This window comes from Narcine bancroftii, chromosome 1, assembly GCF_036971445.1.
Source record: "Narcine bancroftii isolate sNarBan1 chromosome 1, sNarBan1.hap1, whole genome shotgun sequence".
NCBI classification, from domain to species: Eukaryota; Metazoa; Chordata; class Chondrichthyes; order Torpediniformes; family Narcinidae; genus Narcine; species Narcine bancroftii.
In genome coordinates, this window is record NC_091469.1 from 46517747 (window position 1) to 46589835 (window position 72089).

At 40.5% G+C, this 72089-nt stretch overlaps 2 protein-coding genes across 6 annotated transcripts in view; both read right to left on the reverse strand.

Annotated features, from left to right (window-relative positions):
• Positions 1–27593: 27593 nt before the first annotated feature.
• On the reverse strand, positions 27594–36290 carry LOC138757806 (mitochondrial nicotinamide adenine dinucleotide transporter SLC25A51-like). 5 transcript variants are annotated; one of them, XM_069925749.1, is made up of 4 exons: positions 36183–36270; positions 30676–30707; positions 30124–30301; positions 27594–29485 (listed from the first exon to the last, which is right to left on the reverse strand). In XM_069925749.1, the coding sequence occupies exon 4, from the start codon at positions 29424–29426 to the stop codon at positions 28533–28535; it is 894 nt and encodes a 297-aa protein (XP_069781850.1). In that variant the 5' UTR covers positions 29427–29485; positions 30124–30301; positions 30676–30707; positions 36183–36270; the 3' UTR covers positions 27594–28532. The 5 variants fall into 5 exon arrangements, with proteins under 5 accessions (XP_069781850.1, XP_069781841.1, XP_069781859.1 ...); XM_069925740.1 differs by lacking the exon at positions 30676–30707 and having other exon boundaries at positions 36183–36290; XM_069925758.1 differs by lacking the exons at positions 30676–30707; positions 36183–36270 and adding an exon at positions 36020–36176.
• A 32069-nt stretch (positions 36291–68359) lies between these two features.
• Positions 68360–72089, reverse strand: part of LOC138761051 (FERM and PDZ domain-containing protein 1) — a 103840-nt gene continuing 100110 nt past the window's right edge. Inside the window, exon 16 of the mRNA XM_069932969.1 lies at positions 68360–70806. Coding sequence (XP_069789070.1) covers positions 68531–70806 — 2276 coding nt within the window. The 3' untranslated portion in view covers positions 68360–68530. The remainder of the gene's footprint in view (positions 70807–72089) is intronic.

Genomic DNA, 72089 nt, shown 5'->3' on the forward strand with positions numbered 1-72089 from the left:
AGGTGCCAATCAATATTAGAGAAGTTGAAATCACCCATAACTAAAACCCTGTATTTCCCGCCCCATTCCAAAATCTGCGTGCTTATCTGCTTCTTGGTATTCTGGGGGCTATTCGGGGGCCTACAAGCTACTCTCAGCACAGTGATGGCTCCCTTCCTATTTCTGACTTCCACCCTCTCAGCAGCGTCCTCCCTTTCTATAGCCACAATACTGTCCCTGACCAGTAATGCTACACCCCCCCTCTTTTCTACCTCCCATCCTATTCCTTTTAAAACAACTAATCCCCAGTACCTGCATCAGCCAATCCTGCCCTTCCTCCAGACAAGTTTCAGTAAAGGCCACAACATATCGAGGATGTAGGTTAACTTGGTGTAAATTGGGTGGGCGCTGACTCGTGGGCCAAAATGGCCTCCTACCATGCTGTATATGTAAATTTAAAATTTAAAACATTTAAATATAGTCATAGTTCTATGTACTGATCCATGCTCTAAGTTCATCCCCTTTATTCCTAATACTCCTAGTGATGAAATAGAAACATTTCAATCTCTCTAACTGGCTGCATTTATGTTTTGTCCCCTGCCTGTCCTTCCTCACCAACTCAGAGCATATTGCATCATACTTTTGTCCTTCTACCCTAATCTCTGCACTCACATTCTGATTCCCACCCCCATCAAACTAGTTAAAGCCCTCCCCCAACAGCTCTAGCAAACCTGCCCGCCAGGGTATTGGTCCCCCTCCAGTTCAGGTGTAGCCTGTCCTTATAACTGTATTTTGATGTTAGAGGAGTGTCATTGGTTCTCCTACAACTTCTTCCGAGCTAGAAATCTATATCCTAAAACGGAAAAAGATATCATCACCAAAATCACCCTTAGATAGCATGACATTGCTATTGTCAATCATTATTGGGTGAGATTTCTGGAGCTCCATACCTGATAACACTGTGGAAGTCTATACAAAGATTGCAGTAATTCAAAACAAAGGCTCTTTAAGTACCTTCTCAAAGGAACATCAGGGATCAACAACAGTTAGCATTAAGGAGGAGAAGGTGTTAGATGTCTCAAAACCTGACAAGATGTATCAGGCTGATTTAGTAGGCAAGGGGGGATATTTTTGGGGCCCTGACAAAGATTATTGCATCTTCATTAGCCACAGATGGAGTACCACATGACTGGAGGACAGCAAATGATGCTCCTTTATTCAAGGGTAGCACAACAAGCCAGCTAACTGCAGGCAAGTGAGTTTCACACCAATGATAGGAAAGTTATTCAAAAACAAATCTCTAAGAACTGATCGGCATGAGAATACTTACACTTGGAAAGGCAATGCCCTCCATAATATTTGGGACAGACAGATTTTTTCTTTTTTTTGCCCCTGTGCTCCACAGTTTTAAATTTATAATCAAACAATTTACATGTAATTAAAGTGCACATTCCAGATTTTATTTAAGGTTATTTGTATACATTTTGGTTTGACCATGTAGAAATTACAACACTTTTTATACATAGTCCCCTCATTGCAAGGCACCATAATGTTTGGGACATTTGACTTCACAGGTGTTTGTGAGTACTCAGGTATCTTTAATTGCTTCATTGGTGCAGGTATAAGAGAGCTTGACTTGCTCCTAAGATTTTGATCACCTTTGGAGTCTGTAGTTGCCATTTTTCAACGAGAACCAGAGTTGTGCCAATGAAAATCAAAGAAACTATTATGGGTGTCACGTGATGCAGTGGAGTGAGTAGTCTGGTTCATCAGAGCTCCAACACGAATTTGGGTAAAAACACTAAAAACAACCTGTAATATAACACAAAAAGTACTTTGCAGAAGAATTAAAGTCAGAAGAATGGGCAAGAAGGAGAAACAAAGTGATTTTGAAACAAAAAAATGGCCCAAAGGGCTGACACCTGCCAGGAGAGCCAACCTCGTGGTGAAGGAAATGGCGGGAGGCGTAAGATTGAACCCAGTGACCTCTCTGAGAGACCTGCAGGGCTGGAAAGCACCGGGACCCTCTTCACGGTGGCTCCAGGCATCAATTGGGATATCTAGAGGATGGTGCCAATGCAACAAAATTGAACCCCGGGGTTCGCAGCAGGCATGGTTGGAGATCGGTGGTGAGGAGGAGGCTCCGCTTGCATCTCTCGCGGCACATGGGAGCTGGTGAGGCAGCAACGACAGTGAAGAGGGGAGCTGCATCGGCAATGATAATTCCATTGGCAAAAGGGTGGCCAGTGACAACAGTAGCAACAATGGCAGTGGCGCCAAGGTTGGTCCTCTGCAATGGCCCCGTGGCGGTAGGGTTCTGTAGCCTGCCCGAGGTGTCCAGGGGAGGAGAGAAAGATGATGGAGTTACGACCCGTACCACAGGCAGACGGGCTGCTAAATTCACCCTGAGATCCCCGAGGAGACAGGTACGAGTGGATGGGCCAGCCAGGAAGACAACACGAGTGCTGCATGAAAAGCCAAGACACCTCTACTGCTGATTGGGACCGGCATGTCGAGAGGACAGAGAACCGACACAGAGATTGATGAGGAGGTGAAAGAAAGCTCAACCCCGAAATAACAATGTGTAAGAAGAGGTGCAGACTTACCTTCTACTACAATGAGAGGGGTGAATCCCAGGCACAGCAGCGATCCTCCAGCAATAGCGGGGGTAATTCTGATCGGGCAAGGACGGCATCAGGCAGCAGCAGCACAGAAACAATAATGGTGAAATGAGCAACCCAGCCATGCAGAAGGATAAGGAAAAAAGTGGAACAGAGAAGAAAGGAAGAACTGGAGCCTCTTATGAAAATCCAGAGAAAAAGAATTAAAAGAGTTTTAAGGGACTTGTCATTGGAGCTGGGAGAAGTTAAGAAAGCTATGGGAGAATTATCAGGAAGGATGACTATTGTAGATCTGGGAGAAATTAGAAAAGCTATGGGAGAATTATCAGGAAGGATGACTATTGTAGATCTGGGAGAAGTTAGGAAAGCTATGGGAGAATTATCAGGAAGGATGACTATTGTAGATCTGGGAGAAGTTAGGAAAGCTATGGGAGAATTATCAGGAAGGATGACTATTGTAGATCTGGGAGAAGTTTGGAAAGCTATGGGAGAATTATCAGGAAGGATGACTATTGTAGATCTGGGAGAAATTAGAAAAGCTATGGGAGAATTATCAGGAAGGATGACTATTGTAGATCTGGGAGAAGTTAGGAAAGCTATGGGAGAATTATCAGGAAGGATGACTATTGTAGATCTGGGAGAAGTTAGGAAAGCTATGGGAGAATTATCAGGAAGGATGACTATTGTAGATCTGGGAGAAGTTAGGAAAGCTATGGGAGAATTATCAGGAAGGATGACTATTGTAGAGCTGGGAGAAATTAGAAAAGCTATGGGAAAATTATCAGGAAGTATGACTATTGTAGATCTGGGAGAAGTTAGGAAAGCTATGGGAGAATTATCAGGAAGGATGACTATTGTAGATCTGGGAGAAGTTAGGAAAGCTATGGGAGAATTATCAGGAAGGATGACTATTGTAGATCTGGGAGAAGTTTGGAAAGCTATGGGAGAATTATCAGGAAGGATGACTATTGTAGATCTGGGAGAAATTAGAAAAGCTATGGGAGAATTATCAGGAAGGATGACTATTGTAGATCTGGGAGAAGTTAGGAAAGCTATGGGAGAATTATCAGGAAGGATGACTATTGTAGAGCTGGGAGAAGTTAGGAAAGCTATGGGAGAATTATCAGGAAGGATGACTATTGTAAATCTGGGAGAAGTTAGGAAAGCTATGGGAGAATTATCAGGAAGGATGACTATTGTAGATCTGGGAGAAGTTAGGAAAGCTATGGGAGAATTATCAGGAAGGATGACTATTGTAGATCTGGGAGAAGTTAGGAAAGCTATGGGAGAATTATCAGGAAGGATGACTATTGTAGATCTGGGAGAAGTTAGGAAAGCTATGGGAGAATTATCAGGAAGGATGACTATTGTAGATGAAAGAGTGGACAGGATGGAAGGTAACATTGAGAGATTGGAAAATGACAGGGAAGCCTGGCTTAGGGAGAAAGAAAAATTATGGGACAGACTAGTCATCCTTGAAAACCTTAGTAAAAGAAATAACATTAACATTGTGGGGGGGGGGGGAGGGGTGAAAGAAGAAATAGAAGGCAGGGATCCAATAAAATTCTTTAGGGAACGGATCTCAAAAATACTGGGAAGGAAGAGAGTGTGGGTGGCCCTTCAAATAGAAAGGGCTAGACGCTCTCCCCTTCCAAAGCTGGGCCTGGGACAGAAACCCTGATCTGTCCTAATCAGACTGGCCATTTTACAAGAGAGGGAAAGAATATTAAGGGCAGCAGCTCTGGAGGAAAAGGAGGAGCAGCTCTGAGGAATACGAGGGGAGTAAAGTCCTCTTTTATCCCGATGTCACCACAATGCTCCTTAAAAGACGCAAGTCATTTGATTCGGTCAGGAAAATACTGTGAAATAAAGATATTGGTTCAACATTATTGCCCCCAGCAACCCTGAAAATATTCCTGGCGAAGATGGGAGTTGGATTTGGGAACAATAATTCCTGAATTACGCTGGTCCGACTTCTGTCGGGACAGAATGAAGGCGGTTATTAACGCCAGATATAGACTGGTGCAATACAACTTTTTGCATTAGTTATACCTCATGTCAAACCGGAAATCCTGGACGTGTTTTAGATCTGGCGTCGAGAAAGGAACTTTTGTGCATTCAATGTGGCTATGCGCCAAGGTGAGACCTTTTGGGTAGAATTAGGGGGCATTTTGAAAAAAAATTACTGGGGTGGAATATCTGAAGGACCCTGCTTTGTTCCTGCCGGGTGAACTTACGGACCTGTGTCTAAAATTGTCCAAACACCAAATTCAATTTGTGATGGTCGCCTTGGCAGTGGCCAGAAAGTGTATAATGGTTACCTGGAAATCTAAGTTTCAGCCTAAGCATAGCAAGATGGAACATGGAAATGCAGAGGTGATCACCTTTGTTTTAGTTGGTAAGCAATGAAGTTGTTCTTGATAAATAGCTGTAGCCTCCACCATCCATTTAATTATCTCATCTTTCTATTCAATTTCAGGTAGAGTTTAGCAAGATAGAACATCAACATGGTTTTGTGGTGCTGGTTTATGTTTCAAATTGTAATCATATATGGCAAGTAGCATGGCCCACATTTAAATTTTTTTGCAACTAGCACTGGAATCCCCTTTTGTTTTAGGAACTAGAATCAATGGTTTCTTGTCTGGTACTAAGGTAAACTTCCTACCATACAAGTATTGGTGGAATCATTTGACACCAAATATTATGGCAAGCCCTTTTTCATGTTGTGCATAATTACATTCACAAGCCGTCAAAGACCAGGAGGCATAGGCCACCAGTTGTTCTTTTTCCATCACTTGTGACAACACCGTTTCTAATCCCACTGGAGAAGCATCCATTGCAAGGGTTAATTCCTTTCCTGGATCATAGAGGACAAGAACATTGTCGCTGGACGCCAGTAGTTATTTCAAGCCATCGACCATGTAACTAGTCTCTTCATTCCAGCATCATTTCTGATCTTTTTTTAACAAACGAAATGTGCTTCCGATAATGGTTAACCAAACCCAGGAGCAACTGCAATTCGGCTCGATTTGTTGAGTAGGGTGCTCTGCGGACAGCTTTGGTACAGTGGTATCCATTCAGACTCCTTCACTGTTAATTGTGAAGCTTAAATATGTTATAGAAGGTACTAATAAATACACATTTGTCCTGGCACAGGTGAACGTTTGCTTGTTGCAATCATGTTAAGACTCTTTCTAGGTTAGATAGGTGCTCGGAGTTGTCTCGACCTGTAATTATAATGTCATCGAGATAGCATCCTACATTTATTCCATGCAATAATTTGTCTATCACTGCTTGAAATATTTCCAAGGCTGCTGATATCCATATGGCAATCAGGTATAGGTGAATAACCCCAAATGAGTATCGATTGCCATGTATTTCTTTGAGGCCTCATTCAACTCTATTTGCTGATATGCCTGGGATAAGTCTAGTTTTGTGAATTTCTTTCCCCTTTCAGGGCCTGGAATAATTCTTCTGCTTTGGGCATAGGATGTTCAGTGTCTGGTTAATGGTAACTTCGTAATCACCACAAATTTGAATTTCTCTGTTGGCTTTTCAATGGACTGTACTGAATTCTTTTTCGTCTTCCTTCATTTCTCAATCTCTAAAGTTCTGATTCAATCTTTCCATTTATTGCAAGCGTTACCATTCTGGGCTCAAATAACTTGGGTTCGTTCAACAACTGATTTCAGGTGTAATTTCGCCTGGACTTCTTGGATTTTTCCCAGGCCTTTTTCAAAAACCACCTGATACTCCTTGACCACTTGCTCCAGTTTTGGCTTGGCCTTATCTTCCAGGCATACATTCATTACGGATCCAATTTCCATCCAATCTAGTTCTGTGTGTTTTTTTTTCAAATGTTTTATTTGATCAACATATAACTAACATATAACTCATAATAACTAACAATAATAAGTAACCATAATGCAATGTCAACAGATATATGAATATATAGAAAAAAACCTAAAAAGCTAAAAATTAAAACTAGCTAAAACCTAAAAAAAACACTCCACCCCCGCCCACCCCCCACCAAACCTAATCTAATCCCATAACTAAAATTGTTATTCATTCAGGGAAAACTTAAGTGGACAGAAGAATTTTTTTAAATTAAGTAAATTGTAATTTTAACTTCATAATTTTAGCTCCAAATTTGCAGCAATAAATAATATTTACCCTTCAAATTGTAAGGTTTTTTTTAAAGGAATACAACTTTGAATCTCAGCATGCCATCTATCTAATGTTAATGAAACATCAGATTTACATGTTATAGCAATACATTTTCTTGCTATTACTAAAACTAACTTAACACATTTTAATTGAGAATCTGACATCAATAATTTAGGAATAACACTTCCAAAATTTCCTAACAACAATAGTTCAGGATTTAACAGAAAACAATCACTTCTGCAAAAATGTACTAACAGAGACCCAAAAAGAATTAACCTTTGAACAAGACCATGTAGAATGAAAAAGTTCCAATTTCTGTTCTGGATCTAAAACATTGATTCAATAAATTCAATCTCCATCTATTCAGTTTCTGAAGTGTAATATACAATTGATGTAGAAAATTATAATTATAATGAATATAATAAATAATAAATTATAAATTATAATGAAGTTATCTATATCTTACTGAGAGGCGCCTGCAAGCTCACACCAAGGCACAACAGAAACTTGTCCGTGAACTACTCTTTGCAGACGATGCCGCTTTAGTTGCCCATTCAGAGCCAGCTCTTCAGCGCTTGACGTCCTGCTTTGCGGAAACTGCCAAAATGTTTGGCCTGGAAGTCAGCCTGAAGAAAACTGAGGTCCTCCATCAGCCAGCTCCCCACCATGACTACCAGCCCCCCCCCCACATCTCCATCGGGCACACAAAACTCAAAACGGTCAACCAGTTTACCTATCTCGGCTGCACCATTTCATCAGATGCAATGATCGACAATGAGATAGACAACAGACTCGCCAAGGCAAATAGCGCCTTTGGAAGACTACACAAAAGAGTCTGGAAAAACAACCAACTGAAAAACCTCACAAAGATAAGCGTATACAGAGCTGTTGTCATACCCACACTCCTGTTCGGCTCCGAATCATGGGTCCTCTACCGGCACCACTTACGGCTCCTAGAACGCTTCCACCAGCGTTGTCTCCGCTCCATCCTCAACATCCATTGGAGCGCTTTCATCCCTAACGTCGAAGTACTCGAGATGGCAGAGGTCGACAGCATCGAGTCCACGCTGCTGAAGATCCAGCTGCGCTGGATGGGTCACGTCTCCAGAATGGAGGACCATCGCCTTCCCAAGATCGTGTTATATGGCGAGCTCTCCACTGGCCACCGTGACAGAGGTGCACCAAAGAAAAGGTACAAGGACTGCCTAAAGAAATCTCTTGGTGCCTGCCACATTGACCACCGCCAGTGGGCTGATAACGCCTCAAACCGTGCATCTTGGCGCCTCACAGTTTGGCGGGCAGCAACCTCCTTTGAAGAAGACCGCAGAGCCCACCTCACTGACAAAAGGCAAAGGAGGAAAAACCCAACACCCAACCCCAACCAACCAATTTTCCCCTGCAACCGCTGCAACCGTGTCTGCCTGTCCCGCATCGGACTTGTCAGCCACAAACGAGCCTGCAGCTGACGTGGACTTTTTACCCCCTCCATAAATCTTCGTCCGCGAAGCCAAGCCAAAGAAGAACATTAATAGTATTAAACTTAACTTCTTTACATAGATTTTGCCAATCCTGTTGATCTATTATCATGTCTAGATCTTGTTCCCACCTTTCTTTTGAATTAAACAAACCTAATTTAGGTGTTTGTTCTTGTAGCAAAATATATGCAATTAAAATACATTTTAGTCATTCCATCAACTATAATTTGCTCCAAATTTGAACTCTTTCAAAACCATTTCTGATCCTAATTTCTCTCTTAAATATGCTCTCAAGTGAAAATAACAAAATAGCATATTACAAGGAATATCATATTTAATTATTAATTGATCAAAAGATGTCAACTGCCTTTTAATAATTTTTTTAATAGAAGTTGTAGACCCCCTTGTTCATATTTCCATGTTAACTTTTCTAATTACTTTCTTACTATCTTCCGTTTCCAAAGAAATTTCTTAACTTGTTTATTTAAATCTTGAAAAACATTTTGAGGTATAGAGGTTTGAAATAAATATTGAATTCTTGGAAAAATATTCATTTTAATACAATTAACTCTCTCAATTAATGTAATAGGTAAATTTACTCATCTCTTTAAATCTTAATCTATCTTTTTAAATATTGGAATAGTTTAATTTATATCAATTTTTCAAATTATTGTCATTACATATGCCTAAATATTTAATCTTATCTGTCCATTTAAATTGAACTTTTTGTTGACATTTGGAGTAATTCCATTACTTCATTTTTATCCCAATTTATTTTATACCCTGAGATTTTCCCAAATTCTAAACGTTTTGGTAATGATAATTGTGGTTGCATTAAATAAACTAATACATGATCAGCAAATAAACTAATTTTAAGTTCAATCTGATTGGTCACTTCAAACATTTTGTCCAAGAGGCTCTATAGCTAAACAAACAAAGCTGAGATAAAGGACATCCCTGTCTACTAGATCTAGTTAAATTAAAGGATTGAGATATCTGTTCATTTGTTATTACCTTAGCTTTAGGATTTCCATATAATGTCTTAATCCAATTAATGAAATTTACAGCAAAGCCAAATTTACTTAGAACCTTAAACAAAAAGACCTTTTCTGCATTCAAAGCTCCTCTTTCTTCTGAGCTAGATGAATAATACTTAATAACCTTACGATATTTTCTGAGGTTTATCTATTTTTGACAAAACCTGTCTGATCCATATTTATCAATACAGGAAGATAGTCATTAATTCTATTTGCTAATACTTTTTGCTATAATTTTGTAACCAACATTCAATAAAGATACAGGTCTATATGAAGCTGGTTTTAATGGACCTCTAACCTTTTTAGGTATAACTGTAATTATAACTGTAGAAAGGTTTTTGGAAGGCAATGTTGCTCAAAAGCTTGTTCTATTACTTTCATAAATAATGGAATCAATAAATCTTTAAATTCTTTATAAAATTCTACTGGGAACCCATCTTCTCCTAGAGATTTATTATTTTGTAAACTATTAAGTGCATCATAAACCTTTTGTTCAGTAAAAGGACTATCCAAATCATCTTTTCCTTCTTGAGTTAAATTTGGTAATAACAATTGTGCAAAATATTCATCTATAGCCTCCTCTTTATGCAATGATTCGGATGTATACAAGTTTTCATAAAATTCCTTAAATATATAATTTTTTTAATGGTTTATATGTCACCATTATTATTTTGTTGTATTGCAATAATTGTTGTGGAAGATTGTTCCACTTTTAATTGCCAAGCTAAAACCTTATGTGATTGTTCCCCTAATTCATAATATTTCTGCTAGACCATAATATCATTTTCTCTGTTCTATATGTTAACATTGTATTATATTGTCATTTTTTTATTAACTAAACTTCTACATTTATCTTCAGAGGATAATTTTTGAATTTCCTTTTCCCATTTATCTATATCCTTCATTTATTCTCTTTTCGCTTTGAAGAATAGCTTATAACATGTCCTCTTAAATAAGATTTTGATGCATCCCAAATTATAAACATGTCTTCTGTTGAATGCAACTTAGTATCACAAAATAGTTGTATATGCTGTCTTATTTTTTTTTAAAAAAAACAAAAATCTGGCCTTTTCAATAATAAAGAATTTAATCTCCATCTATAAACTGAGTGTCACATTTCAGCAAAATCCAATTCAATCAAGAGTGGAGAATGATCAGATAATATTTTTGTTTTATAATCAACATTCACAACTCTAGATTGATTTTGAGCAGAAAACAAAAAAAGTAAATTCTAGAATATGTATCAAATCTTCTAGAGTAAAAAGAATAATCCTTATCTTTGGGATGGATCCTTCTCCATATATCAATTAGATTAAAATCTTTCATTAAAGATAACAATGTTTTAGCTGTCTTTGATTTAACTATAGTTCTTGATGATGATCTATCCATTATTGGTTCCAAAGAAAAATTAAAATCACCACCTACTAAAATATTTTCATGTACATCTTCTAAATTGAGAAGTGTCTTGTATGATTTTTTGATCATCTGAATGAAGTGCATAAAGATTTAATAAAGTCCAATTCTCAGAAAATATCTGACAATTTACCACCACGTACTTCCTGCTGGGTCTGTAATTATACTTTGAATTTTAACTGGTAAAATTTTCTTAAATAAAATTGCCACTCTTCTAGCTTTAGAGACCTAACTAATCTCTTTTCAATTTCAAATGTTCATTCTCAGTTAAATTAGTCTCCTGTAGAAAGGCAAATATTTACACCTAATTTCTTAATATAAAATGAAATCTTCTTTCTTTTTATGAGCCTGTTAATAATAAAATTCAAAATCTTAACTGCTTTACTTATTATTCTTATCTATAGACATTTTAAAAACCCCTATCAATCACTTCTATCCAAAGAGAATTCTCACAAATTAATCTGGTCCCAGGTGTCATCGTCTGCAACCCAAAAATGTTAAATTCATTCAAAGTAAAAACATTATAAAAGATTAACATATGAAAATAAAAATTAATAATAACCCCCCCACAAAAAAAATGCCAGAAGTACTAGCATTAACACCCTCCATTTTTTGGGTTGTGGTCACCCCACGACAACACTTGTAATTGTCAGAAATCAACAAACACAACCCCCAACTCCCGGGGGGGGGGGGGGGGGGGACTTTCCATTAGAACAAGAATACTTACCCATGCAAGGTTTCTTCTTCAAAAAAGGAAAGAAAAAAGGGAGAATACACCCCCTTATACTCCAAAATTTAATTTCAGCAAGTCCTCTTGCATAAATGTTTGTACCTTGGGAAAGTCTTTAGCATATTCTTCAGCCTGAACATAGTTGATGAAAAAGACATTCTGTTGATCTGGCAGGAATATTTTCAACGTGGCTGGATATTGGAAAACAATCTGTAACCTTTAACATATAAAGCCTTCTTAACTGGATTGGACGCTTTTCTTGAAAAGAGCTTGACTCAAATCAGGTTATAAAAAATCTTATCTCCTTCATAATTCAAAGGTCCACGTTCTTTGGCTCTTTTCTTCACTAAACTAAGTATCTTTTCTCTATCTTGATAATTCAGAAATCTAATCAAAATGGAATGAGGTCTCTAATTTGAACCCAGTTTCAGTCTAAGAGCTCTGTGAGCTCTCTCAATCAAGATCTTATCTTCAAAATTACTCTGTCCATATATTTCCGGTATCCATTCTTGAAAAAAAATCTAATTACATATTAACCTTCTTTACCCTCAGACATCCCAACAATTTTAAAATTTTTCCTTCAACTGTAATTTTCCAAAATATCAACTTTCTCAAGCAACTTTTCATTCATGGAAACTAAAGCAGTAACTGAGTCTTCATTAAATTTATGTGGAGTCACAGGATGCTGTGAAGCTGGGAAGAGCTCCCATTAAAAGCTTCAAAACAATGAAAAATCAGCCGAAACATAAAGATTCAAATTACCCATGCCGAGGCAATATGGGCAAGATGAGCAGAAGGCAGGCGACTGAGGAGCGCGACCAGCAAGAAATGTTGGAAACATCAAGTGAAAATTCACTCAACGCTGATGACCTGCAGGCTCCCGTGCTAATGGTGGGGTCTACTGCAGAAGGCATGAAGGCAAAGCCTGCGATGTCAGGTTCACCCGACGAAGATATCCTGGCAGCGGCTGACCAGGCATTGGTGCTTGAACGGTAAATAGTTACCACTCAGGAAGGTTCTTGTCAGTTTTTAGAGAGATATTTGTTGTTTGCTGGACACAAACTGATCCCTTGTAATCAGCCACATCAGTGTCTTGCCAAAGAAACTTGTCCCATCAGAGTTTTCCAGATGATAACCTCTTTTTTTCAGGTCACCACAGAGTTCCTTTTTGTTTCTCTTACTTCAAGTGAACCAGTAGGCAGCCAGTCCTCTCTTCTTGTATGGATCACAAGGGCTTTGACCAGGTTGAACTAAGCACTCACAACCTGTCTTCAAAATAGGGTTTTTCCACAAGCTTGCCAGCTTGTCCTGTTCCAGTCCCAGCTGCTGCTGCTGACTATAAAACTGCAGAACTGATTTCCCTCTCTCTCTCTGAGAGAAAAGCCTGTTTTACTCTCTGCTTGCAAAACCACATGACCCTCTTAGAACAGCAAGATCCATCCAGATAGCCTGTGCCTCCAAACTCCTCCTCTGATCTCTTTCATCTGTTGCTTTTCAAAATAACAATCCATTGGTGAAGTCTCTTGGGCACTTTCCAAAGTTTTTGCAATAAAAAAAACTTGCCCCAATTTATCTCCCCAAAACATATCTACATACAATACAAACACAACATAATCTGTCACTCTTCGAACAACTAAGGGGCAAATACGATTTGTCTTACAGAACCTTCCACTGTTTCCTCCAATTAGTGAGGTCAAGAGGTTGCTTCGGACAGGGAAATGCTCCTAAATTTATATCAAGAATGTACTTGGTTTCTCAAATTTCATTTGACCAGGTAATACTAACTCTCTACCAAGACTTTCTAACAATAAATCTCGTACTTGATAATAAGCAAATAAAGTGTTTGGTAATATACCAAACTTCTCTCTAAATCTATTAAAAGAAAGAAATAGACCTGCTTCAAAACAATCCTCCACTAGCATCACACCTTTTGATTTTCAGTCTTTCAAATAAGGATTATTCAAAGAAAATTAAATTATCTGGTTCTGATATAATGGTGTCTTAGCTGAAGTTTTACCTTTCGATCCTATAATTTGATTCCATTTACACCATACACCCATCAAATGTTTAAATACTGGCAATTTATATTACTATAAAAGCAATGGGTTCCATTTATATATAAAATGATGTATAATTCTCTCCTGAATCTGGTCCAAATCCACCTTCGCCCACACTGGAGGTTGATCAATATCAAACAACCTATTAATAAACATTCATTGTGCTGCTTCATAATAATTTTGAAAATGTGGTAATTGGAGACCACATAAATCATAGCTCCATGTCAACTTCTGCATGGAAACTCTCGACAACGTACCTTTCCATAAGAACAAATGAACCGCTTTATTTAATTCCTTAAAGAATTTTCCCAGTGCAGCACTCAGAATGGATTGAAATAAATACTGAATACAAGGATATATATTCATTTTAATACAATTAACTCATCCAATCAAAGTTAATGGTAACTCCATCCACCTATTTAAATCAAATTTAATCTTATAATAGAGGCATATATTTTAAGCTGTATTCATTTTGATATTCTTTGTCCACTATTACTCCCAAGTACTTAATTTTATTTGACCATTTAAACTTCGTAAGCTGTTTACGATCTGAATAATCTTCATCTGATATTGGTAATAACTCGCTTTGTCCCAATTTACTTTATAACCCGAAATTACCCCATATCGTTTCAACAAATTTTGTAATGGTTCTAAAGAACTTTTAGGATGAGACCGGTATATCAATACATCATCTGGAAGCAGATTAATTTTATACTCTTGCCCACCAATTGTAATTCCCTTAATATTAATTTCTTGCCTAATTCCTTGAGCCAAAGGTTCTATGACTAATGCAAATAATATTTGTAAAGTATTAGTTTTTTTTTTAAAATGCAGTGAACTGGAATTCACTGTCTGTGTGTTGTTCAGATGGCTGGCTCCTCCCCTGGCTCCACCCTCAGCTACCCCAATATAAACCTTGATTCACCTGAGGACTATTGTGTCTACCAGCCATTGATTGCAAGCTGTTAAAAGTGAGTTTGTACTCCTCACTTGTCTCTGAGTGCAATCAGTCGCTTTACAATTTTAATAGCTTAACTTTGAAGCAGGATGGAAGCCCTATTGAAGCCAGACATGCTCCAGGTCAACCCTCTGTCCCCAGAAGCCCTGGAGGATTTCACCTACTGGCTGGAGTGCTTCCAGTCTACCTGACGGCCACACAAGATGCCTTCAACTCCAGTAATCTCTGAGATCTTCTCTTATCTCTCAAGTCGCCCCCAAGCGGTTTGCTGTCATTGGAGACTGCACTACTTACAAGTCAGCCATAGAAGGCTTGAAGGTCTATTACATGAAGCCCCAGATTGATGTGCTGGTACCGGCTCTCCCAATGTCATCAGCGTCCAGTTAAGTCGCTGGATGATTACGTCCTTGAACTGTGGGCCCTGACTTGAAAATGTCACTACAAAGCAGTCACAGCCGAGATGAGAGAGGAGGATTGAACTCTCCACCTATAATTATGACATAGCATACAGGCCAGGTACTCTCAATGAACCTCCAGATGCCCTGTCAAGAGGAATCTGTACTTCTGCACACACTGGTCAATGGCGGTCTCTACATGATGAACTTTGCCACCCAGGCATCTCCCACATGGCTTATTTCATCAAGGCACACAACCTGCCCTACATCATTGAGGACATCAGGGAAATGACCAAGTCCTGCCATGTCTGCGCAGAGTGCAAGCCGCACTTTTACCCATCCCTTCCACCAATGGAAACATGCTTTCTCAACGTCATCGAAGAGTATTCATGTTTTCCGTTCGCCATCCCCTGCCAAGACATGACCACCACCACGGTCATCAGGGCCTTGCACTCTATTTTCACCATGTTCTGGTATCCCAGCTACAGTCATAGTGACCAGGGTTCGTCATTTATGAGCGATTGTAATGTGACTGATTGCACTCAGAGGCAAGTGAGTATGAACACTCTATTAATAGCTTACAATCAATGGGAGGTAGGCACAATAGTCCTCAGGTGAATCTGAAGTAAGGTGGGAAAAAAGGTTTTATATTGGCGTTGGTGAGGGTGGAGCCAGGGGAGGACCCAGCCATCTGAACCACACACAGACTATGAAGTTCAGTTCACTGCATTCACCCCTTCCTTCAGAATAGAGCCTATGGGTGTAAAACAAAGTCCATAAATTTAAAAAAACATAGTTTACAAATATTTACAAGTTAAGTCTGTCAGGTGCTCTGGTAATTCTGTTCGAGTGTTGCAGTACTGGAGGACTTTGGGCTTCAGTATAGGGTCAGTGGGTCTCGAGGGCTCTGGCTTTGGTCACGGAGTGGATTGGACTACTTCCCAAGCAGTGTCGTCCAGAACCCTGGGTGGGGTACTTGGTGGTTCCTGACTCGTTTGAAGCGTCAGACCCTCAGTTCCAGTGGGTGCCAGGTGTCTGAATGAGATTGCCACATAGGCATAAGTTGCTTTGGTGTGCAGCAGGTGCACCCTCTTGATTAGGGGGTCTGTCCTGTTCCTCCTCATGTGCTTTCTCAGCAGGACTGGCCCCGGTGCCATTAGCCAAGCTGGGAGAGTAGTCCCGGACGTGGATTTCCTCTGGAATGTAAACACAAGCTCATAAGGAGTTGCATTGGTCGCTGAGCCGTGGAGTGAACTTATGGAGTGGAGCGCCGTGGGTAGGACTTCTTGCTAGTGTGAGTCTGCAAAGCCTTTGGACTGGAGAACCAATTTCACTGCCTTCCATACAGTCACATTCTCTTTTTCAACTTGTCCATTCCCCCGGGGATTGTAGATAGTTGTCCTGCTTGAAGTAATGCCTCTTACAAGCAGATACTAATGTAGCTCTTTGCTCATAAATGATGAGTCCCACTCGCTATGGCTATAGCTGGGATACCCGAACAGAGCAAAAATAGAGTGCAAGGCCCTGATTACTGTGGTGGTGGTCATGTCTGGGCAGGGGATGGCAATGGAAAATGTGAATACTCATCAATAACATTGAGAAAGTACACGTTGGTGTAAGGGAGGGGACCCTTGAAATTGACACTGAGTCATTCAAAGGGGCAGGATGCCTTTATCAGGTGCATTTTGTCAGAGTGGTGAAAGTGTGGCCTGCACTCTACACAGACCTGGCAAGACCTGGTTATTTCCCTAATGCCCTCAATGGAGTAGGGCAGGTTTCATGCCTTGATGAAATAAGCCATGCGAGTGATGCCCAGGTGGAAAAGCTCATCGTGCAGTGACCACCACTGGCCGGTGTGTGCAGAGGCACAGCTTCCTCTTGACAAGGCATCTGGAGGTTCATTGAGAGTACTTGGCCTGTTCATTGAGAGTACTTGGCCTGTATAGGTGGAGAATTTGATCCTCCATCTAACGATCTTATCATTCATTATTTTTCCCATTTTTGCATTATTAAATATAAATTTCACCGATCACTGGTCGGTGAGCAGTGTAAATTCTCTGCTGGCCAGGTAGTGCCTCTACAATAACTTGATCCTCTTTCTCCATAGATGGGTTCCGAAGCTCGTGGCCTTGCAGGATACGGAAGAAGAACGCAACCAGCCTACCCGCCTGGTTAAGGGTAGCAGGCAGAGCTATGTCAGAGGCATCACTTTCCACCTGGAAGGGTACGTTCTCGACCTCCGCATACATGGTGGCCTTTGTGATGTAACTCTGTACGTAGTTGAATGCTGCCTGGGATATGGGAAGGAGGTGAATTTTAAGAGGGGGTGGACTTTATCCATTTAGTGAGGAACTCACTTGGAGTAGTAGGAGAAGCCAAGGCATCTCCTTAAGGCTTTTATGGTCCTCGGGATCAGGAGGTCTAACAGCAGGTGCATTTGATTGGGGTCAGGGCCAATGACGCCATTCTCCACCCAGGATCGCCAGACGTTTAGTCCAGAACATACACTTACTGGAGTGGTACGTGAGGTTCAGGGCCTTAGCTGTGTGGAGAAACCTCTGGAGGTTGGCATCAAGGTCTTACAGAGAGTGCCCACGAATGGTGACGTTGTCGAGATGAGGGAAGGCAGCCTTTAACCCATATTCGTTGACCATTTTGTCCATCTGTCTTTGGAAAACTGAGACCCCATTAGTGATGCCGAAAGGGACCCTCTGGAACTGATAAAACCATCTGTCTGCCTCAAATGTTGTGTAGGGGCAATCCTCGGAATGGATTGGTAACTGATGGTACACAGCTTTCAGGTGGATTGTCAAATAGATCCAAAACTGCATAATTTTGTTTACCATGTCAGAAATTCAAGGGGGGAAGGGCATATGCATCCAGGTGTGCGAAACAATTTATTCTTTGGCTGTAGTCAATCTCTAGCCTGGACGTTTCTTCCCCTTTCATGACTACCACCTGGTCTCAATTATATTTTCTTTGAGCAGCCGCTGTGCCTTAGCTCTAATAAATTCTCGATCCCCCGCACTGTATCGTCTGCTCTTTGTGGCGATTGGTTTACAAACAGGAGTCAGGTTCAGAAACAATAGGGGGTGGGGGGAATCAATATTTAGGGTGGAGAGACTGAATGTGGCATCCACCTTTTGGGACCATCCATTCCACACCATGATTGGAGGAAGTGGGCCAGAGTACTCTATGGTCATGCTTTTAAGGTGACACAGGAAGCCCAGGCTCCGGAACTTACAAAATTCTCCCCATTTTACAGTTATATATACAAAACAATACCCCTGGATTGTTGCAGAGTGCGAGTGCAATGCTAGGTAAATACGATAGTCTATCGGATACACTTTTAAGTTGTGCTGTAAAATGGCGGTGCTGGCTCGACGGGCCGAAGGGCCTACTCCAGCTCCTATTATCTATTGTTTATAAAGCCCTCAGTGGAGCCAGTGTTCACCAAGCAATCAGTCAAGTGTTCTTTTACCCTTACCTTCATTGTCGAGTTATTCAGTTGGTGAGGTATTGCCTGATGCAGGACGACCAATGCTAGTGCTCCGGTAACCCCGTCGCTCCCCATGCTGATGCTGATTTCTTCTCTTGGCCTGTGGGCAGACAAGATGGCGTCAACCACGAGACACGGCAAGATGGCCACTCTTCCTCTTGATCCAAAGGTTGACTAGGTGGCATTGACCTCGAGGCGTGGCAAGATAGCTGTCGTTGCTTCCCGCGATGCTTTACTTGAGGTGGCGGGTCTCGCCACGAGATACAGCAAGATGCTGGCAGCGAGCTGCACGGTGAGGCTGAGGCCAGCACTTTAGGACTTGGGCGTGGGTCGAACGATGATTCGTGGGTTGAACACGCGATCGCCCTCTTTTCCCCTTTAGCCCAGCAGACCTTCACCCAGTGCCCTCCATTACCGCATTATGAGCACACAGAGTCCTTCACGGGGCACCAAGAGGGGGTGCTGTGCTTGTCACGCATGGCCGCAGTGGTCGGCATTGGAGCTGCGGGGGGTCACAGGGGCCCCAAAGACCTGGTCCTCTAAAATGATATCACATTCGCCCATGAGATCGTCAGCTTCCTTTTGGGCCTGTTCGAGTGCTTTCGTCTGCACCAGGGTGCTGGCCAAGTCTTTCTTCCCCATCTCCACCAGTCGCTGGCTCACATACCTCGACCTCATTCCTGCTACAAGGGTGTCCTGGATTTGTTCCTCCTCTCTCACCCGGGCTGTGGCCCCTTCATAGTGGCATTTTCTAGTCTCGTCCCATAGTTTAATGTCATAATTGTCCAGCTACTCACTTGGACGCTGCTGACGTTGAGTTGGTGCCTCACCAGCACGCCTTTCTGGGGTCTCAGATAACGGGCCTTCAAGCCTTCAATGGCCAACTCGTAAGCAGCACAGTCTCTGATGACAGCGAACACCTTGGGCCCAACTCAAGAGAGAAGTGCAGGTCTCCGGAGACTATTGGAGTTGAAGACGTCTTGTGTAGTCATCAGGTAGGACTGGAAACACTCAGTCAATAGGCAAATTCCTCCAGGGCTTCAGGGGACAAAGAGTCGACCTGGAGCACGCCTGGCTTTAACAGGGCTTCCATCCCATTTCAAAGTTAAGCTATTTAAATTGTAACACGACTAAAAGCACTCAGAGACAAGTGAGGAGTACGAACACACTTTAAATAGCTTACAGTCAAAGACTGGTAGATACAATAGTCCTCAGGTGAATCTGAGGTAAGGTGGGAAAACCAGGGTTTATATTGGGGTAGGTGAGGGTGGAGCCAAGGAAGGAACCAGCCATCAGAACAACACACAGACGGTAAATTCCAGTTCGCTGCACTTAGCCATCGCTGTCTTGTACTCCGGTCTGCTAAACCCATTATGAATGCCTCATTTAAGGATGCACCATACTCAGTGTTCTGACAGTCTACGTAATTCTGCCAAAAATTTGCTTACAGATTTGCCTGTTCTCTGCTTTCTGAAATAAAATCTTTGTCTTTTTGCCATAGCCAGTTATAGCACACAACTTTGTACATGGTCTTTCAGGTGGCTATCAGAGATTTCATCATTTTAAATGTCTTGCTCCCCATTTGGCTCAGAAATAGCAACCATTTTTAGTTCAAAGGCGGTGTGTCAGTAATATGGGAAAAACAATGAGGATTAAATCTTTCTACATAGTCATTCCAGGCTTCCTGAGTCCACAAATTTTCTAAACTGTCCCTCTGCCATTTTGAATTTTCTTTCCTTTGTTCTTTGAGCCTGAGTCTGTGGGGCCCACTGTGGTGATAATCTTAAGTTTCCCTTTTAAATCTTCACTCCAACATTTGAGGCATAGAGGAAGTTAGTTTCGATCCTTGTCGCCAATCTGTTGTGTATTCTAGACTTAGAAATACACTAGCATATAGAGATGTGATGGTTTATTCATTGTTTATTACAAATCTAAAATGATTCTCCTCAGCACATAATATATGTGTCGATGTCGTCACGTTGATGTGATGACATCATGCGTATGTGGTTATATATACATAACAAAAACTACACATTGCGTGCCAATAAATCACTGCTAAACATTCTCAACTCCCAAATGGGAACATGAGGTTAAACACAAAGTACCATCAACTTATCTCTAGCAGGCATAGCACACTAAAAAACAGTAAATTAATTGCAACTATGAAGTATATCAAACTAACCTGGTGTCCAGCATTGCCCACAGCTCAGGATCCAGGACCGGCCTGTTGCATTCAACCCTCCAGAGCTGCTCGTGGCCTGCAGCCTGGAGTTCAGAAATAATCTCCATGCCGCAGTAGCAAACGGGGGGGGGGGGGGGGGAGGAGAAGGGGAAGAGAGAGAGAGAGAGAGAGAGAGAGAGAGAGAGAGAGAGAGGTGCAATGACCTGACCTGTAATCACTGACCTGCAAGAACCAATCGTACGTCAGCCTCACCTGTGGGCAGATCTAACCCTTGATTGGCAGGTGAGATGACTTCTGAGTAGGCTCCCATCAGAGGTCACATAGCTCTCCAGAATCCACATTTCCACCCTTGGTAGTCACCATAATATGCTAATTCATTTACAAGCTAGTATCCCATGGATGTATCTTCATTACACTCAGCCAATATCCATTGATGGCCTACCAACCTCCCTGCCCCCCCCGCCCTTCACCCAGACCCACGTCCAGCTTCCCCAAGGGGTGTTGTGTCCAAGGGACTAGTCCCTGGCTTGTTTAATTTGTTCCCTGACTCACTCACCACAGAGAATGAGTGGTTTTCCCTGAATGGCCCAGAATGCAAGTGCCCAACTTTTTAACGACACCACCAGTACCCCTTCCATCCGTGAGCAGGTAATCCAAGGCCAACCTGACTCCTCTTTAGGCTGAAGTGCTACAGCCACCTCATTGGCCAGTGTCTCCACCATGGTGGCCATTCGTCCAGGTGCTCCTTCAGATTTAAGAGGCATATGGTGGCAAGCACCCTGATAGCTTACCCCTGGTAACTAGGGGTTGGCCCGACAGCTGTGCATCCAGGATATATCATTTGGTCCCCATGAAGCACCCACCTTTGCTGGGCTGTGAGCTGTGGTCCCTCTCGTGCCTTGATACTGTTCCTGCTCGCACTCTCATTGATTGGTCAGAGTAGTGCTGGCTGAACCACTTACACAAACAATTCCAAGACATGATCACAGTTTGGGATTTACTGAGAGTCAGGACTTTGCATTGGCCAGATTGTACATAGAGAAAGAGCTTCCCTTGGGTCACCCACCCCATTGGGATGCTGGATGTGCAGTTACTGTTGGCTGGCGATCATTACCTTCTCAACACAGGAATATCAAAACCCACAGAGCTAGACAGTTCCCCTCCTCACCTACCATCCCCCACCACCCCCAGAACTTCTATTTTCAGTGTCGGCATGGATCAGTGTTTGCGGCAGTCCTTCAGAAGCATTCAAGTTGTTGGCTCTCTCGGTGTATTCATCAGTCATGTGTCCAACCACCTCTCAGTGCTGCCATCACCGGTTCCAGTGCCTACAGGTAAATCATCCTGTGAAGTAAGGAAACTCATTCTCTTTGGGTGTGTATGCGCGTGTAGACAAGTCATTCCCATTTCCCCCAGTAATGCCACCCATTACTTATCTCCCAGTCCATGTCCTACAAATCTACCCCTTTCTAGGCACTCCTTTCCTTGCCAGGAGACTCAACGCTCCACCTGACCACCTCTCAGTAAGGGCACACTACAGGACACACACACAAACATTAGGGATGGTTACTCAGAAAGGTTAAATTGGTTAGTTTTGTGCAAAATCATCATCACCGCAAGGGTCCAGTCGAAACACCTTGAAATCTGCTCACAGCACCAAATGTTGTGTTCAAGAATAGGTTCGATGGGTTCAAAGAGAATCACGACTGGACAAGTATTATCAAAAAACAGTGGGCTTTACACACAGGGCAATTCACAAAAGAGCACACACTCACACAGACAAACCCGAAATAATACACAAATAACTAGGCATTGAGTGCAAATAAATCTCTACTAAACATTCTCAATTCTTGATTGGGAACACAAGAGTTAACACAAAGTACCCACTAACCCTTTCTAATTCAAGTAGGCACAATTTGCACTAACAAACACTTATATCAAATTAACCCATGAGCCCATTATATTCAGCCCTTCAGAGCTGCCTGTGGCCAGCAACCTGGAGTTCAATGATAGTCTCCATGCAGCAACAGCAAACAGAGAGAGTGCAAAGACTGCACATGCTCATCTCTTTCAATGCAAGACCCGTCCACAAGACCTGTGAGGACCAATCATGCATCAATCTCACCTGTGAGCAGATCTAAACCTTGACCGGCAGGTGAGGTGACTTGCGACGAGGCTCCAGCCAGAGAGGTTACGTGACTCTCTGCAATCCACATTCCCACCAGTTCCAGACAGAGAGGCCATATGACCCTCCACAATCCACACCACAGGGTGTTATCTGTGCGGGGCTTGCACGTTTGTTCCATTTCCTCCTGGTCCCCTGCTTTCCTCCTACATCCAAATTACATCCAGGTTTGTAGGATAAGCTGCCACTACATATTGTCCCTACTGTGTAGATAAGTTGATGGAACGTGGGTAGAACAAAGTGAATTTGGTTAGGATGGGTGAAAATGAATATGCTTTCCCACCCCCACCAAGCTGTATAAATATGTGACACTATGCTGGAAATATGAATTAAAAACAAAATGTGCTGGAAACAGTGGGGCAGGCAGTATCTGTGGAAACAGAAATAAGAGTTATCGTTTCAGGTCAGTCACTTCCCTAAAGAACCTTTAGTCCTCCCAAATAAAGATTAGCTCTTGGTAAGCAGAGTGCTATAGCAAAAGTGCGTGGGATGGAAAAAATTAAGGTAAAGTCATACAGGCAATTAGCATTGAATAGATCTAGCACAGTTATGAGGTCAGAGAGATCGAAAGGGGTTAAGAGGTCAGAAGGAGACCTCAGTGGTTAAGGAATTCTGGAGGTGAAAGGGTCTGCAATCTGAGATGCAGACTCCTTGCCAAAGAAATTGGCACAAAGGTGGTGGAGGAAGAAAAGTTCAACATCATATCCAGCAAAGAATTCAAAAGATGAGAACCTGTGGAACTAGGGGTGAGATGGTGGTCAAGGGTCTGCCTAGTGTAGACTAATGTAGATTGGTCGATTTTAATTTATGTCCATATGTGCCTTGCTGTTTAGTGAAAGAATGCTGAGGGCCCAGATGCATGTGGCTTGGTAACCCCATCTTAGTTAGTAAATTTCCACTAGCCTCAAGTTCCCCAAATGATGTGACTAGCAAGAACAATGACCAGGGTGATGAAAATGTAAAGAGTCAGTTACAGACTAATGTGTAGGGCAACGTTCCTCTTTGATGTAGAAACAGCATGTCCATGTGTTTGTGTGTGTACGCTAATCTTGGATGTGATAGAAAAATGTAAAACTATGTGTGACTAATGTACCAGGTTCCAAATGTTGGTGCCTTATCTTAGATCAGCAAGAGTTCGCAGTAACATGAGCTGTGATATTCTTTGGGTGCCAACCAAAAGAATTGTAAAATAATATAAAGTGTGATCAAAATTAAAGGTTTCAGAAGCTAGTACCTGAGTCAGTAAAAGGAGATAAGAATAGGAACAACCTTGACCACAGGCTGAGATCAATCTAATGAAAAAGAACAACGTCATAAAGAACCATATACCATTTGGCAGACTCACTTAGTGCAGGACCAGCTGCTCAATAGCAGCACACTCCGTGTTAACTGAATTCTCAAGCAGTGCAAAACTAAAAATTTGTACTCCTAATAATGTTGTGGTCATGAAATTTATTTAGAGGTCGAAAATAGGATGAACTTTGACAATGGCGTCAAAGGAAAGTGGTTGAAAGTCCAGGACAGGTATGATCTATCGAAGTTTGCAATCTTTGCTGTCTGAAAGGAAGACAAAATGTGATTTCTTGAAACATAATACAATGGAGAATACAGTGGAATCTCAGACAACAGCATTGAGATAGTGTAGTGCTTTTGGAAACAGTAATACAACAGAGGTCCTTCGACCTATCGTGTTCATGCTGACCATTAAGTACCCATCAAGATGAATTTTTGTTGCCAATAACTGCTCAGTAGCCATCTATGTCTTGGCAATTTACATGCTGATTTTGACACAGCTTATCTGAGGACCTGCATCTATCATCCACTTATGTAACACATTCCTGATTTCAATCCTCAAAAGTTCTTCCTCTAATCCCCTCTAAAAAAAATCCCTTACCTGAAAACAATACCATCTTTAGAGATCCTACTATAGGAAATATTTCCTATGATCTTTCCTATCTAAGCCCCTCATGGTTTTTAAAAAAAAATCTATCAAATCCCCCTTTGCACTAAAGACCAACATGGACATAAATTAAAATCGATCAATCTACATTAGTCTACACTAGGCAGACCCTTGACCACCATCTCACCCCTAGTTCCACAGGTTCTCATCTTTTGAATTCTTTGCTGGATTACAGCACAAAAATAGGCCCTTCACCCCACATAGTCTAAATTAAACTAAAACTCTTGTCCTTGCACCTAATAGGTATCCCCTTCATATTCATTTTATCTGGAGGCCTCTTAAATGCTTTTGCTCAAGGGACAAGATTCTGACTGACCACCTATCAGAATCTTCATAATTGAAAATGCTTTAACCCAAGCAACATCCTGTTAAATCTCTTCCACACCTTCTCCAGAGCAATCACATCCAACCTACAGGGTGGCAGTAACAATTGGAGGAACCACTCCAGATGTGGCCTAATTGTTATTTCATAAAGTTGAACCATAACAACCCTGCTCTTAAAATTGTATTCCACAACTAATGAAGAGAAATAACATTTATCACCTTATCCACCAGTGTTAAGTCCTTCACTGATCCATGGACGTGGTCACAGAGGTCCCTCTGTTTCCCAATACTCTTAGGGCCCTACCATTCTTTGCACATATTCTGGCCTTTCCATCACCTTGTACATGTTGAAATTGAAATCTGTATCAACTCTGCCCATCTTACAACTGATCAACATCATCCTGTAGCCTAAATCTACCCTGCTCACCACCATTACTCATTTCATGCAATCTGTAAATTTACTAGTCATGCTTCCCGCACATATATGCAAATGTGAATGTACATGACAAACATGAAGCATCCTAACACTGACCCTTGTGATACACCGGCTTCCAATCCACCTAAAGAACCCTCCACATCATATTACCAAGGTAATGGCTCTAACCTTTTGAATCATTCTCCTGTGTGAGACCTTCTCAAAGGCCCAATACAAATCCATGTAGACTACACACTCTCCTCATCAATACATTGTTATCTCTGAAAAATTTATTGAAACTGTAGACAGAATCTCCCCGTTGACTATCGTTTGTTAATCTCCACCTTCTAAATGTAGATTAATCCTGTCTCCCTCTACTACTGATGTAAGACTGGTTATCAGCCTTATGCCTTCTGTGAGAGAGGGTGAATGAATGAGAAAGGGATCGAGGGGGGATAAGGTTATCTGAAATTGGAGATTTCAATGTCTGTGTTCATGGGGTTGTAGACTACCCAGGCAGAACACTCTTCAAATTTGTGTTTGGACCACCCACACAATGGAAGAGGCCAAGGAAGGGCAAGTTAGTTTGGGAAAGGGGAGGTGAATTCAACGGCTGGCAACTTCAGGTGCATGGCAAGAATGGTTGGTTAGTCTGCGCTTGGTCTAACTGACTTAGAGGGGGCCACATTAAGAGTACCAAATGCAGTAAATGGCACAAGTGAAACTGTCTCAACTGGAAGCACTGATTTTAAGTCCCTGGATGGAGGTGCGGGGGGGAGGTGTAGGGGCAGGTGTTGTAGCTCTTGTGGTTGCAGCAGAAAGTGCCTGGAGGTGATGGAGGGATGAGCAGGGAGGAAAAAGCAAACAAGGAAGTCAGTGGTCCCTCCAAAAAGGAGGGAGAGAGTTGAAAATATGGCTGATCACATTTACAGCTGGCTGAATTGGTGAAGAAAATGTGAAGGAAGGATGCAGGTGCAGATCTGTGGTGTCTGGAAGAAGGCTGGGTGAGAGCAGAACTGTGGGTAATGGAGATGCAGGTGACAGTTTTATCAACCGCACTGGTAGGTGTGGTGGAGGAGGGGAGGGGGAAACCACTTTACTTGGATGAGGACTTTTCACATGTTCTGGAGTAGAAACCTTCATCTCAAGAACAGATGTGGTAAAAAAAAATGCTGAAAGGGACGGCATTCTAAAAAGAGACAGGATAGGAAGTATAGCCCAGAGAGCTGAGGGAGCCAGTGGGTAATTTGTCTCCTGAGATAGAGACAGAGAGATCCAGAAAGGGGAGAGAGGTGTTGGATATGCTCCAAGAGTTGAGGGCACAGTGGAAGTTAATTGTGGAATCAATGAGACTGACGAGCTTCCCTTGCATGTAGGAGGCAGAACCATCAGTGTAATGGAAAAAGAGTTGAGAAATTTTGCAAGAGTAAATTTTGAACAAGGACTGCTTCACACAGCTAGCAAATTCCACTTTTGAAATCTGACATATTCAAAGTCAAGAGAATAATGTGCCAATGCATTGCATAAAACATAGTTCTCAGGTTACAATGAAAAGAATGCCTCAATACTGATGGATGAACTTGCTTCAAGTGAAACTTGGTTTATATCCACATGGGAGCTGTAGACATTTGCAAAGGAAAGCATTGTGGCTGTGTATTAAAGGCGAGAAGGAAAAGAGATAAGCAAGAAAAAAGAGATAGATATTAACGTACAGAAGGGCAAAAGAGAACTTCAGGAACAGAAGTGCTGGTGAATACAACAATAATGGAAACAAAAAAGTTATGGAAATCTGTAGTACAAACAGAAATCCTGGACCCAGCAGGTCTTCTGATAAAGGACCTTCAGTGAGAAATGTTTGCTCATTTTCTCTAAATTCATGGGCTGATAAGCAATCTGCTTTTAGCTCTAAGACAGTGCTTGAAAAAATAAATGTATTTGAAATATTCCTCTTGGAATGATCCCATGAATCTGAATAGCAGAGATGAACAATTCCAAGGATTTGGTTGCGGGGTGGAGAGAGGGGCACGGGGGCTTGGTTAAAAAAAAATCCATCATTACTTTCCAGTGCATTCCCATTGAACTTGCCTCAAATACCTGCACAATGATCAGATTTTTAATCAAATGTCAGTCATTTTTTTTTATATCATCAGTAACTTTGAAGCAACAGGAAAAATAATACACAAAATTGAAGTAACATTCAGTACCCATATACATTTTAATATAATTTTGGGCAACAGGTGCAAGATTACTCAACAAAATAAAAAAAAATTATATATACAAAAGACATTATAAAGACAATATGGTGATTGGTGAACCATTCTAAATTATGGTAGAATGGTTCAAAGAATTAAGTATTCACAGGACACTTGAATGCACTACTACCTAATCCAACAAAAATGGTGTTAAAAATTTATGGTCACTTGGAAACAGTATTTTGGCAAGGTCACTGATCTGTCTATATCAGTGAACTGATAAACAGCAGTGGTAATAACAGCACAAATGCAGTAGCTAGTTAACTGGACATACAGATGGAACTTTTCTGAATTCTCACATGGTAACCAAAAATTAATAGAGAAATCTTACCCCAAACAACTCAAGGATACATTCTGTAAACCACATTCAAAGCAAGTCAAAGGTGTAGAATACGTAGTTTACAAAAAAAATCAAATGAGTAAAAATAACAGGTAGTAATCAATATCTCTAAAGTTTGGAAAAAAAGATCAAAGGTCTATTAAAAACGGAGGCTCTTTTAGAACTGAACAAAAGTTTCAGATTTAATGCAAGTTTTAAATATAAAACTAAGAATAAAGACAAAAGAAATTACCACAAGGAGTGGAGAAGGGATATGTACCATCCTCTTTGAGGCAGGTTTGATGGAATAATCACTTGGATCCATCAGCTCATTTGTGACATACTCTTCCCCCTTTGATAGAAAATGAAAGCCAAGCAACTGCTCAGTTTGGTCAGAAGAGGACTCCAGATCTCTTTTAACTTTTAAGATGGACAAAATACATTTGATTGATAGAAATGAAGAGAAAGACTGCACAATAGGTGGGTCAGGAGATGACATCAAATATCAGAAACAAAATATGGAGCTCAAACTATCCCAGGTAGGAATAGAACTCTGGAAAATTCTCAGATTAATTTAAGTAATATTTCATAGGTTGCATTGATTATGCCCCATGATAAAATTGAACGATGATAATTGAGGTGCACTCCACGCATTACACCAGATAGTTTGCCATCCCTTTCCCTCCAAATTTTCATGAAGACTTTTGTAAAAGATTGAAATTCTCCTCCAACTTGTGACTGCATACGTGCTTTCACCACATTAATTGGATAAAACATTATCCCAAGCATGGACCCCAGAAATCCTCCACAGATGAAGTCATTAAGTACATTAGCACTGTATGTTGTTGCTTCTGGTAAGGATTCTTTAATAGGCCCTCGCAAGGCAAAGAACAATGCATTACTAGGTCCATTGCGTAGAAGAATTGGTACAAGTCCTCTGTAATATTCTCTAAAACCATGGACTTTCAAAGCTTTAAAGGCATCAAAGGTATTTGTAAATCGCGTATGATGTCTGCGATCTTGCAGTAAAGCCTGCACTCTCTCAAATGGTGTCAGCACTGCCTCTGCAGTTCCTGCCAAAACTGCAGAAACACTACGAGTCAGAAGATCTGGGGCATTAGTTGTTCTCTTCAAGAGGCAAGAGAAGTCCTCATACAAGCCAAACATCAATGCCACAGTGGTTGTCTTTTGGAGGAGTGGAGGGAGAATACCCCTGTACAGAATGCGAAAGCCATCCTGCTGTAACTGACGAATAGCTTCCAATGTTGTTAGTCCATATAGCTGTTGCCGAAATAACACTTTCTGTATGGGGAAAGTGGTAGAAATATTAGTGAAGGCTGCAAAATAGCCACAGATATAGTACTTTGTAGGTCCCACACAAGATATCTGCTGTGTCAAATCCTGCTTTGACCCAGGTAAAACAAGGTCTTTTGGTCTGTTTTGTGCTTCAGTATCCATGTGTTGTAAGTGTTTATTCTTTTGGGTCAGTTATACAATTCTCAATTAGCCACATGGTTCTGTAGAAAGAAAAATTGCAAAGTCAAAACCTGCATTTATTTCTGTGCAGTAAAGATATATTAAAGAGTACTTTTGCCCATTCTTTAAAACTTCATTTACACTGTGCCTTTCACATCCTCAGAATGGATATTTTACAACACTGAATTATTAAATTTCTCTGATTGTGAAGGTAGATGACCTTGCCTTAATTAGAAAATCATGGGTTTGAATCCCAATACAGATAAGAACATTCAAGCCAAGATGACATTTTATAGGAAGGTTACATTATACTGGACAACAAAGATTTTGCTTCCCAAACACTTTTGGGTGCATTTTATGGATTTTGTTGCTGCTGACAACAAAAATCACCTTAAAATTTTCCAATCCCATATCAATTTTAGATATAATCTATTTTTGTGATTTTCTGTCATATTTTAAGTCTAAGTATATTGCCCACAAAGCAAGCTGTTTTAGTCAGTCCAAGCATGCCTGGGCATGCACTCAGTACAGGTGCCATGCAAATGTTATCTATCTCAGGATAGATGGAGAAAGTCTATAAAAGCAACTCATGTATACAGATGCTGTAGATTGTATTGATACAGATTGCATGCACGTTGATGCACGTTCTTCAGGCAATAGCATAGTGAGTGTACTTAACAATAGCATTTATTATCTTCAGGAAGATTCAATGCAGTCCAGACTTTTTCCCTGCTGATCTTGGTGCAGACAGTGACAAATATGGTGAAAGATTTCACCAGGACATTACAACAACAGAAAACCTGGAATCCATCAATGCTGGCCGACTATTGTTAGGCGTTCTCAGAAGAGGAATCATGCTGAGTACAAACAAAAATCAGTGCAAAACATTTTTAGGTCATTTGAACTAACACAATATGGCAGTATCATTTTGCGATTACCATATATACTCGTGTAAACTTCAATAACATGTAATAGTCGCCGCTGCTGCCCCCCGCCCCCATCTTGTTTTGGTCCAAAAATCAGTTGTTTTTGTATGACCCATGTAAAAGTTGACCCTCCCACTTTTGGCCCAGACCTGCCCCAGCCGCCCATGCGTAATAGCTCCCGACTGCGAATCTGTGGCCAGGCCGCCCACCCATCAGTACTCCCAATGCCCCAGTTGCCCACGCATACTAACTCCAAACGGTGGACCCTTGCCCTGGCTGCCCGCCCATCAACGCCTGAGACTTACCACCAGGTCCAGGCCATCTAAGCATCCGACACCTGAATGACACAGCAATTTCACAAGGTCAAAAGTTTTACTCTATAAAAGTTGACCCACCCCCCCCACCTTTTTTGGCCCAAAAGTGGTCCTAAAAATTTGATGCATGCTAAATTTAAACATGCTAAATTCAATAAAAGTTCATGTTTCTCCAACTTCCTAAGTGATACAGCAAATCTGATCTTCGTAAAACAAAACACCTGCCCTCAGGTAAAACAAGACAACCAATCTCAAATTAACATAAAAAGTAATTAGCACCAACAAAAAAAGGAAGTTCACTTGGTATAAAAACAAAAAGCTGAAAATACTCAATAGGTTAGGCAGCATTTATGGAAAAAGAAAATAATCTCAAACTAGAATTCCATGCCTATCAATCCAAAAAGATATTTTCTGCTTTATGTTTCTAACATTCCATTTTTGTTTCAGATGACTAGAATCTGTATTTTCTTTTTATCAGTTGCCTGAAAGTTATGTTAAGAAATGGAATAAAAAATAATTTTATTCCAAGAGGCTTTAATATAAAATGTGATTTAAGAGGAACTTTACCCAGGATTCTAACAGTATCTACATTATTAGCTTAAGCTAAAAGTTTTGTGTGGAGCATAAAGAGAATTTTGAACAAGCTTAATGCTGTGCTCCATTTAATTTGTTACTCCCTGTGAACCTACAACCCATGGCTCTTCAGGACATCTTGTACCAGGATATATATATTTTTTAAATTTAGACATACAGCACAGGAACAGGCTATTTCAGCTCATGAGCTCATGCCTCCCAATTATACCCAAACAATCTACGTTTCAAACAGTGGGAGGAAACCAGAGTCCCCAGAGAAAACCCATGCAGATACGGAAAGAACGTACAAACACGAGATTCAAACCCAATGTCCCGATTGCTAGTGCTTTAACAACATTGCACTAACCACTACATCAACCATGCCACCCCATGGTGCCAAAGCATGATTGGTCACGGATAGAAATTCAACAATAATCACTTGAATGCAAACTTGAAACCAAATCTCCACCAAGGAATGGAGACGATGCCTTGACTATTAACATTAAGAGACCAAATATAGGCTCTGCATAATCTGTAAAAGGATTATTTCAAATTTCTACCCAGGATCCTAAAAGTATTGTCAGAGGTAAATGGTAAATGTTCAACAAGAAAGGGTCCTGAGCTCGGTATCATTTGCCATTTAATATAAACAACCTGGACTCCACTAAGGTGCCTACTCTAAGTAATTAATAACTCAATGTAACAGGAAAACCAGAAGATTACAAGAAATGAAATTCTAATCTTCAAACATTTCTTTCCTTGGAGAGCTAAATAATATGTTGGCACAATTAAGGTGATGAAAGATTTTATCATCAACATGTGCCCTCACTGAGAGGTAGTTCTCAAGATCAGGGAATAGGTCTACATTTTCCAGGACATCATCGCTGGCCTTTATTGTTGAATGCCAGTATCTGACAATCAGCAGAGCCACAGAGGATCTTTATGTTGCAGAAGAAAAAAGTCTATGAACCTTTGAACATGCAAATATGGAAGCAGCTTATGTTTGGGTGACCTTGGTACTGCAGTGAAGGTGACAAAGATTGAATAGGTTCTGCATTCATAAATTACCTCCACTGCAGCAGAAGTCTACTGGAAGCAGGATGTAGCTCTCCAGCAATAAGAACGGGGAAATGCCTCAAACTGTGTTTGACCCCAATCTTTTGCAGACCCATTGGTTAAGTTCTTTTGTATGCAAGTTGTTGTGTGAGACAATTTCTGCAGACAGCCAAATTCTGAGATGAATACACTTGACTGACAAAGTCAAAGGCTTTTGTAAGGTTGCAGTGTGGCTCCACTCATTCCCAAGATGGACAGAATCCATGTTGCAATTCAGAAAGCATTTCACAGGGAGAAAATAGATCAGAACCATGCAAGGACACCCTTCTAATACTACTGCAATTGGATTCGTCTCTATTTTTCCAGATGTTTAAAATTATGATATATTTTAGATGACTGGTTATATTTATTGCCTTTCTGAAGTAATTCCTAGGTATGGGAAAGGAAAATGCAACTAAAAGAGGAATTGTATACTGGCCTTAAAAAAAAATCCATGTCCTACATCTTATAGAGAGAGGGAAAAAAAGTCTTAGGAACATCAATACCAAGGTTAAAAGTGATATAAAGTTGTCATGCAAAAGCTAACTTTAGCCATCTTCCATCTGATAAAATGCTTGGACAACAGTGACCACACTGTTTGATCAGAGAGACAAGCATTAGACCCTGTGAAATCACCCCTAATCCATGCACTGTCACCTATTAGAAAATGCCATCATCTGAATGGGACTCCAGTGATGACAGGTTAACATGCAAGGTCAACTATCAATGGCCAAATCTGCTCAGTAATTAATTGAACTTGGCTCCAAAACTACCCCAGCAACACAGCTCAACGCTGTTACGTCACCAGCAACCTGGGTTAGAATCTGTAAGGAGTATGTACATTTTCCCCATGTCTGCATGGGTTTCCTCCCACTGTTAAAAATGTACTGGGGGTTGTAGGTTAATTTGGGTGTAATTAAGAAACACTGGCTCATGAGCAAGAAGGAAAATTAAGAAAACTAACAATGGTCTTCTCAGACAGCTCTGCACAAGAAATCTAATTACACCTCCTCATCCAATAAGTTAATGTGTCTGGATTGTTGTGGTCCATCCTAATTAGCAACGGTAAATAGTGTCTCAACATCAGGACTCATCTGACACAAATCCTGGCAATAACAGAGTCTTACACTGGAAACTCCATCAAAAGAAAATAAATAATTTTATAGGCACCTAAAAACCACCATATTTTAACAGAAAACCCACAACTTAAAACAAATGGTGTGGAAAGGAGGTCCAGAAACAAAACATTGACAGACCATTTCTACCCATGGATGCTGACTGACCTGTTGAGTTCCTCCAGCAATTCTTTGTCTAATCCTAATTTAATCCCACTGGTCAGTTCTTTCCTTAACAACCTGAAACTCATATGAATATTTTGGTATTTTCAAATACATGTACTCTTCGTACCTCAAAATGGACACAAGTGGAATTTTGCCCACACACATGGAGTTCCAAAGTCTTAAAGAAAACTTTTTAATATCGTAGATTTGATGATAGCAACTTAAAGCTTCCTGAATTTGTCAATCAACCTTGGCGAATCTTTCCACATTCTGGTCCTTGTTAGACAGAGAGTCTTCAGTTGGCACATGAACAGTGGGTTTGCAAATTGGAGTTTGGTTGGCACATGTGTGAGAGTTAAGCACCCCAACAATAGAATTTGTGCCAACTGAACTCCAATACACAAACCCATCGTGCATGCGCACAGGAATCAAAATGGCCACGCCCAGCCTACGGACCCCGGGATGGTAACAGGTAGCTATGCACATTTTGGCTCTTACATGCCCTCTATCCCTGTTATAGTTTGTCAAATGCAACATAATCCATGAAAAGTTTTATCTTTTTAAAATTTTCAGGCGTATGTGCAGATGGACGCAAGTCAATGAGGTTGCAAGTCGGGAAGTATCTGTAGGCCTATATTAATTAAAACTCACCATGATGCTCTCGCACTTACTATTTCCAAAAAATAATTAAAATAAAACATTTTGAGAGATTAAATATAATTGATGCAAAAAATTATATTGTACTAATCTATATCTTACATTTATAACCTTAGTCATACTATCATTACACAGATTTCTCCAAACATTTTCATCTATCTTCCTATTTAAATCAGATTCCCTCTTTAATTTTGTTTTATGAAAATTTAACCTATACATTTTATTTTGTAATAAACTTATACACTTCAGAAATAAACTTTTTTGTTTCTTCCTGGTAAGTAATAATTCCAAAGCATGTTGTCTAGGTAATTTTAAACTTTGACCTAATTTCCCCAACAAAAAAGTTTTTACCTAATAACAAAAAAAAGTATTACTAGGAACTTGAAATTTCTCCTTCATCCGATTAAGATACAAAGTTCCCTGCTTCAAAACAATCTTCAACTTTTTAAATCCCCAATTGATTCCATATCTTTAAAAACTGATTATTAACAGCAAAAGTTAAAAGGGATTTTCACTGAAATCTTTCCTTTTCCACCTATTTCATAATCAATTTAATTTCTTTGTATTTGTGTTTTAGATGTGGACAAGAGATAGGTACTTTTTTTTTAAATTCGATTTGGATCTGTTCTAAAGTTAAGACTTTTTGGATACAAGTTAAATTGTTTTTGGAGCAAGTATTAAAAGTGAGTCTTCCATATGAACCAATGTTGTTTTTATTAGGGGTCATTAAATCGATTGCTTTAGGACTAAGATCGACAATGTATCAAATTGAATTTTTGCATTTAGCTTTGGCTGCTTCTAAAAAATGTTTGGCCACCACTTAGATTTAGTTTTAGGAATGCAACGATGGAATACTGAAATTAAATCCTGTATTCCTTTAGAAAAGATAACGTAAAATTTGAGGGATAAATATCATTTTTTTGTAAAAGTATCGAGCCCATACCTAAAAATTCTTGGTTTGAAGATTTAATCTCTCAACCCGCTCTGGTGGGCGTCTCAGTTTCCACAGCTAAAAAAGTGTTTTTAAGTGATAATCTCCTTTCTTAGTAGGTGGATGAGGTTATTTAATTATATTATTTATATATGATTTAAAAATCATAAATAAAATGAAAAAAAAAACGTTCACATCTTTCGAAGGCTCTGGATATCCTATACTCTAATACAAGGAAGACTTTTTGACTTTAACAACTTCCCAGGACAAAAGCTGCAGATATTTAAAAGTACCACCACCTCCAAGCCACATGAATTGTAAATCTATTGGCCCTTTTATTTTCAATGAGTCTACAGTCTGGAATTCACGAGGAGGAATACAGCAATTCAAAACACTGATTTATACCAACTTGCCACGGGCAAGTTACAAATTGCCAGCATATAATTAGAAAGTCCAGTAGCCTCTGAATCTAGGAATTTCACAACAATTAATGGATTCTTTGTGATAAATATTGGCCTGACACAAGGAGAGTTAGTCTGTTAATAAAACGGGACGATGCCAGTGCTATGTGGCAGCAACTCTGAGAGCACGGCCCTCCCTCTGGATATAATTGGTCATCCTCGACTGGGCGATTAGATCTCTGGAAAGGGTTCCGAACCAGGTCAGTCAGAGAACCACTTGTCAACACTGCCCAATTCCGCACTCCATCATCTCTCCAGCTCAGTGAACCCCCGCCAGCCTGGTTTGAGTTTGTACCCCACCCTGCAAGGGCTTAAAGCTGCGAGGATCTCTGGCCTACCCCACAGCGGCTAGCGGAGGGCTCTGGCGTCTCCCCCTTCGGCGTCATCTGGCTGTCGGACACCCACGACTCGAACCAGCCCTCCCCTCTTCAGGCCTCATTCGGGGGGTGCTAACAACGCCCCCCGGTTTCTCCTGGAGCCCAAGCCAGCTGCCCTCTTTACCTCCTTCTCCTTGACACTCCGCTCTCGCGGCCATCGCCCCCGCACGTCGCCGGACTCCCGAGTGCGTGTCTCCATGACGCCAACACGTCGTGTTCCGCAAAGCCTGTCACCACGCGCCAGGCGTGACGCGCGGGCAGCCCCGCCACTCAAACAGTAAGTCGTGGGCCGTTGAAAGGCGCGTGATTGGTCCCTGCATTATTATTTATTGCGCTTGGCAGTTAATCTTTGCAGGGTTGGGCTGAAAAAAAAACAACCCTCGGAGGTTGGAATTTCTTCCTGATGGAAGTGAGGCTGGTAATTATGAATGACATTTTCTTGTAGATTTCCTCTATCCCCAACCTCCTTTGAAGAAGACCGCAGAGCCCACCTCACTGACAAAAGGCAAAGGAGGAAAAACCCAACACCCAACCCCAACCAACCAATTTTCCCATGCAACCGCTGCAACCGTGTCTGCCTGTCCCGCATCGGACTTGTCAGCCACAAACGAGCCTGCAGCTGACGTGGACTTTTACCCCTCCATAAATCTTCGTCCGTGAAGCCAAGCCAAGGAAAGAAGATAATAAAACGCAGCCTCGTGCAATCCCGTCAAACCCATTTGAGGTCGGCTACTTGATGGTTGGAAATCCAAAATGACAAATACACTGAAATTCTCGTGTGACTAAATTTGCAGATCTATGGATCACTGGATTACAATCTCCCCCCCCCCCAACAAAGATTTGCTTCCTGAAAATAATTGGGGACAACTTCAAGTTGAACACAAAAATAATTTCAGATTTGCTGTCTCAAGTTGGAAGCTGGAGAAACATTAAACTGACTTTTTATTGAATTTAGCATGTTTAATCGCATTACATTCGTTCAACTGACCTAAATGTGTTTGGCTGGCATAGGTGGGGCTGAGAAGAGGGGTGCAAATACTGGAGGTCGCCACTGTCCTTGTCTTACCTGCCCAAGCTGCTCTGGGCACTAGGCCAGCATTTCATCAGGCCACAACTGCTTATCTGCAACACTTCGGGCTGTTCCACCTGAGCAGAACCATCTGCAACACTTCGGGCTGTTCCACCTGAGCAGAACCATCTGCAAGCCATCACAATCACAGCATTCCCCAGCACCTCTGCCAATCGAGGTTTAACCCTGCCCACACCTATTAAGTATACACTTTACATTCTTTTGTATTCTTGGCCTTAGGGGCCATAAAGACCATTGACCTATGTAATTTGCTTGAAAACTTGATAGAATTGAGCCACTGATTGGTCCTTGTAAATTACCTGGGCTGGGAGCCTGGACCCCCCCATCCCCCATCCAGCCTGCTTGTGTTTGGCTGACTTTGGTCTCCTGTAAATGACTTGGGCTGACCCACCAGACCCCCGGCACTATGAAGGGTGCTGCATGCACTCCAATTGCCCTCTTCACCATTATTGGGATTCAGTCTCTTAGGACCATTTTGTTCTCAAGTTGTAGTGATTCTTTGTCATTATTTAATTTGGGACAAGTGAACAACCCTGCTTCACTCCAGTCTCCAGGCTTAGAACAACTTTTGGACTAATTGTTGGTAAGTTGATACCTGTTGGCTAAGATGTACTCTCATACTGCACTGTTAATTAAAGGATTGAGACTTGATTGTTTAATTAGTGTCCCTAATTTGGCCTAGTAAGTTCCTTCTTAGTAGCTAGAGGATAGTCACATGTATGTGCCTGAGTCAGTCAAGGGATGGTGTGGGAGTGGGTGGCAAGTTTTGTATTTGTTTTCCTTGATTGTTGGTACTGGGAGCCCTATGTATGTGTGTACATTTTTTATTACTATATGAATTTGAGGTCAGTACTGCTGGAGGAGCTCACCAGAGCAGCCCTTTGGCACCTCACTGAGCCATTCGACCTCCAGCATTTCACTGTGCTGCTTCAGCTTTTTGGGGCTGCTCTTTGGGCACCTTGCTGTGTTGGTAGCTCAATGCAGAATCCATGGCCAAATGGCTGTCCTCCATCCTTGCCCATTAGCCTCCACCAGCTGGAGCTGCTCTGCCAGTGCCACTGTACAGAAATAGGCTGGAGCACCCCTGATCCCAGCACCCAGCTGGGATTTTCCCACAAGCACTATAATAAAATTCATTTGTAGGTGTGTTTTTCATTGCCAGTAGCTGGTGTAGTGTGACTTTTCCATGATTGCTATAAACTACATGGGAATGGGTGTATGAGAAACAGAAGTACCTTCACAGATTTCGCTCGAGACAGAAATTGAGAACAAAGAACATTTGTTGCATAACAGTGCAAAGTTGGGTGCTTCCCCTTACCCTGGGAATACACGCACATATTGGGGCTCACCCAACTTTTATACAGTTCATTTCAGTGTAGAGATACCTCCCCCCCCCCCCCCCCCCCCTTAACATTCTTCTGCCTCCTGGATTGGTTTGGCATTTGGTAATTCTGTCTGCCTATGTGCAGTTTCTGTAAACTTGGAAGACCATGGGGTATCCTGTCTGGGTCCCATCATGTCATTGTCCTCATTCATGAATCTGCCTTTGTCCTTATTCACACCTCTCAACCCCCAGGACTTACTAATTCTATATGCGGAACCCTTCCTCACACTCTTATCGGAATTCATCCCTATTCAGCACTTACTTAGCTTCCTCTAGTCTACTCTATTATTCTTTATTTTATTCATAATAACTTTACTTCCTATAATCTATTATCTCTCACAGGCGTGTGCATGATTTTGCCATTAGCTTTTCCCACAGTTGCTACAAACTGTGTGTCTGTGTCCCCATTACCATTTTCCCATGCATGTCATTTGTAAATTAAATCATTTACTACAAAACTGTATTTGGAGACAGCACTGCCAGACATCTCAATGCCCAGCTTGACCGCTTTGCTGATCCTATTCCTAGCACTGCTGCGTACCCACCCATCCAACCATGAAATGTTTCCTCACGAAGGAGATGGAATGTGGAGCTATGTATGAATCTGATTCTATGTATGTTTCTATCATGTGCTCTCTTTCTGTGCTGCAGAGTTGTAGGGTTTAATGGTTCTATGGTTAATAATGGTAAATAGTGTCATGCAGACCTGGCTCCTGCGCAAGTCTGAGCCGAGGTCTGCAGCATATTCTTCATTACCCAGTTCAGTAAGTAGCAAGAGCACTTAAAGACTAGACTGGCATGTGACCCGGGACATTCCAAGTGAGTTGACGTCCACACGACTCAACGGACACCAACCCGAAGTTATCAGCAGGAGGCCAGGGCACAGAAATCGCGGATGCACCTTCCAGTCAGGAACAGAGCAGTAGGTAAAAAATGCAATGTGTAATTAACAATGATATGTTGGGTGGCAGCGGCATGGTTTTTTGGGTGGTTTTTGTGTGATTTTTGAACAGGTGGGGAGTGATGTCAGTGGCAGCCCGAGAGTGTCACTTGATCTAGATCAGGGGTGTCAAACTCAAATTCACAAAGGGCCAAAATTAAAAACTTGGACTAAGTTGTGGGCCAAACTAAATATTTATTGAAAATTTTCAACAACATCTGCATGTTTTCTCTTCTTTCAACATATGTAATGTTAAACTTTTTCTTATTAAAATAAATGTTTAATAATAGTTTTGGTTAAACTCTTTCCAGAAGAAGCATTAACAAATGAGAAATAAAATATTCAATTAATAATATTTCTCTATAGCCTTTAAGCTCCTTTTAAATGTATTTTTTTTCACAAGCCAACAAGTAAAAAAAAATAACAACTTGCTTCAATGACAAACAGGTTTGTCTTTTAAAATGATGAACATATAGTTTGCCTCCCACCTGTCTTGAAAGGTCCTGTTTTCTGTCTTTCGTTTGGCCAAGGGGTTTATTACATGTGAGTTGGGCGACAGGTCACAGATGCTAATGAAAGTAAAGAGAGGAGGTGGGGGCGATTAGCGGGCTGACGGGCCGGCGGCAATGTATTTGCAAAGCATTCTGGGATTTGTAGTATTAGCTGTGCATGCTATATACTGGCGTGGCAGCCAGCGGGCCAGCTCTAATACATATTTGATATGATCTTGCGGGCCAAATATAATTATATCACGGGCCAAATTTGGCCCGCGGGCCTGAGATTGACATGTGTAATCTAGATACATCACTGTTGGGGGCTGATATTTGTTTGTTTTCAACATCTGATGCCTCTCGTGTCAGTGTCTAACAATAGTGGGCCAGCACTGATAGATTCTAGTTGCCCTGAAACTACTTTTCCATGGTCAAAATGTCCTGGTGAAATCTTTCACCATGTTCGTCACTGATTGGACAAAGAACAGCAGGGAAGAAGTCCAAGTGCATACACAGAAAATGAATTTTCAATGACATGTTACACTTCATGGTTTTCCATGCTTGAAGTAGACTTAAATATGACAGGAAATCACAAAAATAGGTTATAATCTTAAAAAAAAACTTTGTTAGGAAAATTTTAAGGTGGTTTTCCTGATTAGCCCAAAATACATAAAATACGGCCAGAAGTGTTCAGGAAGCAAAATCATTGTCCAGTGTTATTTGTCAGAGTTGGAAACCATGGATATTTAACAAGTTTTAAATAAGTACAGAGAAAAGATGTGAAAACATAATAATTATTAAAAAGAGGTAGAGCATGAAAACAGATCTTTCAACCCACTGAATCTGCCCCAACTATCAAGCACCCTTCGTGTGAAAGGCAAAATGGTTTAACAAAATGTGGAATTACCTACAACTACTATCCGAAAAAAAACTTTTTTTTCAGAAATTGCCAAACTATTCAGGTTATCCTTGCCTAGATCCATTCTGTCGAAGAGAATTGCTTCTTCTCTAATCTCTGAATGAAAAAATTCTCCCCAACTCAATCCTAAATGTCTGAAGGATAAAAGGGTACTTGATTGGAACAGGGCCATCTTCATGGAGTAGAGTGGAATTAAAACAGCAATTTTAACGAGATCTTTGGTAAGGTCACACATGACACGTTAGTCTGGAACTTTAGATCACTGAGGATGAAACGAGTGTAAACAAACTGACTGCAATACAGAGAATAAAAAAATCAATAATTGAATTGAATATTTATTTATATCACACATTTTAAACACAACGGAATGTTGCTCCAAAGTGCTGTACACCAATTAATAGAAGAATACACAAAGCACAAAATTAACAGACAAGAGACTGGACAAGAGCGTCATCTCACAGAATAGTAATGGTTTGAAGAAATACGTGGGTGGCAACAAGCTGCCTAAACACTGTGGCCGATCAGTCCCGTGCCCTACAAGCTCAAACTATCTGGGCGGACGTTTCAGCTCCCTAGACAAAAGTGAGGCCAAGGCTTTTATCTGAGGTCAGGGGAATCCATTCAAATTCAAAGCTTATCCTTTCTTAAAGCTGTATCCATTATAATTTATTTTTTTTTAAAAGAGAAAACACTCTTAGAGACTGGTGCATCATTAGGGTAAAACACAACAAGGCACTTTAGAAAAAAACTGAAATTTTGACTTTAGACTTGAAACATTACATAAAATTACCTAAGATACCAATTAAACTAAATTTATACATTAAAACACAGTTGTAATTATATTTTTAAAAAATCTGTGCCACCAATACTTCAATTAGAAGCCAACACGAACAGCAGAGAGTTAAAAGATCGTAGCAGCCCTCGGTAGCTTGAGTAAGGAGTTTCTCCGTTCATGTTCTCAGGTGCTTGGGGTTGTAGCAGTGGCTCTCAACCTTTTTTGCCCTAGGCCCCACTTTAATTTTTCAAAAAAATGTATGCCCCACCATTAGCAGAAAAAAGTTATATATTCAAAAGAAGTTAATTAAATAATTTACTGCAAGTGTATTCCAATGCAATTAAGATTGGAAATCCACTGGAACACACATTTCATATTCAATATGTCAACTGTTAGGAATTAAAGTACCTTTAAAGAAATTGCTCGAGACAAAAATTGAGAACAAAGAACATTTATTACTACAACAATGCAAAGTTGGGTGCTTCCCCTTACCCTGGGAATACACACATATACTGGGGCTCACCCAACTTTTATACAGTCAATTTCAGTATCAGAATGCCCTCCCCCTTACATTCTTCTGCCCCCCTGGATGGGTTTGGCATAGGTAATCCTTCCTGCCTACGTGCAGTTTCAGTACACTTGGAGGACCAGGGGGTATCCTGTGGGTGCCCCATCATGTCATTGTCCTTATTCACACCTTCCTGATTCTCTGGGCTACAGTCTCTTAATATGCAGAGTTGACTCATTCTATCTAGGGTTGGCTAATTTCATATGTATAAATCTGTGTATGGTTAGCTAATTAGAAATGTATGACTTGGTACTTCTGTCCAGGGCTAGGAGACCCTTATCTGATCCAGACTACCTCAACTTCCTACATTCTATTGTACCTTACCATTCCTTATCTTAGTCCTATGGTCTTGTCACAAAGGATAGAAGATTCTTATGTTAATCGTGCTGACTCTGCTTTCCTGCATCCTAAGCCCCAAACTTATCCTGTTTGAACTGGTTTCAGCCATTTTACTGATGAACTTTAGTTTCTTCCATGTTCATAATTTTAGGTCAATTTTCCCATCTCTCACAATCCTCACTTTTCTTTTAGATCAGTAATACTGATCTTTCACCATGATCAGTGTTACTGATCTTTGGTTACTAGTGTCAGTGTGACTGATCCCCCCCCCCCCCCCTCCTCACTTTTCTTTTAGATCAGTAACACTGATCTTTCAAGTGTAAGGTGTAGTTTTACCCAGCTGGTCAATAACCGAATTGTAATGTCTGTGTAAAGTCTTTAGGTAGGGGAGCACCATGAAGGTCAGGGGAGTGAGTCCAGCTGCTTATTAGGGTTTGGAGTATCAGGCTCCAGTTCTCAGTAAAGAGTCTAGTCCATCCCATACATTGAAATATTGAAGCAGTGTCTTTGAAGCACACGACCTTTGTAAGTGTTGTCCCGACGAAGTCTGTGAGAGGCGCTGCCTTCAGCAGCGAACGAGTAGCAGTCTCTGAGAAGCGCTGCTTTCAGCAGCGAACGAGTAGCAGTCTCTGAGAAGCGCTGCCTTCAGCAGCGAACGAGTAGCAGTAGTCAGGCGGTTCCGTTTGATTGTGGCTCGTATCTGATGTCCTCTTCAGCCCCGAACCCTAGGGCCACCGATCTCCGAAGGCTGTTTGGAGCCTGATATTAAAGTGTCAAGCAGCTCACGTTGTTGGAAACTGGTGCTCCCCTTCATGGGGTGATGAAAAGTGACCAAGCAGGGGGGGGATTGTTTCTTGTGATTTAACTGTGTGTTGCAGCTTGTCTGCTAACATTAGCATATATATCATTGAACTTGTGAGTTGCAGCCTGTCTGTGTACATTAGCATATGTATTAACTCTCTCTCTCTCTGTTACATGTACAATGCTGACTACCATTCTGTCTGTCTTTGTCCCACCATGTCCTTTGTGCTATCGCTTCAAAACTCCTGTCTTTAATACCTGTGTAGGCTAAGATACAAATTAAATGTACTCCACTAAAGCTGTTCAGTTCCCCTGGTCCGTATTGGAATACCTTGTTAACCCATATCCCACTATGACTATACATTAAATCTATGCCCTGTCTACATTCTAAAGGAGCACAATTGTAACCTCTGCTGCCCCTATTCCAGGGGGACTTAAAACATTAACGAACAATATTCCAAAAAATGAGTAAAACAACAATGAAAGTAAAACCCATTGAAAGCAGCAATAAAATATAACAATAACTGAATAAACAACAATAAATGTAAAGCTCATTGAAAACAGCAATAAAATACAACAATAGCTGAATAAACCACAATAAATGTAAAGCTCATTGAAAACAGCAATAAAATACAACAATAACTGAATAAACCATTAAAGAAATGAAAAAAATGTAACATTACGGCACTTTGTCATTAATTCTTTGAATGTGGGTCCAGCCTTTCTCTCTTGTTCTTACTGCGGTGTCTGTAATTAAAAGTACACAGAAGGGACCATCCCAGGCAGGTTTTAGTTGATCCTCTTGCCATGCTTTTACATATAACCAATCACTAGATTTTAATAAAATGAATAACAATCTGACTTTCCTTTGTGTTAGTGTAAAAATTGTAAAATGAAACACAAAGCATATTTGCATGGGTTTTGAATATGTTAGACCTTATTAAAATGCAGTTGGAGCTGCTTGTCTGTATGGGGCACAACCCTCCAATTTGTTAGAGTGAGTACATAACAGACATTGCAGCACAAGAGCCCCTGCAAGAGAACTTGAAACATATTCAACCTTTAGTTCTGCCTTAAGTAAAATGCCTTGTGCCACAGCTCACAGGAGCTGGCCTTATTTAAAACAGTCTGTAAAACAGGCACCAAAAAAAAGTTAAAAGATGTTCTTATGAAGATTGCACACACAATAATTTAAGTACAGGCTAGTTTCTATTATATTCCACTTAAAAGTTCTGCTGCATGAATCCTGGAGCTTGTGGAGTCATTATTGAATCAAGAAATATTGGTACCATGCCAATCTCATTCTAACATGCCAATTTCTCCAGTCCTTAAGTAAAGATGTACTGAATAGCATCTGGTACAAGATCTGTGAGTTCTTAATGATATTATTATTCTTATGCACCCAATTGTTCTGAACAATGCCACCAATTTAAATCATATTCCACCTATTGCAGTACTCACACACCACCATAGACCAGTTCGCAGGTTTATTTCTCCATTAAGCTGAATCCAGTTGCGCAGGATTTACCTCCGTGCTTATTTACAATGTAACTTCCGCACTACTGGATTTAAATATAAACCTGATGAATGGGGGAAAGTTATCATGAATTAAATAACAGCGGCAATACAGAGAAATTGTGCTGAGGCATTAATTTCACTCCGGAGGAAAATGCACCAGAGAAATGAATGATTAAACTTATAGGAATCCCCATAGGAATCCCCAGAGGTATCTTTATTCTCCAGAGGTGGGTGATCTTTAAACTCACGGACCTTGACTGCTGAATGTGTAGAAGAAATGTATTAAATGTGTTGATAGGGCTCCATACCTCTAACTGCAAGACAAGAGCCTGAAGCCTCAATTTCAAGTGCCACAGTGCACTTAAAGGGACATGCACACTCCCCCTTCAACTGGCTGATCCAGCCACTTTACACATCAGATCCTTTCTTTATCTCACATACACTTAAAGTTAAGATGTATAGAACTCACCCTATTGGCGCAAACATTTCTCCCTGTAAATGTTATAACATCACTCAACTCTCAGGTACTCCCTGTGCAAAATCACATTTGAATACAATTTATTTCATAAATTGGAATTAACTGGTAGTTAAATTCGCTAATTCTACAGTATTGAAAAATGATCCTTTATGACATTTAAATTTTAGCATGAATTTTAATCAATATTGGTCAGTGACTGAAGTGGGAAGTCGTGATTTATGAAATTATCTCTGGTCTCTACTCTCCCACTCCCTGCACTTCTCCCAACATTCAGGAGCTGGCACACAGTCCCTGCCTTTTCCATGTTACTCATCTACTATTACTTTAACTGCTTGCATCAAAATGTTAGCCTTTGCTTTCTGCTTATCCTCAGATGTCTGGACAAATGCTTTTTGTGTGATCTGTAGAAGCTGGGTTATTCCCTGCTCATGCCAATTTTCTGTCTTTTGTAATTTTCTCCTAATGTCTGGGGCTGAGTTGGTAACAAAACCTGTTAGTACCAATTGTTCCCCTGCTGGGGATTCTATGTCGAGACCCCCATATTGTATATATATTTGGTCCCAAAAATTGGTCTAACTGTTCAGCACATCCCTGGGGATCTTCTATCAGGGAGGTCAGTTCTTTCTTAAAGTTACACACTTCAGTACTGGTCAGGGGCACATTTACGAAACCGAGACCCTCTCCCATGGGAACTTCCCACAGTGGTCTCATCCAATTGGTTTCTAGCTTATTAGGTCTGGGTTCCTGCTCCCTGGGAAATGAATCAAAGGGTTCTGCCCTTTCTTCCTGAAGAGTCTCACGCTGTTCTGAATTAAAGTTACCTCTCTCTCCTGCCAACAGAGGTGGTAATCGAGTGCTTTGTGAGCAAGTTATCATACCACTCCTGCTCTCTTCTCTCTTCTCTAGTGGTGGGGGAGGTGGGGAAGGTGCAGAAGGGTAGGTCATAGGAGGGGAAGGAAAGATAGGAGCCGGCATAGGAGGAACATAGGGTGGAGGGAGGGAATGTAACACATCCCAACCCTGTGATTCAGGGACAAGAGGTTCCTCCTCTCTCTTATCCCTGGATTCTTTCTCATTCAAAACCAGCTGTTCAATGGATCCCTTGAGCCAGCAGGCTGCATATTCCCTGCTCTCAACATTGTCTGGCTGGTTTTGATAGAGCCATAAGTTCAAAGCTTCACACATCCATTCATCCTCGGATCCGAATTTTGGCCAGTACACGGAGCTCCCTTTAACCGGGTATCCCACCCATTCATTACAACAATACCTGACCGTCGTCAGTTTGTCTTTACCGCGGGTCTTTCCTGTGCCCCACTCAGATAACATCATCCCAAGCGGGCTGTACGTAGCTATCTGGTGGTCACGTCCTGTGTCAGGACTCTCATCTCTACTGCCCGCTATTCCCATACTTAGGAACAAGTAAAATACTCTTACCGAGTTCTGGCAGTACTGCTCTAGCGCGCGTCCTTCCGCCGTTTGTTCTCAATGCCTCTTCTCGGATATCACTCGCTTCTTCCACTGACCAGCCACCCGTCGCCCGTGAGTCCAGCTGAATCAGCCGGGGTGCACCTACTCTCGTCGTCGGGGTACTCTGTCAGTGGAGGGAGTGTGATCCCGGACGAGCCCCCATTTGTTAGGAATTAAAGTACCTTTAAAGAAATTGCTCGAGACAAAAATTGAGAACAAAGAACATTTATTACTACAACAATGCAAAGTTGGGTGCTTCCCCTTACCCTGGGAATACACACATATACTGGGGCTCACCCAACTTTTATACAGTCAATTTCAGTATCAGAATGCCCTCCCCCTTACATTCTTCTGCCCCCCTGGATGGGTTTGGCATAGGTAATCCTTCCTGCCTACGTGCAGTTTCAGTACACTTGGAGGACCAGGGGGTATCCTGTGGGTGCCCCATCATGTCATTGTCCTTATTCACACCTTCCTGATTCTCTGGGCTACAGTCTCTTAATATGCAGAGTTGACTCATTCTATCTAGGGTTGGCTAATTTCATATGTATAAATCTGTGTATGGTTAGCTAATTAGAAATGTATGACTTGGTACTTCTGTCCAGGGCTAGGAGACCCTTATCTGATCCAGACTACCTCAACTTCCTACATTCTATTGTACCTTACCATTCCTTATCTTAGTCCTATGGTCTTGTCACAAAGGATAGAAGATTCTTATGTTAATCGTGCTGACTCTGCTTTCCTGCATCCTAAGCCCCAAACTTATCCTGTTTGAACTGGTTTCAGCCATTTTACTGATGAACTTTAGTTTCTTCCATGTTCATAATTTTAGGTCAATTTTCCCATCTCTCACACAACCATCTCAAACACACATTCAACAATCATTGTCATTTCAGTGGGAACTTTGCCCCTGATGCTAGCTGCAGATTTTTTTGATTAAAGGGACTAATTTTGTTAGTTTAAACTTTTGTAATTTCCAGTTGGTTTCTTTAGCTTGTAGCAAATCACTAACTGAACTGAAGCTACATTCTACTAAATAAGACAATGGAAAATGTATCAATGGTTCTCTTGCTAAAGTAGTCAAGTTTGGATATTTCGTTTCGATCTCATTAGACAGCTCCATCTTGGTTCCTTTCACTTTGAACAGAATTTTCACAGATTCATCATGTCACAACTCCAACAACTCTTCTTGGTATTGCACTGGAACTTCAGATAAGTCCTTCGTCAATGGCTGGGTTAACCAAGAGGTGAAATCCATTGACTTTAAATCACAAAATCTATAATTGAAGTTAATAACCAACATTTTCAAATGGTCAACAATTACATTTGTAGCAGCATTAGTTACCTCACACTTATTCAGCATAACATCCAGAGTCTGTTTTTATCCCCACCCCCCCCCCCCCCCCCCGTTGCCCTGATACAACTAAGAATAAAGTCATACAAATTATACACAAAAAACACAAATACCAGTGGGGGTCACTGGCCCCTACTGAAACCTAGGAAAAAGCCTAGGAGAGAGAAAAATCCAAGGAAACTGAATAATCAAAGGTAAGGCATAAAAAGACAAAATGACTAAAAGAGTACATCGACTGCACCACGTCCCACTTCATTTGATCCCAATTGTTTCCCTGTTGGAACAGATTGTTTCAGTACCTTTGTTCTGAAAGGGAATAGTCATGTCTGCAAGCCATATACTGCAGATAAGGTTGCCAAACTCTAATGAATGTGGCATTTTTCCTCATTAAATTGTATGTGGTTTTCTCCAGGGGAATGCAACTCCACCATGTAATAGTTAGTTGGGAGTTGGACTTCCATGTGATTGCTATACATTTCCTGGCTACCACCAAGGCCACCTTCACAAACTGAATTTGGTATTTGAACTACCCTATCGAACTGGGATGTGCACTTTGTAATTATCACACCTAATATGTCTGGCTGATTCATAAATATCTTGCTCAGCCTCTATCTGAAAACATAAATTACCATACAAAAATATCCAATTTTAAATGAAAAATGAATTTTGAAAACACCCATTTCAAAAATTGTTACTACAGAAATTAAACTGAAACCCATCTATCAAATGTAAACTGAGAATGTTGTCATAATTTTTATTATCTAGAATGTTTTTAACATAACAAGAGTGACAACAGTTTTAAATCTCTAGCTATGGTTGCTCATTAAAAACTACAGCTGTCTGTCAGTTTTCATCTTCCTGTTTTCATCTGTTATTTTTCTCTTGGAAAGTCACACAGGAATGCCACTGCTTCCTTGGGTGTTTTAAAGAGTCTTCTCCCTCTATTGGGGAGTGTGATCCTCAGTGTTGCAGGATGAAGTAGGACAAATAGAATATCCTTAGATTGAAGCTCCCTCTTAACTTGGTCATACTCTTTCCTGCATTTTATTAAACTGGCATTCAAGTCAGGGAAAAAACAGCACAGGCTTAACATCATACGTGATGGGACCCTTATTCTCTCTGAATTGCTACGCAGCAATAGGATTTTTTCCCAGTCTGGATATTTGAGCAGGTGTATCAGGACATGTCTCAGTCTCTGGTCTGTAGGTGGACGGGATACAAGAGCATGATGTGCTTGCTCTATTATCACAGGCTCAGTAAAATGCTCTTGTTCCATGATGGCTGGGATCCAGTGAGAATAAAGGTTTACAGGGTCATTTCCCTCGCAGCCTTCCCAAAGATTAATGACGTGTATGTTGTTATGTTGGCTGTAGTTTTCTATTTGGTTGACTTTCTCCCTTTAAAAAGTCATTTTCCTTCCTCAACTTGATAACCCAAGAGCCCAGCTCTACCAACCAGTCCTCCGCCACACAGACACGTGCCTCTGTCTTGGCTATGTTGGAGCTCGGCCTATCCAGCACGGTTTTCAGTCCAGAAATAGACTGATTAATTTCTGCGGTTTTAGTGTCATGTTTACTGGAAAGGGTTTGATGACCTTATCTCTTGAAGGATAAGTGAGTCTCTCTGCTCAGATGTTCCTGTTGCCACCATTGTATGAGCCTCTTGGGAGCCAGCCCCAAGAATAGTTCTCTCTGCAGAGGTTGGAATTTGCTCATCAGCTGAAAATATTCATTTATTCTTTCGTCTCTGATCCATAATCCAGCTGTCCAACCAAATTAAAAGTGTGTTTGGGTGTTTTTAAAAGCTTTAAAATGAATTTGATTGGAGAACCCCTAGGCCAGTGTCTATCTAGCTTCGCCTCATCATGCAACCCTTTACCAAGCACATCCTCGCCAGAAAAAAACCTAGCTCAATCTATGCTTTCCAGATCCTTTCTCATTTCTTCATTATTAGCCTTTCTCCAATTTAGAATCTCAACCTGAGGACCAGACCTACCCTTATCCATAATTATCTTGAAACTAATGGCATTATGATTACTGGATCCGAAGTGTCCTCCTTCACATACATCAGTCCTGACTCGTTTCCTAATGGGAGATGCAGTATTGCACTCTCCCTAGTTGGTACCAGACCTTTTACAGTATGGAAATCAATATGTGGAAAGCTAAAATCACCTACTATCACAACTTTGTTTCATGCAGCTGTCTGCTATCTTTCTGCAAATTTGCTCCTCCAATTCTCGCTGATTATTGGTTAGTCTATAATACAACCCCATTAGTGTGGTCATACCTTTCCCATTCCTCAACTCCACCCTTATACCTTCAGTAGATGTAACAATTTGGATGGCACTGTAGTTAACACTGATTTTGAACATTTATTTATCATGTTATAGTGGACAGTGAGGAGCGATAATTAAATTTTATGTGATAGAGATTAAATTAAATATATTAAAAACAAGTGGATGCCTAGGGAGAAGATAGGACCACTCAAGGATAAAGGAGGGAATTTATGTTTGGAGTTAGAGGAAGTGGCCAATGTACTGAATGAGTTCTTTGCATTGGTATCAACCAATGTGAAGGACATGATAAAGAGCATAATGTGAAGAAACCTCAAATGTTAGGGTATTTTGAGAACCAGAGGAGGTGATGGGTCTTTTGTGGAGCATTTTGGTGGATGTACCCAAGGTCTGATGGGATATATCCTTGGTTATTGAAAGAGGCAGGAAATGGGATTGTTGGGGCAACGACAAAGATCTTTGCAGCCTCACTCACAACAGAAGAGTTTGTAGAGGACTAGAGAGTGACTAATGTTGGACCTTTGTTCAAGAAGATAATGCAGGAAATTTTAGGCCAGTAAGCCTCACAGTATTGGAAAGGATACTTAGGAATAGGATTTATTATCCCTCAACTATCGGAGGCTCAGGGATGATCCTATTAAATCAGAAGGGGTGCAGAAGAGTGACTGTTCATATTTTTTTTCTCCAGATGTAGTAAATTCTACAACTAAAGGGCAAAGGTTAATGTGAAGGGAAGAGATTTAAGAGGAACCTGATGGACAACTCTTTCCATTCAGAGGGTGATCCATATCTGGAATGAACTGCTGAAGGAAAACTGTCGAACTGGGCACAATTCTGGCATTCAAATGACATTTGGGCAAAGTAGTGTATAGGAAGGACTTGTATGGAGCAAGTACAGGCAAATGGAACTAGTCCAGAATGACCACATTGTTAGCATGAATATTGGGCTGAAAAGCTTGTTGCATGCTGTTTGATTCTGTGTGGAGAGAAGGTTTCCTTTACCAAGAACTTGGAGTCACTATTTAAAAATAAATTTTGTCTTCTATTTAAAACAGAAATGGGGCCAAATATTTTCTTTCTGAGGATGTAAGTCTTTGGAACTCTCACTCAAAAATGTATGAATATTTTAAGGCAAAGTTAGATGGGTTCTTGATGAATGTGGGAGTGAAACTGAGATAGGTGGCAAGGCAGATCAACTGAGATATTAAGTGACTAGAGCAGGTTTAAGAGGCCAAAAGGACTGCCTCTATCCCAATTCAAATATTAATGCTATTGGTGAGATGAAGACAAAAGTGTCCCAACTGAGAGTTCAAAATTGATGATAAGATCCAGTTCCCACTGGATCCTGGTGCTCCAGAAAATGTGGTGGTATACCACCGGCCTACTGCAGGGGGCAACCTCTGTCCCTGCAGGAGTGTAAAGGGACAGGACAACATCTGGCCGCTGTCAATCAGTCGACCTGAATGGATCAAGACCCACCCAGTCAGGTGTCAATCACCCTCCGGGATATAAGCCTGTGCCAGCCTCCTGAGGCCTCACTCAGAGTTGCTGCAGCCACAACCAGCCTGGCTCTCTGGAAGTCTTTGTGGATTAAAGCCTGTTGTACAGTCTTTACCGTGTGTGTGTGTGTGTGTGTGTGTGTGTCTGATTCTGGCTAACAGCACACCACAGAAAGTGATGCAGTTGTGGGAGCCAGGTGATGAAGATTTGGGTTAAGGTGTGAAGAATCAATATTGGAGGCAGGGAGTGATGATGGATATTCTGGTGCAGGAACTACTATTAGAATATCAGCAAAGATTTCTGAATTTTTAAAATAGAATCCCGAATGAAGCAAGCCTTGTTCCTGTCCAACGCATTGGTCAATGCCATCTATAGGAGGTGTAATCCTTGCTGAGAGTCATGAATTTATAGAATTCTCTACCGTTTAACTCAACAGCTGTTTAGATTGTTTAAGAGTGATGGTAATAGATATTTGGACACTGGGGAAATCATCAAATTTGCTGTTTGTAAGGGAATAGCAGGATCAGTCATGATCTTGTGGAAAGGCAGAGCAAGCACAAGGAGCTCTGTGGCCTGTTTCTGCTTCTGGTTCTTAATTGGATATATACATTCAACCTCAGCCTTATCCCTACAAAATATAATGGCCAAATAATGTGCAAGGATAAGTCAGAATATAAGATGGAGATTGAGAATGTGGTTCTATGATCCCAGAACAACAACATTGATCTCAATGTCAGCAAAACCAAGGAGCATATTTTAGGAAGGAGAGCCTGAGGGACCACACACATTTTCATTGCAGGATTAGTAGCTTTGAGTTCTGGGGAATCCATAAATTGGAAGACCACTGCTGGGGCCAGCTTATTGAGACAATTGTGAAGAAAGCAAACCAATACCTCTACTTTCTAAGAAGCTTGAGAAAATTCAGCATGTTGTTGTAGACTCTTGAATGCCACTACATTACTTACACTCAAACAGAGAGGAGCACATGTCTCTATATATCAACAGTGCTGAGGTAGAGATGGTGGAATGTTTCAGGTCCTTAGAGATAATATCATCAACAAACTGTCCTGATCTAACCATGTGACAGTTATGACCAAGAAAGTGTACCAATGCCTCTACTTCCTCAGAACCCTAAGGAAATCCAGCTTGTCCTCTAGGTCTCTTGCCAATGTTTACAAATGCACAATATAAAACATTACAGTCTTGTATGTGAACAGTTCTGCTCAAGACTGGCAGAAACTGCAGAGAGTTATAAATACTGCACCATCCATCAGCCAAACCAACCTTCCCTCCATCAACTCTGTCTGTACCTTCCACTATCTTGAGAAAACTATCACTATATCAAAGAATCTATCTCATCCCGGTCACACTCTTTTCCTCCCTTCTGTCTGATTGAAAATGAGCTTGAAAACACAAACCTCAAGATTCAAAGGCAATTTCTTGCTGTTATTAGATTCTCAAATAGATCTCTCATGATCAAAAGATGACTGCATTATTTATAGCTGCACTTTTCTCAATATCCTGCACTGCATAATTTACTGTAACACTGCTCCCTGCTCTATTCTTTATTTACTTGCATATTTATTTATCATTTCTACCTGCTATTTGAATTGAATTGCCTAGATAGCATGCAAAGCAAAGTGTTTTACTGTATCTCAGTGCAGGGTCAATAAATTAATTCCACTCAGTTTCTTCAAAGTCAGCCTTTCTTGCTGTATGTCCACCTGACCCTTTGAAATGTAAAATTATTATCTCAATTAGCAGGCCATAAACTATTGCAGTTAGATTGTTGAAATTCGGTAGCATTAAATTCCCAGATATTTCCAGTAATCCAATCCTGAGTTGGTACTGGCGCCAGAAGTCAATCAGCCTTGAATTGCATGAAGCTTAGGCATTGATCTCATCACTTATCTTGCAGTACAATTTTTCACAACTTATTTCACTGCGTCATTCAATTGCTTCCTCCACTACCTGCTCATTCTGTTTACAGCTGCACAATATTGATGTTGACGTAGCATTTTCTACCTGAACTCTTTTATAATTACTCCTTCCTGAGGAGTTTTGTTTTGTGTTTTGTTTTGTCTGGTATTTTAGGACATTGCATTACCAGTGGAAATTGCCCTTTTATTTACAGGAATCCCCTGTGAAATGGTTGATTGGTTAAGGAAATTCACCATTACAGAATTCACAAAGCACTACCAAAAATTTGAGATGTCAAATAAAATGGAATTTATGTGAAAATAAATGCATTTTTAAATTAACATTTTTTAATGCATGTGCAGAAGAAATGGGTTCACATCACAAAAGAAATAGCAATTCAAACGATTTTCAACATCATCCCCCCCACCTCCCGCAAACCCCTGAACATCGAGGTTGCAGTGAATTTGGAATGAAAGCAGGTGGAGTAAGGGAAGGATCCTAGAAAAGTTAGGCCATCCTGAGTGCTAACTGGTCTTATCTGTTTGTGACCTCCCACCCAAATTCACAAGGACACCAACCTGTTCATAATCATGAAGAACCACCTCCACAGGTCATCAGAGAGTCAGATCAATTCTGGAGGTTACTGAATATTTGCAGTTAATGAACACAATAGGGTTCGCTTCACCAAAGGGAATTACAATAACTGCGCCTTTATCCTCTGCCATTGCAGTTCTAAATTTAATCTTTTTTAAATTTAGACATGCAGCACTATAACAGGCCATTTCAGCCATGAGTCTGTGCCGCCCAATTTACACCCAATTAACCTGCACCCCAGTACCTTGCGAACAGTGGGAAGAAACTGGAGCCCCTGGGGAAAACCCATGCAGAGACAGGGAGAACGTACAAACTCCTTACAGACAGCGCAGGATTCAAACCTCAGTCCCAATCACTGGCGCTGTAAAGGTGTTGCGCTAACCGCCACCCCTGTTGTGTTCTATGAAGGGTGTGCTCTCTTGTAAAGTCCAGAGGCTTTAATTATAGATATTGCCATCGCATTTTTTCTTAACGTTGTAATATATTGGAACAATTAGCAGAACAATTTTTTTAGTCTTAATTGGATATAAAATTTTGTTCATTTTTGTGTTTTTCAACAATTTCCCTACAGAGGGTTGGTAGGAAGGAAGAAGTGGTCCTGCTAAATGAATATAAGGAGTTAGGCAGTAAGCTCAGATGAAGGACCACTAAGGGTGTAATCTCCGGATTACTTCCTGTGCCACACGATAGTGAGGACAAAAATAGAGTCATTTGGAGACTGAATGTGTGGCTGAAGGGGTGGAGTAAAAGACAGGGTTTTAAGCTCTTGGACCACTGGGACCATTTCTGGGGGAGATGGGTCCTATACTGTAAGGATGGATTACATCTAAATCCCAGAAGTACCAGTCTCCTGGCAGGTGTGTTTGCTAGGGCTTTAAAATAGTAAGGTTGGGGACAAGGGTTCATGTCAGCGAGCGTTACAAGATCAAACCAGCAACCACTAAGAAGGCATATCACACAGGGATAAAGATGAACAATTACTTTATTAATAAAAAATTCACCTTCAAACTTTAATTCAAAATCTCCCCTTTTATAACAATGCCCACTGGTTACTCTGCAAATCTCTATAACAGTGTAAAACTAATAAATTCCCCAGCCTAAATATAACATATGTAATCAAAGTCTAAACTACACTCCCAACCAGCCCACAGAAAAACTTAGACACAAAAGAAACACAAAACACACAAGACTCACAAAACTTCGATCTCAATCGTAGCAAAGATGATAAACAAAATTCAGTTTGTTTGGTAAACTGAAGCCAAAAGATCTTTGGGAGAGAGAGAGAGAGAGAGAGCACAAAATTCGAAGTTGTCTTGTGTTGCTTGGAGAGAGAGGAACAACTGGCTTGGTCCGGATCCTTCTGGCTACCTTTGGAATGTTAATCCTTTTTGAAATCCCAACATTCTAAACTGTCCTCCAGACCATGATTCATGCTCTGGGCCTTCTTCCACTCCACAGCACCACCCAGTGGTAGTTTATCGTCCAAGTCCAGAATTTTTTTTCATTTTCTGCACATGCTCAGACCGTCTTCCACTCTCAGCAGTCCACCTTCACCTTGGCTCTCTAAGGCAAACTGTCACTTTTTAACATAAGACCACACAACGCATAGGCCAATACACATCACAGAACTCTGTAACAGGAGGATAACAAGAACAGAGTCTTTAGGCAAAGTAAAAATGCTTTTACACACAATCTGGAGGTGGGACAGTGGCAGGTAATAAAAAATGGCCATAGTAACAATTGTAGAGAGGGTGAGAGACTGAACGTTAAAGGTGGAAGATCTCTGAGATGCATTTATTTCAATGCAAGGAGTGTGGTAAACAAGGTGGATGAACTAATGGTGTGGATTGACATGTGGTGTTATGATGTGATAGCAATTTGTGAGACATGGTTGAAGGAAGGTTGTGACTGGCAGCTTAAATATTTCAGGATTTTGCTGCTTTAAATGTGACAGAATTGGCGGGGTATGAGGGGGAGGTGTGGCGTTGCTTGTCAGGGAAGATATTATAGTGGTGCTGATGCAAGATAGACTGGAGGACTCATTGCGTGAGGCTCTGTGGGTTGAACTAAAAAATAAGAAAGGTGAGGCTACAAATACAGGGGTATATTATAGACTGCCAAAAGAGGATAGGGAACTGGAAGAGCAAATGTGCAGGGAAATAGCTGAGATGTGTAGTAGTAATAGGGTTGTGATAGTTGGGGATTTCAATTTTCCTAACATTGATTGGGAAACACAATCAGTGAGAGGGCAGGATGGCTTAGTCTTTGTACAATGTGTTCAGGATTGCTTTTTACAGCAGTATGTTGAAGTGCCTACTAGAGGGGAGGCAGTGTTAGATCTATTGTTAGGGAACGGAATAGGGCAGGTGATGGAAGTGTGTGTTGGTGAGAACTTTGGATCCAGTGATCATGGGTCCATTAGCTTCAACTTAAATATGGAAATGAATAGGTCAGGTACAAGGTTGAAGGTCTTTGAGTGGGGGAAGGCTAGATTTGAAGAAATGAGAAGGGATTTGCAGAAAATTATATGGGCTGATCTTTTTTCTGCAAAGGATGTAGAGGAGATATTGAGAGTACAGGATCTTTATGTGCCAGTCAGATCGAAAGGCAAGGCCAAAAGCCTAAGGGAATCGTGGTTTTCTGGAAAAATAAGGAAGTTGGTTGTGGATAAGAGGGGGGCATTTACCAAATTTAAGAAGCAAAAAAGGGATAAGATGTATCATTATTACATAGATTGCAGAAAAAACCTGAAGAAGGAAATTAGAAAGGCAAAAAGAAGGTATGAGGTGAAAATAGCTGATAAGGTAAAAGTGAATCCTAAGGGTTTTTACAGATAGGTGAATACTAAAAGGAGGTTTAAGGACAGAATAGGACCGCTGGAAAATGAAAGCGGTGAACTGTGCGAGGAACTGTATCAGATGGGAGAGATATTAAACAATTTTTCCTCAACTGTGTTCACAAAGGAAAAGGACATTGGACTATGTGAGATAAGTGAGGCAAATGGCTTAGTTATGGAAAAGATAGGGATTAGTAAAGAGAGGGTTTTGGAGCTTCTAGGGTCAGTAAAAGTGGATTAGTCTCCTGGTCCTGATGGGATTTTCCCCAGGACGTTAAGGGAGGTCAGGGAGCAAATAGAGGAAGCACTGTCAGTGATTTTTCAATGATTACTGGAGGAGGGTGTGGTGCCATGGGATTGGAGAGTTGCTAATGTAGTTCCATTGTTTAAAAAAGGCACGAGGTGTCGGCCAAGTAATTATAGGCCTGTAAGCTTGACTCCAGTGGTAGGGAAAGTATGGAGGGTATTCTTAGAGATGGTGTGTATAAATATTTAGATAAGCAGGGATTGATCAGGAGCACCCAGCATGGGGTTGTGAAGGAGAAGTCATGTTTGACGGACCTTGTTGAGTTTTTCGAAGAAGTGACAAGAAAGGTGGATGAAGGTAGGGCAGTTGATGTAGTCTATCTGGATTTTAGCAAAGCTTTTGATAAGGTTCCACAAGAAAGGTTAGTAAGGAAGGTTCAGTCACTAGGGATTAATAGAGAAATAGTAAGATGGGTTCAGAGGTGGCAGGAGGAGAGACAGCAGAGGGTCATGGTGGACAACTGTCTCAGGATGGAAGCCTATGACGAGCAGAGTACCTCAAGGATCAGTGCTAGGTCCCCTGTTGTTCATAATTTATATTAATGATTTGGATGATGGGGTGGTTAACTGGGTAAGTAAGTACGCAGACGATATGAAAATAGGGGAAGTGGTGGATAGTGAGGAAGGTTTTCTGGGATTACAGAGGGATTTGGTTTATCTGGAGAGTTGGGCTGAAAGATGGTAGATGGAACTTAATGTAGAGAAGTGTGAGGTGCTTCATTTTGGTAAAAATAATCAAAATAGGACGTATGTAGTAAAGGGGAGGACATTGGGAAATGCACAAGAACAAAGAAATCTTGGAGTTATGGTGCAGCATTCCTTGAAGGTGGATTCCCATGTTGACAGGGTGGTTAAGAAGGCATTTGGTATGCTAGCCTTCATAAATCATAGCATATAGTATAGGAGCTGGGAAATGATGCTGCGACTGTTTAAAGCATTGGTGAGGCCAGGTTTGGAGTATTGTGTACAGTTCTGGACTCCAAATTATCTTATCTATAAGGTGGAGAGGGTTCAGAGAAGATTTACAAGGATGTTGCCTGGCTTAAAATACCTAGAGTACAGAGAAAGATTGAAGAGGTTAGGACTTTATTCATTGGAACGTAGACGGTTGAGAGGGGATTTGATAGAGGTGTTTAAATTTATGAAGGGAATAGATAGACTAGATGCAAGTAGACTCTTCCCCCTGAGAGCAGGGGAGGTTGAAACAAGAGGACACAAGTTGAGGGTAAGGGGGTAAAATTTTAGGAGAAACATTGGAGGATGCTTCTTCACTCAGAGAGTGGTGGCTGAATGGAATAATCTTCTGGAGGAAATAGTTGAGTCAGAGTCAATTCTTTAATTGAAGAGGAGGCTGGATATATACACGGATAAGGGTTATAGGCAGGGGGAGCTAGCGGAGTTGTTTGAGTGAACTGACATGGACTTGTAGGGTCGAGATGGCCTGTTTCCATGCCATAAACTGTTATATGGTTGATTGTTAAGTCAGTGTATTCATCCCATTTTCAAGAGTTGGTAGCTCATAATATAATAATTGAAAAAAAATTCACGCCAATGAAAACCAACAGCCAATGCTGATGAAATCACTTTTCATATCTACACACGACCTGCTGAGATAATTGTTCCATACCCATACTAATTTTATTTTTCAATGGATGCCCTATCAATCCCAGTCAGGATATTGTGTGACAGGGTATTTAGAGGTGGCTTGGGAGGAATTGCTAGAGCAGCTTGCACACACACATTTTAAAACAGAATATTTGTAGGACTTTTGCAGAGTGCTTTTTGCAAAAGGTAACAAAGTATCAAGATACAGCTTTCCAGGGAACATGTGATCTTTGCAAGCTGGACAGAACAATTTTGCTCTCAGAGAGGGAGGGAATGAAACAGAGAGGAGAGACACAGAAATCAGTTCCAGAAGGACAAAGCTGGAAACTTTTGGAAGGCTATCCGGTCAAAGGAGGAGACTAGCTATCTGAGGTGACCTGAAAGAAAGAGGATCATCTGGAGAACCCTGAAAATGGCAAGTTTCGTCAGCAAGACTGATTGAGAAGGAATCAGTTGTGGATGTCCTGGAAAAGGAATCTCTCTCTGAAAACCAGAAAGAACCTTTCTGAGTGGTAACCAATTTCCAGTTAAGCACCAAAGACTGATGAACTTTGTTAATGCTAACTTCTGTGCACAGTACAAGAATTACCTGCAACCAGTGAGATTGGTCTGTGATACAAAGGACTTTTCTAATCTTAAATATACATTACACACACCTGCGCTTAGTATTAGAGGGGGATTAAATAGGTTAAGTAAGTAGTTTAAGTAACAAGTTAAAGTTTAATTCTGTTTTCTTGTTCGAATATAATTAAAAACTACTTTTGTTTAAATAACCCTGTGTTGTAGTGCATATCTATTGCTGCTGGGTTTTGGGGTTGTCTGGACTTGCGGAGACCCTAGGAGGGATAGCTGAACTTGAGCACCCCCATCTGTATCAAGAAACTTCAAAAGTTATTAATCTTCTTAAATTCATCCATATTCATCACTCCTTGATAAATTCAATGTTTTGAGAAATTGAACCAAAAGTGCAAAATATGATGGTTTGCAATCTTTGATGTAAAAGATTAGTTCATTTATGGTGGTATTTGTTTTTACCACAAGGAGAAAGCTCAGATCATAAAACATAAGTAGCTAATGGATTGAATGATGTTTTTGGCAGAATGAAATGATCTTCCAAAAGAGATAGTTGCAGTCAGTTCCCTTCTGTCATTTAAGAGAAGGTTGGATGAGTGGTTGGAGGGTTATGGGCGGAGAGCAGAAGGGTTGAGCTAGTAGAGTTGTTCTAGTGAACCGGTGCGGACTTGAAGGGCCGACATGGCCTGTTTCCGCACCGTAAACGGTGATATGGTTATATGGTTGACAGAGAATACAGTATCATATGACTGTATAATGAAGACAGTGAAATGAGCATAGCTGAAATATTTTATTTGATCTAAGAATATTTTAATGTTAATTTTTGCTCTACAGCTTATAACAAATGAGAGATTTTATCATCACATTACAAATACAAAGCCATACCAAATACACATTTCATTATCAAGACCCTTCTCAAGCTTTACATTGCATTATATGCCATACAGGAGTGACAATGCTATCTCTTTGATCAGTTCAATAGGAAAAGGTGCAAAGTGCAGTATACGCGCACAGGCAAAATAAAGTATCTAAAAATATTGCACCATAATTTTGTCAGTCCAATAAAAACATTCCTTCACTCTCTCATTTAATGTTTTAATGAAAGACTTCTGTGGTCCAAATTCCACAGCAGTATGTCAGGATGATGCAAACTGACTACAGTAGCAAAGTCTATGAAGAATAGTCAAGCTTCAGTTAGTGTGACATGCACTTACACAAGACCTGATTTTATATTACAGAACTTTGCACAGACTTTGAGCCTTACATCTATTATAGCTGTTAAGTACTTTCCAAGCGCAGTCAATTTGGGATTCATTTTTCATAACTTGTTTCAGAAATCAACTTAGACTTCCTACCAGGTATAAATTTTTTGTTGAAAAATGTGGTGAATTTCATGCCTGCTATGTGGAATATGCAGTGAAGAATTTTAATCCTGAGCAGATTTTGCTTGAGTGGGAATGTTGAATGTTAGAGAAATTTAATTTTTTGGCTTAAGCTTAAGGCACTGAGGTTTTGTGGGTGAAGATGTATAGAGTTCCTGATTTCCCCCCCCCTAATGGGTATGCCAAATGGTCAATATGTATTGTCGAGAAATTTTATGTTCAATTTGAGAAGGAACTGCTGTGATTTTTGTACTGGAGAAATTTCACCAGCATGAGGGACAAAATCCAATCTCTTAGCTATTGATTCAGTAGAAGCCCAAAATCTGGACTGTTTAGGATTGGATTGGTACGGATTTTTGGATTTTCCAGTCCAGATCTTCAAGCAGTAATTTTAAAATTTAAATTTAAGAAGAAATAAAGAAGAGGTGAACAGGTACATTTTGATAATGTATTCATTGGCAAATGCAGCATGCTTAATTTATAAAAACGAGCAGTTTTAAAGAAAAATAAAGTGTTCGCTTCTTGCCGCTGTGAATCTGTGGCCTTTGCGCATGCAAACATAAGCCCACTAAATTTAAGAAGTTTAAGCATTTTTGAAAAGTCCGGATTCTCAGGTGGATAGGATTTCTGGCATCTACATTTTTGACTTCTACTGTACTACCAGACAAGATGATAGAAAGCAGCATTTGATGCAATTAGACTGAGGCAGAGCATAAGGTTCAAACTGTCCTCAAATCCCACATTTACATGAATAAACAGTGTATTCAAAGTAACTTGGTCTCCAGAGATTTGTTTCTGATCTATTGAGGTATGATGTGTTCAGAGTTCCTCCTCACATCTTGGAGTGAATGACTGTATGATTGTCTTTACATAACAAGTGAAAGTATCCAATGACCATGGATGCATGAGGAGATCAGGGACCACGTGCAGCGAGGGGACCTGCAGTTGTCAAAAATGGAACCAAAATAAATTCTACATTCTCATCAACTCCAAGTTTAAAGACAAGTCAGTTGTTTCCACCAAATGGGAGAATGTATCTGGTGACAGATTATTTATCATATTTTTGGAGGTTGAATTTTTAGGAAACATCCATTCACTGATGGTCATTCACAAGCTCAAAGGACAGTTTGTCATAGTCAGCATTCTTGAGGAGTTACAGCTAATAGGGCAACGTTTACAACAGAGGATTTAGATGTCGTCATATGGTCATTTGACAACATCATCTCATCTTCCACAGTCAGAGAAGGTGGTGGAGATGGCCAATGAATTGCTGAAAAAGACCAATTCCTCATAGTCATAGCCTTGCTTAATATTCCAACCAAAGGTATGACAAGTAATTTTGTGGACAGATTTGAGAATGTATTGGCTAGAACTCCATATGCAGAGAGGCTCAAGAATGAGAAGTGCAGAGATGTGTTGGAAGAGAACCTGCAACAGACACATTGCACATCATGTCCCAAACATTGAAAATGGTGGGAAAAGAAGAAGTTTTAAGTAGATAAGTACCATTCTTGTTTTTAACTCCCACCAATCCTCCCCCACCACCCCCAACCCCCATTCCTAGTTTTACTAAACTGGGGATTAAGATCATTCACTTGCCAACATCAGCATCAACAATCTTTAGTATAGATGCAAAGAAAACTGCCTAATGTGTGCTTCATTACAACTGAAGAAGATAACTCTATACTGCATCTACGAGCTTTTCCCATTCCCACAACTTGCTTCATGGTGAAAGATCACTGGTCTGAAATGATATTTTTTCCTCTAAGTTTCTCTTTCTCTCCATCTCTTTTTCTTTGTCTCCATAGATGTTGACTGACTTGTAGGTTAGGTGGTTCAAGGCACCTTAAAGTAGGATGAGCAGAGAAAAATATTACTCTGAACCAGTGAAGGAAGTAGTGGGATAGGAGAACTAAAATGCCAAAAAGGAAATGGGTTAAATTGTGAGAGATAGAGGGCAATGGACAGACGTGGAAAGTTGTACATAGTGGTCGGTGCTCTGTAGTGGTGACAGCAAAAATGGTTCAAATTAAGTCATGGCAGACATAATGTTAATTTAAAAATATATATTACAATATTTACAGCATAATAAAAGTTAAGTCTGGCCATTTAAATCTGTGCTCCTCAATTGCACCCAATTAGCCTACAACACCGTATATGATAATATAATAAATCAATATGTCACAGTGTCACTGCAAATAGTGCAGCTGTTTTACAGCTTCTACGGCTCCAATTCTGACCTCCAGTGCTGGCTTTGTAGACTTTGCATGTTTGCCTTTATGATCCTTAGAGCTTCTTCCCTCATCCCAAATAAATGATGCTTGGTAGCTGCTGTAGATACTCCATAGTAGACAGGCAACAGGCATGTGTGAGAGAATAGGTTACAGGAAAATATGTTGGAGGATTGGATTAATGGGTTTGCTCTAAGAGCCACAATAGACTGAACTTATGACTTAAGGAATGATGGATGTAGAGTTCTTACAGGTAAAGGAGATTACCAAGCTAGGGAGGGCCAAGGCAATGCAGATGTTTAAACATGGGGATGAGGACTAAAATAATATTCATGAATAATGTGCTATTTTCTTTTCAGTGTCACTCTGAGCAGAAAATGTTGAGTCTGCAGCAGGTCATGCAACATCAGTTAATACGTCACCATGCAAAGACAGTTTGAAAATATCATGGTCATCCATGGGTCAGCATGGAGAGAAACTAGACATGTGCTCAATATCGATTGCATTTAATTATTTTGTTACTTCCACAATGGCTAGTGTAAGGGCTATTTTGGTTGGATGGTTGATTATATTTAGCCTCAAGCACCTGAGCTGCAGAAAAGAAAATGCTTGAGTTTCATAATTTAAATTTCTGCTCATTGACCTTCTGCGGTTTTCTGATGCTCTCTTCCCTTACACACAGAAAGCTCTTCCACAAAATACTTTGAGATGTGCAACGTCTGTACTTGCACAAACATAAAAAGTTTGTGGTCTTAGAATATTTGTAAATTTTCCTCTTTCCATTTTCAATTTAAGAATCAGAAAACAAATGATTAACTCAGATTGGCTTATTTGACTGATGTAATTCAATAATGGCAGCATCATTATAAATAACAGGTACTTGTAAAATTAATTAATTGTGGACTTTTTGCCATTTTGTACTGCTGCTAGCAAACACATTTGCTTGAAAACCTGTCACTAAGATGCTCACTTTATTCACACTCGTCAATAATCAGGATAGGGTAATTGATCAATTACCAACTCAAATAACTTTATTTCTGCCAGTGCTTTCTATCTTCATTTAAATCATAGTGACTAAATAGTTTCTAATCTACTGAACAAGAGCTTGAACCAATGCAGTGACTTTCTGGATGATGTCCGTTGCCTTTTCTTTTGTAAATGTAGTGAAACAATAGAAAATCCTGGAATAAACTGTGTAAGTAGCTCCAACAATGACTTGCAGGGAATTGGGAAATTGTGGAAATTTTCATTCTGGAAATTTAGTATCAATGACAATTGAAAAAAAATAACTGCAACATCAAATCAACTAAATCATCTTTTAAATTATAGCGGCAAGAGTCAAATTATTTATATACATATATAAATAGGGAACAATTTTTTCTTTCAATGTGGTTCTGCAAAATTATGTTTTGAACAATTATATGAAAACTATGGAATTTACATTGTTTTCACTAAGGAGATTGGAGGATTGAAAGACAAGCAATATTCTTTATGCTTTTATGCCTTTGGTGCTGATCAACAAATTGCTGGCATTCTTTTGCAGAACATTCCAGAGATCACCAGAAAGGACATTGCTTAATTTAATTCTTTACATCCCATCCAGAGACTGGGATCAGAAGGGAGAACAGGTTGAGAGATTTCCTGAGATGGCTGTTGCTACATTAATGATTAGAAATCCTAGCCTTCACAATTTTATTTAATTCAAACTTCTGTCAAAATCCAAGCAGCCTGACTTCATGCGATGAAGTGATTTCTAGATCAAATTATTCACATGAAGGCATTTCTCATCATGGAAAATCAATAAGTAGCTTCCATTCATAAGGAACATTAACAAAGATGAAAATCTACTTCTGTTTCCATAGTGATCTCTTTAATCACAACCCTAAAATCAACTAGGCCTTTTGGCCCACTTTCAAAATGCTGCAAACAAAATTATACAACTATTATATCAATTGTTTAAAGAAAGCTTTAAGGCAAATCTTACCAATTGTTAGGAAATGAAGCTTTTTCTGGACCTCAGATTGAAACGATTCTCTTCCACCCAATGCAATTAAATGGAGACAGGAGCAGTACTTTTTATTGTCATCTTTTTTCCTCCAGCAAAACAAATGTCAGCTTCAAAAAGTCGATCATCCTTTCTCTAGCCTATTTCACCCACTTCAATCACCAAACACACCAAGACAGACAGCGTCTAAGTTAGATGCTGACCTATCGTTGTAAAAGTATACATGGAAATATGAAATGGGGGACTACAACTCTCAAACTTTGACAATTATTATAGGAAGCCCAGCTGAGATTTATTGCATCTTTATTTGAAGGAGAGATCACACCAGCCTGAATCAAAATAGAATTAGGAAAAATTGGAGAAAACATAGCTGCTTCTTTTATTTATAAATGGAATTCAAAATTAATGATAGGAATCAAAGATACGGCTCTATTAAAACATCTAGTAGATATTTGGGGTAAGATAAATGGGGAAATTGGAACAAAAGGAGGTATATTACCTAAAATCCCTTTGATCCAGAATAGAATATTCTTTTCAAAAGATGATCAGTTTCTAACACTATGGTCAGGTAAAGGAATTAAAACTGTTGAAGATTGTTATGAATCAGGGCAGTTGATTTATTTTCCACAATTTAGAAATAAATACGGAATAACTAGGAATACACTTTTTTGCTACGTTCAAGTAAAAAGATACTTAAGAGATAAATTGAGATTGGAGAGACTATTGCGCCCTTGTAGTGAAGTGGAAACCCTTATTAGACGAGGGACTGTATGAAAATTTACTTCTGCAGTAACTTCTAAACCTGGGCTTTATAAATCTAAACAAAAATGGGAACAGGATTTGAATATGGATGAGCAAACATTTGTGCAGAGATTGTATGACCAATACAATTAATGTATGATACAGATTAATACAATACAATTTCATGCATCAACTATACATTATGCTGTGTAAACTGCAAAAAATAAAATCAGATTTACCTAATACGCATTTTAGATGTGGTGAGGATGAAGGTACTTTGTTGCAAAGGTGAGACCTTTCCGGGTAAAATCAGGGGAACTATTAGAACAAATTACTGGAATTGCATACCCACAAAGTCCTGACTTATTTTTATTAGGGAATGTAGAAGGAATGAGACCAAAATTGAAGTTGTCATTCACCCAAAAGAAATTTGTTAAAGTAGGACTGGCAGGGATAAGAAAGTGTATCGCAGTTACTTGGAAATCAGATTCTCATTTAGGAATAGATAGATTGAATATCGAAATTCAAAAGTGTATTCCATTAGAAAAAAAGTTACATATAATTTGAGAAAAAAAAACACATTTCTGGAAATTTGGGGCCATATATACAAAAGAAAGGTACTATTGTTTACTTCTATTTCTTCCAGTCACTGGAACCTATGATAATCCTTCGTAAGTCGAATAAAGGAATTATAGTCTGATAAAATTCCTTCATGCACTGAACCCTATCCTAGTAAAATCCATTAGCTCTTTCATAGCTTTTTTTCCTTCTTCCTTTCTTTATTGTATTACTATATAATTTGAGAATATCTAAATATTGTTTTTTTTTTAGGGGGTTGGGGAGGGGTATAATCATTTCTTGTAGTCTGAAATAATCTGTTTAAATATGGTAAATGTACAAAGTTCTATACATACTGCATGTATGGAAATTTTAAAATAAAGTATTAAAAAAAAAGATAGATGTTGACCAATAGCCCCATGGTCTCTCCATTGAGGCCATATTGTCAGACACTAGGCCTTTTCAAATTGCCTTGTAAAATAGGGTTATCCGGGCAATTTACTCGATGGGATTGGGCTATTTGAAAGGTCAGAACTGAGCAAGCCTTGTCAAAACCTACCAGGGACCCAGACCTACCTCTGAAGTGGTCAGGGAACCCAGTAAAACTTACCGGGACGTCCTGCTCAGTGCGATTTGAAAGGGAAAATGGCTCACCTGGTTAATCTGGTGACGTCAATGCATGTGTTACAGGAACTCATGACTGGCTCAATGCAGGATCAATGGCAGTTTTCTTTACCCATAATCCCCCATGCTGCTGGAACTGCTCTGCCAGTGGTTCCAGTGGCGAGGGGGGTTATGGGTAACGAAGACAACCATTGCTCTCACATTGAGCTGTTGCCGCGAATCGTTTTTGGCAGCACCCCACCCTCATTATTTTAAACCCCTGCTTGGGGTTTAAATTATTTGGGATCTGGCAACACTGGACCCCTGCTGCCGAGTCGGGAGTTAGGTGGGGGGGGGGGGTGACTGATGACTGGGGTGGGGGGTTTTTACGAGAACTTTAAACGGAAAGGGAACAGAAAGGGAACAGAAAGAACACAGGGAACAGGGGATTCCCTATGGGGCTGCGTTTGAGTATGTAACACATCACTCACGATGTCATCATGGGTGGGATCTCCCTTAAATCAGCAGGTTATGGATTAGGCATATAGGTTAGCGTGCTTTTTGAAAGGAGTGGGATGTACCAGCTACCCAGTAATCTCACCCGGGTCCTTGGAGGGCTACCCAGGTGCTGTAGTTTGAAAAGGCCTACTGTAACTTGCACACCCACAGCTGTACATATACATACACTCAAAGACATGCTCTTGCACATGTGCAAATATGTGTGCGCGCATTGACATGCTCATACGTACAAGCAGATTCACACAGACACGTTAATTTAGTGCCAATTGTTACAGTATTTTGAGGCATGACCTACTTCCTCTTAGAAACACGAATGTCATCCCATAAAACTTTAAAAGACCTAATTATCAGAGGAGAGAAGGAAGTTTCACCCTAATGCCATGGACTGAACTTGGAAGTAGTTATACACATTATAACAAAAGATCAAATTTTTCCACAAGATGTACATAGAAGTTCTGCATGAGTAAACAGCTGCTGACAATTCCATGTTGTATCAAAAAATGACCTCGTCTTCCATGTTTAAATGAAATCCTCATCGACTGGCATAGACCATGTGATTTACAGCACCCTGTCATTTTGTACAACACACATGTGGCCTGCAAAGCATGGACAGTGCACCAATCCAAAATCTTTTAATATTTCCAATTGTATTCTCTCATATCACCAGACTTAGTAAACAATCCTATTGCAACAGGGAATGACTTGTGAACAACTGGTTCAGATGGAAAATCCCAGCAGATATGGCAGAAAACTGCTCAGCCAGTAGTTTCATGCTTAAATCATCTGATATTTTGCCACATGCATCCTCAGAGGCTTGCACAAAGATCTCATAAGTCATCACAACCTTTCTCAAGGTATTGGCCACTGCCTCATGGGCTTTTGCACAATGCAGACAGCTTGTAAGTTGGAAGCATGTCCCAGCAAGCTGTGAGAGGGCCTGGAAACTTTCTGAAATGCCAAGGATCATCTCATCAGGAGTTTGGTTTACTTTCACACCCTTTTGACAGGCAGATATGACCTTTCTGCACTCACTATTGAGTTTTTGCCTAGTTAATGAGGGAAGTGCTATACAATCTTCCTCTGGGTGTGTTTCTGTGGGACATGCCTTCAAAATATTGAGTAGCTCCAAAATATCATCCTGCACCAGCTTGAATCCATTTGGCATGTTGTATTTCTTATCCTTGAATAGTGACAGGGCTAGACTGCCATGCTTCACGGCAACATCACGTCCAGAATCACCAAAGTACAAGTTAGCAGCCGTGGTTTCTTCATCTTGTTTAATAAATGTCGAGAGGCCTTGAGCCAAGGGGCTTCCTGAGGTCGGTGGAATGGTCCTTGGTGAAGGGAGCTTCATGAGACTTTCTAGTTGTTTGTTTTCATCATTAGCATTAATGCCCAATGCTCTGAAGCAATTCCCATACACCATCCGACAACTACATGCTTCCCTTCCATCCATTGAGAGCTGTTTATTCATTGTATCAGTTGTAAGAGTGACAAATTGTCCAGAGCTGATATTCAGACCTAACTCAGCTTCTGGTTCTTTGAGACTATTCAATTTGGCAGGTGGACATTCACTTTGTAGTGATAGAGATTTCTGAGTCACTGAGCTCCCCAATTCATAAAGTGGCTTGAATTGATTTGTCTGTGGAGATACTTGATGGGGCAGATTTTTATCCTCTGGGCAAAGCGGTGTTGCATTGAAATTATTTATATTTTTTTCTGGGGGAGACACAAGTGACTCAACCTGGTTGGAATTCTGTTCTGTTTTCAATCGATTTTCTTTCCCATGTTCCCTGTGAGAGTTTGGAGGCCTCACAAAGAGCATTTCCTTATTAGGATCTATGGTTGATGATGACAAATGTGTAACCATGCCATGCATTTTAAATGACACGCAATTTAAATTCAAAAGCAATCTGTTCACATCAAGAGAAAAAGTATCTTTAGGATCATTGCCTCCCATGGAAGAATTCTTCCAGTTGGATTTTTCCTCCTCCAATGCTGAAATTTTTGGGAAATCTTCTTGATCCCCACTAGACATCAAATATATTTGTGAAGTTATATTGCTATTACTTTCTCTGTAACACGATTCTCCTTTGTCACAGTTGTCTGATTCTTCCTTGAAGGTGCAAGTATTGTCTTTGAGGTTTTTCAGATCTAAAGTATGCCTAAGCACAGATTCATTTTGGTCCAGGTCTGCCTGTGGGCCATGCTTATCATTTCCCTCTTCTAGGGTTATGCTGTTTTTGAGTATTACTCCATTCTGGTCTTGGCCTACCATGCTAATTGAGTTCAGGGTTTTTTGTTCATAAGTGCATGTAGCAGTGGTAACAAAACATGCCTCATCATCTTTTGTGCTCCCTAAGCATTCTGATGGATTTGAACATACGCCAATATTGGGTGGTTTCCAATTAATGGCAGGTTTACTTATGCTTTCATCTCCTTCAGAATTATCTGTTTTTGAAGTCCAGCCCATTTTACATTTTGAATCGCATGGGTAGCGGGTGGCTGAAACCGGAGTAATAACCGTTATTGATTCTGTAACTGATTTGGTTTCCATGGTATCAGGCTCCATTTCCATGAAATTCGGTGCTGCCTTTTTATTGATATAGACAGAGATGGAGTTTAATGGACTGATTGGCTTAGGTTCCAATGGAGCAGCTTTGATCTTCAAACTCTCCCCAGAAGAGAAAGTCAGTGAAAGTGGATTTCTTGATACGAGAATCTCTCCAACATAACCACTCATGTGATCTTCAGCTTTCTTTGAACAACTCTGAGAAAAAACAGGCTTTGTATCATAAATGACTTCGGATGTAAACCGTTCTTTTTTTGCATTTGTTGCATGTTTTTCTTTTTTGATGCTTTCTTTGGACCCCATGTCCATTGTAGACCCATAATGGCTTGGACTTGTCTGCAAATTCCATCTCTCTTCAAGCCCCTTCATATTGGTTGGCTCCAGATCTGCCAAAAAAATGGAAAAAAAAACTTTTAAAACTGTTCAAGGATTAAATCCTGTAAATGGCAAGATACATGTTGATTGATTGTACTTAACACTGAGTTTTTCCCAGAGTTGCATTGGAATGTTTCTTTCCCTGTGCCATATCCTAAGGTATAGTCAGGTTCCTGAAGGGCTCAGGTCTGGGGCTGAAGCAAGCAAGCCCAGTGTTGCAATAGAAATTAGGTGGCAAGTTGTTGTTCTTGGGCTCTCACCTCACATAGTTCCATCTATGATCTTTGATCTCCACAACCTGCTCCCCGATATTTGCAATAATTTGGCATATTTAGCATTCATCTATTCATCAATGCCTTTTGCACCTAATTCAACCATAAGAACAAGAAAGATCCACCTCTGCAGACCCTCATGATTCCTGATTATCCTCTCCTGTCTGTAACTGAGGAAGATGTGTGGAAAGATCTGAGGAAAGCATTTAGTCTGGACAGAGTACCAAGCCAAGTATTAAAAATCTGTGCTGACCACTTACCAACATATTCACGGATATCTTCAACATCTCACTCCAGCAGGGTGTGGTATACACCTACTTCAAACAGGTGTTAATCATACTGTTGCCCAAGAAGAGTATGGTCATCTGCCTAAATAACTATCAACCTGTGTTTTTAAATTTCTATAGCGGTGTGGTGGAATGCTGACCAGCTACATCATGGTCTGGTATGGGGACACCAATGCCCATGAGTTTAAAGCCCTCCAAAAGGTAGTGGACACAGCCCAGGACATCACAAGCAAAACTCTCTCCACCATTGAGAACATCTATAGGGAATGCTGCTATCGGAGTGCTGCAGCAATCATCTAGGATTTATTCCACCCAGCACACATTCTGTTCTCACTGCTACCATCAGTAAAGGGTATAGGTGCCATAAGACTCACACCACAAGGTTCAGGAACAGCTGCTACCCCTCCACCATCAGACTCCTCAACAACAAACTCAATCAGGGACTTATTTAAGGTCTCTTGCATTTAGTAAAAACAATGCTGGAGAAACAAAGGAGGTCAAACAGTGTACTTTATATTGCAAAGCTAAAGATGCATACTGGTAACCAATATTTCAGGCTTGAGCTCTTCATCAAGGGCTTTTTTGCATTTTTTTTCTTTTTTCCCCTCTCTGATTTGCAGTTTGTTTACATTTTTTTTTAAACATGTGTATATTATGTACAGATTTTTTTTGGACTACCAATAAGGGGAAAATCTGCCATGCCTGCAGGAAAAAAGAATCTCAGGATTGTATGTG

Coding starts and splice junctions, on each gene's coding strand:
- LOC138757806 (XM_069925761.1), bottom strand. CDS start 29,426: ATGGATACTGAAGCACAAAACAGACCAAAAGACCTTGTTTTACCTGGG.